General features: G+C 41.8%; 1 protein-coding gene across 2 annotated transcripts; it reads left to right on the forward strand.

Moving 5' to 3' along the window:
• Positions 1-7,868: 7,868 nt before the first annotated feature.
• Positions 7,869-55,618, forward strand: nlgn2b (neuroligin 2b; the record flags this gene model as incomplete). 2 transcript variants are annotated; one of them, XM_080748786.1, is made up of 8 exons in its annotated part: positions 7,869-8,385; positions 18,895-18,948; positions 26,824-26,973; positions 45,452-45,637; positions 50,815-51,080; positions 51,609-51,762; positions 52,246-52,612; positions 54,658-55,618. In XM_080748786.1, 8 exons carry the CDS (start codon positions 7,869-7,871, stop codon positions 55,616-55,618), a joined length of 2,655 nt encoding a protein of 884 aa, XP_080604912.1. The 2 variants fall into 2 exon arrangements, with proteins under 2 accessions (XP_080604912.1, XP_080604913.1); XM_080748787.1 differs by lacking the exon at positions 18,895-18,948 and having other exon boundaries at positions 7,986-8,385.
• Between the last annotated feature and the right edge of the window lie 16,471 nt (positions 55,619-72,089).

Raw genomic sequence — 72,089 nt, forward strand, 5'->3', positions numbered from 1 at the left:
CTGCAAAAAACGCTCCCTTCTCATTGACATACATTGGCGGAACGCAGATTCCACTCTCATAGGTATTTTGGTGTGAGGGCACCATTAGGGTGCCCTCACACCAAAATACCTAGAGTGGAATCCGCCAATGCATTTCAATGAGAATGGAGCTGCAAAAAAAAAACGCTCCATTCTCATTGAAATGCATTGGCGGATTCCACTCTAGGTATTTTGGTGTGAGGGCACCCTTACAAGTAAAAGTCCAGAATTCAACATGTAATTGAGTAAAAGTATGAAAGTGTTGGCATCAAAATGTACTTAATATACCAAAAGTAAAAGTACAAGATGTTTGAAAATAGCAGATCTACAAGCTCACAAGTTGTGAGCTTGTAGATCGACTATTTTCAAATAGCCAAGGTATAAAACATGGTTAAAGTGATTTATGTATATTTTATAATATAGTTTATATCGAAAAGTAACTAGTAAAGTTTTCAAATAAATGTAGTGGAGTAAAAGTACAATATTTGGATCCAAGATTAGTGGAGTAGAAGGAAATTTATAGTAAATTGGAAATACTCAAGTACAGTACAAATACCTTAAAATTGTACTTAAGTACAAGTTACGTTACACCACTGGCAATGTATTAGGCTGATAGACTGAAGACTGAAGCAGTCCAGTCAGTGGACTGGGTGGAATGCATGGTCTGGACCCAGGCAAGTGATGTATTCAATTCCAGAGCCATTGAGGAAGAAGAAATTAGTCAATGAGGGGTCAGAAACACTACATTTGTAGCCTCGCGTAGCCAGGCTTACTCATCTGCGATGAGAAAAGCCTGGTCACGACGTGAGGCAGAGAGTGCGTAGGAAGGTGAGACTTCAGCCGTGTGAACTTCTGCGGAAGTTGTCTTTTTTCGACCAATCACAGTACGGTGTTCCTGAAAATCTATTGCGGGTCCGTCCCGGTCAAGAAGTAAATTCCTCAGACAAAGCCATTGCAGTGGTTTAAATCAGGGGTTCTCAACCTTCTCAGGCCGCGACCCCCAAAATAATCATATTTTAACTGCCCCCCCCACCCTGACGAGCACTAAGAGTTGAGGCATTACGCGAGGCGTTGTGATACTGGTTTAAATGAGGGAATCTTGTTTACCTTACAAACTTCTGTATTAGTTTTGTTTAAATTCTCCTCAAAATCAATCAAGAGCGAGTGGTCTATGGAGCTATGGTTTGTTTCAACAGACCTGCACTGCGTGATGTAACTTCCCTTAATCGCAGCACTTCCGCCACTTTCATTTATGCAATGCACGGCGCAGGTCTCGCCCAGGCCAGGGTGCTACATTTGTGGGTCCGGGCGGGGTCCCCCAGGCCTCTTTACTTGTTCTCCTCCTTTTTTCTCTCTACACCAAAGCTCTTAGCCATAAATTGCAAGCAATTCCAAAATTCCCTATATCCGTGGTGGTGGTGGTGTGTGGGGGAGTGGGGGGTTTGTACATCTATTTTTGCCAAATTGTGACATGCTCAGAATAGATACACTAGGATTCATGTGGCTAAAAATATTCATGATGATACAAGAACCACAATTTGACAGGTGAAGACAGATAGAACAAGTTTGTATATATTTTACTGAAGTTGGCCAAGTAATTGCCATGATAAAGGATACTGTACAACAAGAGCAGTATTAATTTTAGGCCTAGAATTATTGAATGCTTTAACCAGAAAAATAGCAGATATACAAGCTCACAGCGTGGCACCGAGTGCCGCGCTGCGAGCTTGTAGATCTGCTATTTTTGAAAAAGTCGTGAAAATGTGTGCAAATCTTTGAATATATGTATTTTCAAAGTGAACGTTTGTAACTCTAATTTTGCTTCTGGGGGGGTCCTTGGAACTAAATATTTTGAGATGGGGGTCCGTGGCCAAATACATATCATTTTGGGGGTCCTTCACATGAAAAAGTTTGAGAACCACTGACATAGTAGTCTCTCAAGAACAGACTAACTGGGCTAAGGACCTTTTCTTTGACGATGGCCAGCCAGATAGCTGACATAGAAACATAGGTTTTTCAAAGAACTTTTGAAGGATTCAAAAGACACTTATAGAATCGGGTCCAAATTCTAATTTTCATGATTTTTCAAAAATAGCAGATCTACAAGCTCGCTGTGAGCTTGTATATCTGCTATTTTTCAATAGTTAAAGCATAAAAGAATTATACACAATAATGTGTACCCGTTCTAAATGGGTTAAATGTGACCAATCAGGCAATCACAAACCTGATCCGTGGTTGATAAAATTTTGGGGCAATCAACAGACGTGAATCATTAATGTAATTAATGATATTCTGCTTATAGCTGGTGAACACACATATTTTATTCATAAATATGTATGCTTTTATATTTGTATCCGTGCACCCTGACCTGAAAAAAACAAAGCAAGTAAACAAGTAAACGGAAGCAATGGAAAAAGCTGATAAGAGCACAACATTTTCTACACCAATGTAACTACCTGTCTAGCATAACACTGCTCTACAGATACAGATATGGTGCAAAACAGTGGGACTCTTTCAGGCTCCATGATGAATTATACACCGGTGCCTGTCTGTGGTAACATTCCCCTTATTTTCTATTCCATCATCATGTGTCAATCAGAGAGTATTTAGGACAAGGTGTTCAAGTACTGTATCCACTGGTTTTGCATAGGTCTTGGATCGAGTACTAGAGTTTGTAGTCTATTATTCTCTCAACACTCAAGCATTAGTGAGGCGCGCGCGCGCGCGCGCACACACACACACACACACACACACACACACACACACACACACACACACACACACACACACACAGTGTTAGATGATGTAGGGAGAGTGCCCTGAGGCGAAGTACACATGACTCAGTTGTCAATCTTTATCACTTATGTGGTACTGTCCAAACATCTGTTAATGCCAACCATTCATGATTTGCAATGGGATTAATCATGTACCTTGACACTTAGAGTGGGTTATGGTTGGTTGTTTTATATAATGTCAGGTGAAGCTGTTTGATGTACAGTAGTAATGTCTTTCAGCCAGCGGGCAGTTTTTAGGGGTAATGTTTTCTGTAAGTGGGAGAATGGTCACAGCGAACCATGAACACTGCAGAATGGATCCGTTTGTGAAAAGAGCACACTCGAAGATTTCTCCTTGTTTGTGTCTGCTGCCAGTGCAAAAAACTACATGCACGATTTCAGCTGTCAAACTGCTCTGCTCTGCTAGTCAACATCTGTGGATGAAAAGCAGCTTAGCACACTAGAAACAGAAGGCTGTATTTCAATGAAATTGTGTCTGCTATCTACCAGAGAAATGCAACATTATTCAGGATTGGAGCAAGGCATCTTCCTCATGCTTTTAATAAAACCCAGAGCTCTAAATGAAAGGATACACTCACATGTTTATTATGTCTTGGCTCAGGATTGGGAGAAAATCTGTTCGTTATGAATCGATGTTTCTTTTCACAATTCTCATGTCACCATAATGACTCACAAACCCATATAGTCTGCATATTGAGGAATACAAGAAGAAATACTTGTTTTATTATGTTAGAAGCGGGTAAAATGATGCCGAATCACATTCAACACTTTACGTGTGGTGTTCAATATGTATTCCCAAATGAAACGTGTTAAGTCATTCACTGCTGGGGCGCCAGCTGGCCTAGCGGTCCAGGCGCATACCACTGTCACTCCCCCTCTCGCTCCCCATTTCCTGCCGTTCTACTGTCATCATCAATAAAGGCATAAAAGGCCCAAATCTTAAAAAATATTAACCAAAATAGCCCCCACTGCCAGCTATTTTTCGTTATTTCCTTACCTTTTCAAGTAGTCACAGAATAGTTTTCTATTTTTCGATCGATCCCCCGATCAATCACGGACACGGTCTCTGTGCTTCTGTGAAAAGACAAGTGAGTCGTTTGACCCATGCGTTAGCTAGTTATGGATGATCGAAAATATGAGTTGAGGAAGAAGCTACAACAAAGAATCACGTCTTTATATTCCTGTTAAAACATTTCATCATGACATCTGGTATGTCATCCTTGTTGTATTCAGATTTTGTCGTATTTTTGGAATGCGGGGTGGTTGGGGGCTTTGTGACAGCTAGTATTCAAGCATTTTCACCCCTAAATGGCTGTCAGAATGATATTGCAGCAGGCATAAACCAACTGCACTAAACTGAGTGGGTATGAACCCACCCGGGCACACTGTGGACAGCTAGAAGCTACACTGCATGTTCCCATATTCAGAGTGTTACTTCAGCTCTGAGAGAGTTACAAATGGATAAATTAACATTGAATGAAGATTTTACTGTGTAGGTGGTGGTGAGTGAGCGTGGGATTTCTCTAATTGGCTTCCATTGCTGTTGTATTCTCTGACATGTCATGTGTTGTTCTCCCTGAGCTGCAAATATCTGGGAGCGTTTCGCTGTTACTACGTGTCATCTTTTCGACACCCAAACCCAACCCTTACCCTAACCCTAACCTCCGTGGGGTGAGTCGCTAACCCTCCAGACGCTCCTTTGTCGAAATGACGGTCGTTCGAAAGAGCGAGATTTCCTCAAAATATCTACACTACGGTATGAACTCGATGAAGAAACACATTACATCGTGTCTCTGTTAGGTATGCAAATCAGGAAATAATTATTGCTGTTGGGGAGTAATAACAACAGTTTTTAAATGCTGTCAAGATTCAAGAATCCATTTTGATGTTTTTCAAAGATTCCTTTAAGAAACATTCACCCTCATGAATTCTTAAATTTTGTAAGAACTATTTTTTTATGCCTAAAATACAGACTACAATTATGCCAATAGGGCTGTTTCATTTATAAAGCCTAAAACATGCTCCATGCAAGTGTGGGCACAGCGTACATGGACGCTTCAAGCTACACATGATTGATTTCACACGTCATTGCCTGTGAAATTAATGAAATGAAAGTCTCCTGAAAATTATAACGCAATGGCAGAATGACATGCGTCGCAGTGAGGGTTTCTATTGCAGGAAAAACAGAATGAAGCTGTCTCCTTGGATTTGTGTTCTCTGCTCTATCTTTCATAATATACCAGGCTGTAGTTTCAAATGTCACACTATGTGGGTGTATTACCTCCAACAGTGCATCAGAGTGCATGTTGTGTATGTTTGGGATGCACGTTTGGCTGGGCCAGGCATTGTTATTTATGTTCTTTGCCTACTGTACATGTCTTAAGTAAGCCACGCCAAGCCTTGTGGCCCATAGGGCATGAGCCTATCTCCTGTTTCTGTAGCGTTAGGCAGCTTGATGTACCGGTACAAGTACTCCCCTGGACATGACGCTGGTATGACGCAAGGAATTACCCCAATCCAACAGTTGATGCTGAGTGCTAGCAGTGAGGCATTGGGTCCCATTTTTTGTATTTTTAGTCTTTGGTTTGACCCGGCTCCCCACTCTCAGGGCAGACACTCTAACCCCAGCCACTGAGCTGGTGATGTTTCAGGCTTAACTTAGTCTATTGCAGGACACGCTATTTTCAATGGATCACATCTGTCTTGTAGCCACTCACGTCATCCCACTTTCAGATCAATGTAGCTTCTACTCAGGTTGGGGCTCAAACCAGTAACCCCTGTGAGATTTGATTTCCAAGGGCAAGCATTGTCAATGTGGCTAAATACAATCTGAGAGGCCCAGCAAATGGCTCAGTGGCCCTTACTTGTCAAACAGACGAGAAGATCCTCTGCTCCTCCCCTCCCTTTCTAGGCTCTCCTCTCCCTGCTCTGGTGCAAAGCAGAAGCCGTTTGACAAGTAAGGGTGCCTGTGAGGTCAAAACAGCGGTTTGGTTGGTCTCAGGACGTTGCGTAAACACAATCCAATAAAAAAATACTAACTTATAAGCTAAAGAAATAACCGCACTAGAATAAAGACTATCTACTCTGTTAGTTATGAGAGGGCCAGCGAAATCTAGCAACAGGGGTACCCGAAATCCAGCAACAGGGGCAGCTAAAGCAGGTATGAAGGTGTATGATAAAAGGCAGATTTAACCCTATATGTGTTTTGGTCTGAACGACTCCTTTAAATGAAACCGAGCAATTCCAAGTACAATTTCAAAATATTCGTAAATAATACATTTAACTCAATGTTTTTATTAACATTAAAACAAACAATTTCTCACCAGCCCACTGGCCCATTACTATGACAAAGACCACTGACTTGCATGTAACAATATTCAGCTTGTGGTGGTAGGCAGCAATACAAAATTGAGTTTAGGATAAAAGACTCCCACACAGATAATATGCAAGATGTCCTTGTTCAGTGAAATGGTTTCCTTATTCATACTCTTTTCAATCATGCAAGCTGAGATTGTATTGGGCATTTTACTGTCTTTTGGCTGAAAAGTTTTTCTCTTTTTTACCTCTGCCAACGGAGTTGGACAGGGTTATGTTTTCTCCCTATTACATTAATATTTTTCTGTTTGTCAAGTTATAGCATTATAAGAGTCATTTTGCACACCAACAGGGACAGGTGTGTCAAAATAGTGAACTTGACGAGTAGAGAAATGGAGTCCCGCATAAACATTTTTTTATTTTGGCAACATTTTCGTCATTCAGACCTTCATCAGGTGCTTGGTGAAGGTCTGAATGACCGAAATGTTGCCAAAATAAATTTATTTTTAAGTGAAGACAGTTTGCGCGACTCCATTTCTCTACTCCAGCATTATGACACAAGAACAGATGGTCGTATTTTCATGAAGCGTGGTGAGAATTATCAGTAGGTTGCCCTTATTAGATGATTAATTTCTGTGTGGAAAGGGTCAAAATGTCAAGGTCACACACATGGCCAAAGGTCAAAATTGAGAATGGATGGACGGTATTTCATGAAACTTAGTGGGCATGATCAGTAGGTTTTCCCCAAGAGATGAATTCTGAGTGGAACAGGTTGAAGGTCAAGTTCAAGGTTAAAATGACATCATCTGTCTCAGGTGGAAGGCAGAGGCATACACTCTACTAGTTTAAAAGGGTTTTAGAATTTAACTGGGTTCATATGCCCATTCTTTCATGTTTTTATTTATTTATTTATTATATATTATTTATATCATTTATTTTCTAAAGATTTGTTTTTGGGGCTTTTATGCCTTTATTGATTGGACAGTAGTCTTACAGGAAATGGGGAGAGAGATGGGGAGTGACACACAGCAAAGGTTGTTGGGATCAGGATACGAACCCGCAACACGCTGTCAAGGCAACAGAGCCTATGTGGTATGAGCCTGGACCGCTAGGCCAGCAGGCGCCCTGTTTTAATGTTTTTACATGTGACACTACGTATATTTACGCTGCCTTCTTGGCCAGGGTCCACTTGAAAAAGAGATGACAATCTCAAAGTAATTTTACCCTGGTTAAATACAGGATAAATAAACTAAAATACGTATTGGCAAGGATTGAAGAGCACACCTATTCACATGCACCAGACACTTTATGTTTTATTTATCTTTTTTTGTGCTTGCTCTTTGGACTGTATACTACAGTACTCTTTTTCTTTTTCTTACTTCTCTGTAACTTGTAACCTTAACTGCTGTGCTGCCTCTGGGCAACTGAATTTCCCCTGTGGGATAATAAAGGTATATATCTATCAATCTAACCTGCAACTTGTCTGTGTCTTCTAGGTGCGACTAGCTTCCTGACAGCAGCCCTGGACCAATCAGGAGCTCCCAGGAAGAAGATGGATGAGAGCCGGATGCGAGCTACCCCCAACCTCACCATGTCAAGCTATAGGAAACGCTGTATGCATCTCTGATGTTACCCTCTTACCCCCCCACAGATCCTCCTTTACCCACTATATCTCCCGCTCTCAGCTGAAGGTCCATTAGTGTCCCCCTTTTGACACCCAACTACAACCCTTTTGATATTATGACTAAGGGATCCCTTATCTTGGACATGTTGCTTTTCCCTGTGAGAGCGGCCAGCCTTCAGGGCTGTGCCGGGAGACGTCGCAACAGTTCTCAACAGATCTCAGATCATTGTTTGGTGTGGCTTTTGGGACTTGTCCTACACCTGGCCCTGTCCTCGTGTCAACGTGTCGACCTGAAACACCCCATAGTCACCACTGGCTATGGAAAACTGCGCGGCATCAGGAAGGAGCTCAACAGCGAGATCTTGGGCCCCGTAGAACAGTACCTGGGCGTGCCCTACGCCACGGCACCTATTGGCGAGCGCCGCTTCCAGCCACCGGAAGCGCCGGGCTCTTGGCAGGAGATCCGCAACGCCACCCAGTTTGCCCCTGTGTGTCCCCAGAACGTGCATGGAGTGTTGCCAGAGATCATGCTCCCAGTGTGGTTCACAGACAATCTGGATGCTGCTGCAAGCTATGTTCAAAACCAGAGCGAGGACTGCCTGTATCTCAATGTCTACGTGCCCACTGAAGATGGTAAGTTTGGCAGGACACAAACTGATTTGCAGTCAATTACAATTGCAAATATCAATGGATGGATGGATGGATGGATGGAAGGGGAAATGCATGTGTCGTAGCAGCACAGCAGTAAGCATGAAACAGTGTTGGTACAAGAAAGAGTAGAGAGATTAAAATTAAAATTAAAGTAAGAATATATGAAAGATAATACATAAAAATAAGTAGACTTAAATTCTGACCATTTGCACTTGGTCTGACTAGGTTCACATGATGTATAATATATATACCGGTATATATACTAATATTTTAGTATAATGCATAATATACACTCCTGTTTCTGCTTAGGAGAGAAGTACAGTTTGTACTCCTCTCTTTATATCCTGCTGCAACTGTCATTTCTGTTTCTGTGGGTTAGGATATTATATTGCAGTTTGTCCTTGGACTGGTATCATTTTCTCAAATTGCAGCAGATTTTCTAGAATTACATAGGCTTACAGTACAAGCACTGCTTGAGTTCACCAGTGCTTGAGAAAAGTACTGTACTCTGTTTAATACACCATTTTGTAGGAGCCCACACGAGGTCACATCCGTACAGCCAATTGTCTTCCAAGGAAAGTAGCTATTTCTTGTTCCCACTAATTTGCATAACAAAGGTAGCTTACAAATCTTGACTTTATGTCTCAGTGATTGTAGGAATATACCTACTTTAACTAGCTTAGAATCTTTTGGATGTCACTGAACCACGATTGTAAAAAAGAGAAAGAAAAAAAGGCTTCTAAATGTAGATGCCGTGTGGGGGTTTTGTCAGGTTTTTTTAATACAAGAAAGTCTTTGCTGAATTTGGATGAGAAATATAAATTCAAGCTTGTAAATGTAATGTGACATTTTAGATTTGACTTGTTTAACAGGAGAGAATGCACAAAACTGGTCAACAGAAGTTATGCATGCTGGAAGGGCCAAAAGCCTGCAGATTAACAATAATTGATATTTTCACATGAGAATAAAACAGAAAGTATATTAAAATAAACATGAGCCGGTTTGGATGTGCAGTGTATTCCAGGGGACCCTTTGTTCTTCAGGTCATGAACGTGGAGTTAGGTGATAGGTGTACAGTAATATGATATTGCTGAATATTGTAGGTATCATTACATCATTTGGACGTTAAGGATAGTGTTCCTGCACTGCACATACTGCAACTCCAAATGTGATTTAGGCAGAGCTGGTCACATACTGAACTTGTGCTGCTGGCATAAACCTGACTCATAAAATAAATATGAAAACTTAATATGAAAAGCACTGTAGCAGTGATGGGCTCTAGAAAATGGTGTTATGAACTGTAGGATGTGTTCGCTCCGTGCAATGTTTACTAGTAAAGCCTAGGTATTGGTTCTGACCCTTCTTTTTTCCCCCTGGATTCCCTACTGAATTTTAAAGTATGCTAGAATTATTTTCTATTTTCCTTGGAACTTAACCTCCTTGTGGGGGGTAGATTATTAAAATAATAGCCCAAACAAAGGAATGAGGATGAAGTAAATTCCTTCTAATACAAAATTCCTGAAATCAGAGGTCCGCCCGCCGGCTGGTCCTTCCTTAAGCCAGTTTCAATGTAGGATAGGTCACCTACAATTCTTTTTTTTTTTTAAGATTTGTTTATGGTCTTTTTATGCCTTTATTTGATAGGACACAGTAGACTGACAGGACATGTGGAGAGAGATGGGGGATGACATGTGGCAAAGGTCTTCCGGATCGGGAATCAAACCGGCGACGCCAGCAGGCATCATAGCCTAATATGTGGTATACGCCTAGACCACCAGGCCAGCGGGTGCCCCTGTCACCTACAATTCTAAACATGATATAGCATCTGAATTAAAATCCCAGGAGTAAAGGTCTTAGTGCACACTGCTGCGTTTTTTGGCCGAATATCAGAGCGAATTTTGGAGCACGTGAATAAACAAAATCTACCTCATGTTATGTCAATCACGTTTGCACACTGCCGCCTGTTTCGTATTTATTTTCGGACCAGGGTTGATTTGTTTTCCCGATTTTCGCAACTGTCGCCACTGGGTCCCTTGCTCTCCCTCTCTCCTTTCTCTCTCTCTCTCTCTTTGGTCAGAAAAACATTTTTTGCGGATTTCGGAATTCCAAAACGCAACGAACAACGCAGCAGTGTGCAACCAGCTTAAGGATTCCTGTTTGTCCAACTGCACATTGCAATGATACTGTGATGTGGCCACAGGCTACTGGACCGAAATCTTCAGAACAGTTTTTTTGGCTTGGCAGCTGTTACTGATGATACAATGTTGCCAAGGAATATAATCTTGTTTACTGTGTGTCCTCCTATGCTAAAGTTAATCTTCTGGTGAGACCTTGGCAAACTTTCACTTTTGCACGAGCAGTTTTGGTACGCTTCCTGCATCAACCACCCATTGGACAGCAGCAGCGGATAGCAGCAGATGGACAAGCAAAGAGACAGAACATCAAAGGCTAATTATCTTAGGCAAAGCTAGTCATGATTGTAAGCAAGTCTAATGACAAATTGCTGAAAAGTACAAGATTAATGAGTGCACTTACTTAAGACCCGCCAACCCGAGCCAACACGTTTGTGCATCATTGCTGTTGAAGTATTATGGCGGTAGTTAGATTATCGTGCTCTTCCCTACAGCGGGACACAGAGCTGCTATAAAGAATGGTTCTACAACAGTGATGCAATAAACGTGAGCTCACGTTCTGCTTGGCTACATCTTGGCAACATTCCAGCTAAATATCTATTTTACTGATAAGTGCTTCAACAAAAAAAGATAGAACAGTTCAAGAGTCATCGGCAGATCTGGAGTATATAGGTTTCAGTTGAGGACAGGAGCTCTGGAATAATGCATTATATGAGCAAATGAAAAGCAAACCGCACTGCAGAGGAACTGTTATATGGATTGGCTTTGATGCTAGATCAAATTTATTCTGTCATTTTGTTTTCTCTTATTTTTGTTTCTTTCTTGATTTTCATGCAGTCCTTGATCTTATGAAAACAAGGGCAGGTACAGGAACTCAAGAATAGAGTAGTGCAGTGCTAGCTGCGCGCACGCACACATGCACACACTGTATGAGTTAGCCTTAGCCAATTAGCCCCAAATCTCAAGGTTTATGTAATTGCATGTATACTTCAGAGGGTTACTTATGACATTAAGTACCTGTGGAATGTGATGAAAATGACTGCTACCAAGGACATTTCCAAAATGTTGTTCATAATGACCAGCAGAAAGTCTCCTGTAGATTAACAACACTCCATAATGACAACTACAGAAGTTGTCATTATTCTAGTGTGTTAGTTGAGTCATCATGTCCTAGACATTATTAAGGAGATGGACATGAGGGATGTAACAGCTCTGCTCAAGTGTTATTTGAATTATATGATCTCTAAAACTTTGCTATTTCGGTAACTATCTTGCATATTTCTCCAGTCAGTGATGCTGAGAGGCTTAATTCTTTCCTGGGGGATTCCTAGAGTGCAAATGAGTGCAACTGGTTTAACTTGTAGCTTGTGTTCCTGTAAATGTGTCACTTATTGTAAGAGGTCACTGCTCACACAAGCTCGATGCAGTCCCTAAGGATATGATTCATTTTCTGTGTGGGAGAGAGAGAGAAACAAGAGACACTAAGGGAGGGTGAAGTAATCATGAAATTAGCCACGCTAAAGCCTAAATTATATTTTAACACACAATGGTGTTGCTGAAAATAACCCATTTTCTGTTGTGCAACTTATAAAAAATTATATAGTCATGTAACACCTTTGATGGCACAGATATCTGTGGTTATTAGGTATCATCACACACACAGTGCCATGTTTTAAATGTATGGTATCGTGTGGTTGCTGTTTAGTTTTCCTGTATGTCTGTATATCTCAGTGCTCACCTTTACTGCTCACCTATCCCTGTATGCCTACCTCGCCTCCTCTCTCACATCTATGCGGAGGGTGGAGGTGGTGGAGGAGGGGGATTGGGTCACTGTTATGAATGCAAATCACTTCAGTGTCCTTGCCCACTGGGGCCCGATGCAGCATGAAATTCAAACAGCATCGTGGAATGATGTAAATAAAACAGATCTACCGTTAGATCGAACGCTGAATTTGACACACACTTTTAGTTTCTCTCTATCTCTCTCTCTCTTGCACACAACCTATAGCTATCTACCTCTGGTACAACCTCCTGTGTGAGCAACCGCACAGCCAGGCAAGAACACTGTGTCACCGCATTCCTATTTCCTCCCTACACTCCTCAGCCAAGGGCCCTCGGATCCCTCATTTTTATTGCTGCCAGAACAGCCATTTTACCGTCCTCTTTATTAAAAACCATATTTCAGTAGGCAGGGTGGCAAGGCAGCGCGGGGTAGGGGACGGGCTGGAGGCTGAGGACTTTGAGACGGAGAGGAGAGCAACGGGAGGGACTGGGAGTGCTGGAAGCTGCTGCCTCATGTCGTGGTGGGGGGCGGAGGTTCGTGTGTGTGTGTGTGTGTGTGTGTGTGTGTGTGTGTGTGTGTGTGTGTGTGTGTGTGTGTGTGTGGTAGGGATGGGACGATATGCGATATTATCGTTTATCGTGATAAAAACACTCATAAAACACTAATCGTATCGTGGAGATTTAATTTATCGTGATATCGTCCTCCATCATGCACTGGCATCAATTCACCTTTTATTTGCCGAGCTGCATATTATCCTGTACCATTTAAACCCTCTATTGGTAAAATGTATTATAATGTGTACTTGATACAGTCTTTTTTTCCCACTCTTTACCAAATCTCTTTGCCAAAAAATAGCCGATCTACAAGCTTGTGGGCTTGTTCCGCCCCATAGGATAATGGATGTTGAGGATATTTTGATTATCGCGATTTCTTTGATCACAGTAATCGTGATATGACATTTTCATATCGTCCCATCCCTACGTGCAGTGGGTGGGGGATGGGTGGGTGTTGGTGGGATGGTAAACTGTGTCCTGACAACTTGTCAGAGCGACGCGGCAGCACAGACATGACATACTGCAGCTTCATCTCGTTTACTGCGCCGAGGAAATAGAAGGGGACAGGAGACAGCTTGAGCTTCGGCCAACGGCTCCACTGAACCGAGCACAAACACTGTTGACTGAGGGGAAGGAGTTACAGTACGTTAGGGCGAGTAAATGCCCTCGGAGGCAAAGCGGAGCTAAGTGATCCCTCATAGGGCCATTGGATTTCACAGAACGTCTTCCCTTTCCGCCAGGAGGTCAGCCAGATGTCCGCTTCCGGCTAGCGGCGGACAAAAAGGGATATTTCACTTTCAAACATGTTTGCAGTCATTTTATCGTCTACCATGGCTTCTGTGAGCACACCCAGAAGTTGCTGGAATCAGTTTTTTATTTTATATAATGTATCTTTTTCGTTTTAATTTCTCTCAATATTATAAAAAATAAATGAAAAATTAAAGCGGTAATTGAAAGAATACGGCCCTCTGAATGCATTAGAAGGACAATATCAGACACCAGAACCAAGGACGTGTGTTTTCAATGAATTTAACATGGTTACCATGGAGTTTGAATTTACAATGGGTTTACTTTGTATAGAAAGGGGGCATGTCTGATAAAATGAATATCAAATATCTGAATACTGAATCAAGCAACTTCTGGGTATTGATTGATTGATTGAAGACTTTATTAGAAGTTTGCATAGGAAAAGGTACAGTTTCATGACGGTACAGTTCACTGGTACAAGGTCTACTAAAAGGAGATCCATGAAAAGACTAAGCTTATTTCCACTGGAAACCATTGAAGTATCTCATATAACATTGAATGACAGACAAATAGAACACAGTACTATGCAGTAGATATGTAAAGAAAAACAAAAAAGAAAACAGTAAGTCTAAACAAACAGTATATAGGGGCAGGGGAGGTTAGGGTTGGGCTAGGTTCATTTTTTACCAGTTGCGAACGGCTGCTGCCTGTAAGTGGTTTTTCAGGGCAATTTTAAAGGATGCTAGTGATCCACACTCCTTTATGGCCTTCCGTAAGGCTTTCCACATTTTGGTGGTATAGCAGAAAAACGAGTTTGACCCTTTGTTGGTTTTGACTCTGGGTTGGACTTGGAAGTGATCTGTGGTGCTGCCTCTGGTGTTGTAATTATGGACATCCTTAATGTTTATAAAGTATTTTGACAGGTACTTGGGTATCATAGTGGTGTAGTGTATCTTGTACACCAGGCCCATTGCAAGTTGCTGTACTCTGTCATCTACTCTGAGCCACCCCACTCTTAACTGGTGAGTAGCGGTGAGGTGAGTCTGATAGGGAAGGTTAAGCAGGACCCTAATTAGTTTATTTTGGGCTGTTTGGTAGATGATAAAGTGACCACGAATATATGTTTGAAAGTACTTGAGTCAAAGTATAGATACTCCTGGTCAAATAATACACAACTACAAGTGTGTCATTAAAATAATAATAAAAGTATGTAAGTATTTAAAAGTACAATCGCCTATTTCCACTAGACTAGAAATGTAGTGTAGTCAAAAAAGTCCAGCGTCATGCTAGATGTTAATTTAACACATGGGATTGGGAAGCCAAGGTTTCTAACATTTCTAGCTGTTGCTGCTGCCGCCGTTCACTCACGCTTTATTTTGAAGAGCCTCGGAAGCTTTGTGCGTGTGCACGTGCGTGTCCACTGACGATTGAGGAAGAAAATCCATTTGTTTACAAACGCTCGTGAAACTAAAATCCAAACCGGGGCCGACCATCGCGGTAAAGTGTCGCCATGAAAACAATCAGATCTCTGCTTCCCTGGCGTTCATTGCACCTTATTCATAGATAAAGCCCTTTTTATGTTTCAGCCTAGAATGGAAATCAATGTAGCCAGGTCGCGTCATTTTCTCTCTCTCTTCGAGCCACGGGGTGACGTATGGACTAGGGTCATTCACAGGGCACACAGCATGCACACAGAGCTGTGCAGTTAACCCCTTGTTGTCTCGTTGAGGAACGAGACAACTCCTTTTGGCAGAGTGACCCCTAGTGGCCTTATCTCGTTACTGAACGAGTTTGGCCCCTTGGGTGTTAACCTGTTACGCAGGAATGTGACAAAAAACTAAAAATATTATTGAACTCTACTCTCCATGGCATGAGTAATCAATAGAAAAAAAGTCATTTTGGGGGTGAACTACTCCTTTAACTCTGAGAGTGTACACAATGGAACCAGGTCAATTTGGTTACATTTGTGTACATTTAAATAAACACTGATGATTTTACTGTGGACTGCTGTACGCATTCAAATTAAGTTGAATTTTATTCAGGATTAGGTTATTTGGGCCAAATTAATTTTCACATTTAATTCAGATTTAGTAGGGAGTTTCTTATAATGTTAAGAACAAAGACATTTTCACAATTCACAAAGGTTTCTTCTTTAAATTCCCATGAGCATGTATTCCCAATATGAGCTACTGTACATCTAATATCGTTAATACAGTACATGGCCTCTGCGAAGTTGTACGAACGCTGGTCTCTTTTATAAGATCACGATGTTGCCCTACAGTATCTGTGTAGAGCTGGTATCCAGAACAGAGACTCCCTTGAACAAGAGCTAAGACCTTTCTGTCTGTTCTGTTCTCCCTCTTTTTATGTCTAAAAGTTATCTCTCATAACCTTCTATCAGTTTTTTTGACAACCCAAGAAAAAAAGTTTGCATCCCCAAAAGAAGCTTTCTTTTAACTGCTGAGCGGAGCCAACAGATTCAGTGGTCATTTCTAATTTAATCTCCTCTCGCGTAGCTCCACAAGGCTAAGCGGAAGTCTGGCGGCCAGTTTCAAAGAGAGCGAGGGTCCATTTCAGTGGAGCTGCTCCCCGCGTTATAGCTTAAGCCGTTTAATGGATATTAGAGTAGGTATGAATTCAGAGTGGGCTCCATTAAGCGGTGAGGTGTGGTTTTGGAGTGGTGCTAAGTGAAGGGGGAAGTGCTGACTAGGCGGGGGACTAATGTACCTTTCTGTCCATTACCAGCCTTGTCTACCTGTCTGCCGAGGCAATACAGAGCCTGTATAGCCCCTTTTCGACTGCAGCTTTAGCACCACACTACACAACACTACACCGCACCACACCACACCACACCACTTAAAATTATCTACATTTTCCATTACACAAAAGTACCCCTATCGAAACAAATTGACCATTTTAACTGTGATTATAATACAATATAAATTTGTATTACAACTATCCTAATTATAATACACTATAACGGATTATAACTGTGATTATAATACACTATATAAGTATTAAGGTATTACTATGATAACTATAATACACTATAATAGATTATAATAGTGGTTATAACACAATACAATTTATTATCATGTATTACAACTATATCCTGGTGGTCTAAATGAAAAGTCAGTGAGTGATCAGTCATTATGATGTGCTTGGCCCTGTTTGGCCTAGCTCAGCCCTACTCTGTAGTGGATACTTTTTAGTACCACGTTTAGTACCACTTTCACACCAGGTCCTTGTAGTGGAAAACCTGGCACAAATGGTCGGTGTGGTGTTGGGCCATGTCAGTGGAAAAGGGGCTTAAGCTACCAACTATCATCCACCACACACCCAGGAAGCCCTTACTGGAACAGGCCCTTACACGGGGGGACTGCATGGGTGGAGGCAGCAAATCTATTCAGCATCGATTCTTGACCATTTAAACGGAGGATAAAGCATTTTTATTATCAGGAAATCAAATTTACATAGAAGCACTGATGGAGAACTTTCTATGTCTTATTTAGCATCTGCACAGTAAAAGAAAACCTCAGTGTTAATTTATCCATGAGTGTACTAATGTAACCAAATGGACCCGTGGCCCTGTGGATTGTGCTGTACCATTTAATAGTGGATTCATTTTTTCTGTTCCTTGCGTCAGTGGTCGCAAAGCATTTGCTGCACAGTGTGGCAGAAGGCATGTTATTAGCTCACTATAAGGCTCCTATCAGTGTGAGAAAGAAGATATATCATTAGCTCACTGGCAGAATGATAAACCTCTTGAATCCTACAGAGAATACAGTATTACTTCAAATGGGAGACTGCATCGCCTCTGCGGCGTAAAAGAGAATATGATGTGAGATAGAGCTGCAAAATGTATAGAGCAAAACATATTGTCTTATTGACTAATACAATATCCATATCACAAGAGGTTGCAGTTTTTTTAGAGATGAAAAAACGTTCAGGCATCTTCCTAAACAAAGTTTAGTCATTGTGTAGAATTTCAGGCAAATACTGTTAATCAGCTAGGTTTTCATATGTCAGAAGAAATAGATTGTTTTTCTTATCTTGCAAATGCATGTAATACATGCAGCAGTACAGTACACACATGTATACAGTACAGTAGATAGGTTGGTAGGTAGGTACTGTACATGCATACTGTACATATATATATCAGTAGTATATGATGTTTTGTAAATATCATTTAGCCCTGAGGCAGGTGGTGTCGACAGAGCACTTTAGCATGCCATGTTTCTGTGCACGGAGTGTGTGTGTATTTACGTTTGTGCATTTGAGTTTATCTGTCTGTCTGTGTGGGTTGGTGGGCAGGTTGTCAAAACATCATTATGCCATTGTGAAGACAGGGAGGACTGTGTGAATCTCGTAATGTACAAACAACAGAAAAGGCCACAAACAAATTGTAATAAATAAGAGCGCGTCCAGTTTAAAAGGACCTCTATGGGCTAGGCTTACAGAGCTCTGCAGACCAGGGCATTAGTTGATCGGGCCCAGTAAATCTTAGTCACTGGTAGTAGTACCCTATGGGCCATTTAACTGGTGTTTCCATTTAATGTGGCTGCCTTGTTTGACCTTGTTGAGGGAAATCCTGTCAAAACCCCTCGTTGGCCGTGAAAATAACCCTCATTGCCTACTGCAGCAATACAAGATAGTAAATGATTGTAGACAGTATGTACACTTAAACACTGACATCTCAGGGTGAAAGTTGCCATTTTGTCTATTCACACAGTGTGTTTGTTTGGGTGCAGTTATTTCTGTGTGTGTGTGAGTGTGCGTGTGTGCGCGTGCATGCACCGTGCACACGTGCATGTCTTCAGTGTTGTGCGGCGGTTTGACAGTTCAGTCTCGGTGGAGCTAGTGTAGAATGCCTATTGCCTGAGGGCTGCAGTCCAGGTCTGCTTTGGACCACGCTCCACAATGGTGTAGCATTCCTTTCTTTCATCTGGAAAAAAAAGGACGGCTTGATTCTTCTCATAGATTTTACTACAAAGCACCAGTGTGTGGGGAACAGATGGGGAAAAGGTGGAAGGGAAATGCTCATTAGTTCATATAACTACATCCTATGCAGGACTGTAGTTGCAGAGCAGTATTTACAATGTTGTTTGGTTGCATGCAGTTATAATGAAATGAGAAAGTGATGATATTTTATGGATGTACAGTTTTCCTCCTCCATTGCTTTCTTGTTACCTTTGGCCTTTTCCTTATCTGTAAATGCAATCTTATTGAAAGTTGTCCTTTGTTTCTCCCCACTGTTTTGTTTTCTTAACTATAGGTCCACTCACAAAAAAACACGACGAGTCTACAATGAACAGACCCAGGGAGGAAGGTATTTATTGCATGCTTTTATCCTGTTTTCCTTTTCCCTGTCCCCTTTGTTTGTATTTTTCAAACTCCCGGGAGTATTTACATTCACTGAAAAATATATTAATGTGTTTGTGTCTGTGTTTGTTTATCTATAATCATCTTCTCTATCTTGCGCGTGCACATTAAATTGTCTTCCACTTGTCTACATTATGCTAGGCTGAATGGTAAATTGATGCACACTCAACTTTCTTATCTTTACGTATTAGAATCTCGATTTTCCATTACGCAAGCTCTCATTCTCTGTGTCTCTCTCCCTTACACACAGTCTCACTCTCTCTCCTTTCCACAATACACATACAACTGAAAATACATAAATAAGCACACGCAAACCAATAGTTTTCACAGAGGATTTTTTTTTTTTAGGTGGCTTAGATCTCAGGGGAGCTAATTGACTTTCCTTCCCTGGTTGCTATGCAGTTGATCACCCACACACTGATGTTCTGACTGTCCTCTGTGCTGCACAACTGAAAAATCAATAGTCACTCTTTACTAAACCTGCACCTTGATTTTTGCATGCAGGCTGTAAAAAAAAGAAAGAAATATATATATACCGGCGGTATGTATATTATGTGTGCGTGTGCGAGTGCATGCGTGCGTGTGTGTATGTGCATGTGTGTGTGTGTGTGTGTGTGTGTGTGTGTGTGTGTGTGTGTGTGTGTGTGTGCATGTGTGCGTGCGTGCATACGTACGTGTAATTCCACCAATATTATTTGATTAAAATAGTCCTCAATGCTTCATTGTCAGAAAAAGTTATTTGGAAAGATTCCAGTATTTTCTGCTGCTATGAAGCATTTTATCTGATGAAGCCCTAAAGCTCCTCGGATAGATCCATGTTCCCAGTGCTGCTACAAGAAAAATCTAGTGTACCTGCATCTCTCTCTCTCTCTCTCTCTCTCTCTCTCTCTCTCTCTCTCTGTGTTTGTGTGTGTTATGAACTGTGAGGGTACTTATGTCAGTGTGTGAATACGTTTTGTTGTTTAAAAAAATTGGGGTGCTGTATGCATATTCAATTTCCCATCGCTGCGACTCTAATTCTGATGGTTTAAAAAAAAAGGCAGACCTGCAGTAGCTGCTACTGTATAATCCAATTGTGCGGTATTATAATGTTGAAAGTGGAGGGACGAATTCATGCAGCATTCTTGAGGAGAGGAATGAAATGATGGCACAGAGATGAAAGAAGAGGGAAAACTGAGAACTAAGAACCCATGGGAGGGCAGGGAGGGTGAAGCCACATTTATGCTTTGACACGCGTCCGTGTTACGCCGAAAATAGCCGATCTACAAGCTCACGGTGCCTCGAGCCTTGTGTGAGCTTCTAGATCGGCTATTTTCGGCGCGTGACATGAATTAGGCCTGAGACAGAAGGGTAGGAAAAATAGTCTGAATGAAGACAAGGGCATGATGAAATGGAATGACATTTATAGGGCGAGAGAAAGAGAGTGAGACAGGGACGAGTGAGAAGGTGGGAGCGTTATAGAGCTTGACCTTTATTCTGAAACCTGACAGACAGTATAGATCAGGCCTGTACACATAAAACAAACCTGATTGTTAATTTAACTCTGAATAAATATGTACTGTAAGAGCGGACCTGTACACAGGATTTCACTTTGAGGTGAACAAAGGTTGGAAAATACAGTTACTCTCATTATCAATGAAAGTAAATACGGTAGTAATTTCATGAGATATCCTGGGATTTATTTGGTGCTAGGGATTAAAAAAACTAAAAAACTAAAATGGAACCCTTCAGATTGTTGTGCTCTGGTATGGAGCAGGAAATCAGGTTTTGTATTGAATTGGCTTAGAATAGTTGGACCATAATTAAAATAGAACACCATAGGTGAATGACTGGAGGAAACAGAGATGAATGGTGGAGACTAGGGAGAGGCTAAGCCCCATCAAGAGTTGATGCATTACATTGAGCAGCGGGCGGCAGATATTGAGCAGTATCAGGCTGAGAGGGAAAGAGAAAGGGGTGAATAATGTGGCAGTGTTGTGAGGCAGACAGGCAAGACAGTGAGGTCCTTGTTGGCCGTATACAGGCCTTGGATTGGGGCTCAGGGAGACCCCTTTCACCCCTCCATATCCACGCGCCTTGTACGGGGCTCCAATGGTTTTCAACCTGTGGGTCGGGACCCCCAGGGGGGTCCCCAAATTATTTTGGGGGGGTTCCCAGATGATAAACTTAATGTGCAATGTTGTTTTCTCTCTCAACAGTAAACAAACCAACATGAAGTTTAAGTGTATAGGGGGCATCTGCACATTTCTAAAGTGACAAGGACTTTTTAATACCTCTAAAATGATCAAATTGTCAAATATTAGAGGCAGAAATTGTGAAAATAGCTGATCTACATGCTCACAACGCCTTGCATTGCGAGGCGTGAGCATGTGAGCATGTAGATCTGCCATTTTCACAATTGTGAAAACAACTGTTATACAAAATGTAATGCCTCAACTCTTATTGCTCGTCAGGGTGGGCTCCCCAGTTAAAATATGAGTATTTTGGGGGTCGCTGCCTGAAAAGGTTGAGAACCACTGCTTCATGTCAGTGTCACCAACCAAGCACTATAGGCACTGATAGCAACATTGTAGCCCACATGTACGGTCATGCACAAAAGGTAAGCAGAGAGACAGAGACAGACCAGAGACCACCGTCCATGACATGTATGAAAATAGCACAGAGCTTAAAATACACCACACCCGCCATCACTTTACATTACGTTCTAATTGATGGTTATTAAGCCAGCTGTCTGGTTTAATATGAATCCTTCATGCATGCTCACATGTGAGAGTCAGGAAGCGAGTTATTAGCATCAGGCATGGCGTGCACGCACACACACACAGACACCTGGCAAAATTAAAACCATAATGCTTATGAAGGCATGCTTTGATTGATGAACACATGAAGATGTACACACCCACTCAACTAACTTACATATTTATTTTCTGTCTTTTTAGTGTGCAATATACACCGCTGATCAGAGTCATGTACAAATATTAAAACAGTCAAAATGAGAGGAGCTCATGACTTACTTACAGTACTTACTGTAGTTTCATTTAGTCTTATCACCAGATTATCATTTGAATTCAGTTTTAGTTTGTCATACAGTACCTTTTCTGTTGTCATACTCATTGTTGTTTCAGTTTTGGTATGGACAGTTTTAGTAACGTATGGTCCACCGGCTGTCCCTCTGTCAGTCCATCCGTCAGTCGGTCTGTCACGTCACACTTTTCCCCTACTCATATCTCGGCCACCATTGGCCCGATCCATGCCAAATTTTGCACACACACTCCTTGGCTGCCAAACCACAACCTCTACTCATTTCTCACTTGGCCCTCTTCTAGCACCACCATCTGCCCGATTTTTGAAAAAAATGTTTTGGACTCTGCTCCTACAGATTTTGCCCTAAAATCACGCAAAGCTGTACACAGTATCTCTAAAGTCATGTCATCTACATGGATCTGTCCCTTTTCCCATATTCCCTCCTGATTGGCTACCATTGCCTTCTAAAGTTTGTGTATGCGACCTGACGGTCGCTTACAGTATCTCCTGATTTAGGGAGTCTTACTGGTATATCATTAGAGCACACGCGCACACACACACACACACACACACACACACACACACACACACACACACACACACACACACACACACACACACACACACACACACACACACACACAGCCATACACACACCATCTCTGATGCCAGTATTTCGTTGTTGTCGGATGGAAACCTTGCAAGTCCAAAACCGTTGCCGCGAGGCGGAGTGGGCTTCTAGATCTGCTATTTTCACAAGTTTTGTGCGACAGTCCTGGATGACGAAGCATGCCTTTGCTTTATGGGGGGAAAAAAACGTATTTGAAACTTGGAGATACAAGGTTTCTGCCCGACAGTGACGATTTGAGAGATGGTGACAAAAGGCTCCTCATCTCCATGGTGTCAGTCAGTGGCTTCTAGTGACACTGCTATTGAAATGGGAGCTGATGACCTCTGTCAGGCTAGAGCCCCCAAAACTATGCTCTGCTCTCGAGAGACTCCCAGAAAGCTGCTGTGAAGGCGTGAGTGTTGTTGTCATGACAGCCAAACAGCGACATGTCACACCTCTCTGCTGGCCTGGTAATGCCGGAATAATTGAACGTGTTTACATCTCCTGTGGGAAATCAACCAGGGGCTCATGATGCACAGGAGAGGGGGACAGAAAAGCAATGGCGGTTTCGGAGTGTTGTTGTGACCGAGAGATGCATTTCGAGAGATTGTTCTTAGGTTAGGTTATGTTTTGTAAGTAATATGATCTGTACAGGGGTATGGGTGCGTGTGCGTGCGCGCGCGCGCGCGTGTGTGTGCGTGTGCGTGTGCAAGGTATATATTGTCGCTGTCGGGCGGAAACCTTGGATGTCAAAAACCATTACTTTTTAGGAAGTCTGTGGATCAAATGTAGTTAATATTTAGTCACAAGCTCTTGTTAAAACTTTTCTTTGGTTAAATGTTCATAAAACCCACAGACAGACTACACACTTTCAATCTTGGCGTCCCTGTTTTGGCCTTGTCATTATAGATGAAGATGTGATGCATTGTGAACCTGAAGATCGGCTATTTCTGCCACTTCAGCACGACATTGTCATGCGACAAATGAAAATTAAAATAGGGCATTCATTTCTGGGGAAAAAAAGATGAGATATGGAGAGATACAAGTAAGGTTTCTGCCCGACTGCGACAATATGCTTTCTCGTTTTCTTTTGTGAGAGTGTGTGTGTCCGCTTGTCTGCGTGTGTGTCCGTGCGCGCGTGTGTGTGTGTCCGTGTGCGTGTGTGTGTGTGTGTGTGTGTGTGTGTGTGTGTGTGTGTGTGTGTGTGTGTGTGTGTGTGTGTGTGTGTGTGTGTGTCCGTACGTACGCGCGTGTGTGTGCATGTGCGTGTGTGTGTGTGTGTGTGTGTGTGTGTGTGTGTGTGTGTGTGTGTGTGTGTGTGTGTGTGTGTGTGTGTGTGTGTGTGTGTGTGTGTGTGTGTGTGTGTGTGTGCGGGCGTGCGTGTGCGTGTGTGTGTGTCTACCTGTGAGTGATGCACCCTAGTGCATGTGTAACCTGAGATTCAGGTGGTGATGCGGGCGGGTGTGCAAGTACGTGAGTGGAATTTGTTACCACGGCAACAGGCGCCGAGTGAGTCGGTGCAATGGAATGGCTGGTGCAGTTCTATTAGAGAGAGGCAGTTTCCATAGCGACTCCACATCGCAGCTGCCTATGCAAGAGTGTGTGTGTGTGTGTGTGTGTGTGTGTGTGTGTGTGTGTGTGTGTGTGTGTGTGTGTGTGTGTGTGTGTGTGTGTGCGCGCGCGCGTGTGTGTGCGTACGTGCGTGCACGCGCGTGTGTGTGTGTGTACGTGGCAACGCGTGAATGCTGCACGAATCCCTGTGTGAATGTTGCCGTTCATGAACTCTGCCACGTATGACCCTGCAATGTAACATTTGATTGAATCTAATTCCTGCTATCTCACGTCATATCTCATCCTCCTCCTCTGCCGGCTCTTTTTTAATTCCTCTCTCACGCGCTCTCTCTCTCTCTCTCTCAGTCTCTCTCTTTCTCTCTCTCCCCCTCCTCTCCCAATCTCTCTCCCTCGTTCTCTCTCGTCTCCGAGTGCCAGAGCTCATCAGGGTAAACAGATGCTATGGCTGTTATTTATGTTTCCACTTGGTCTGGCGTTCACACAAATTATCCACAGGCCCTGCACAGCGCAGACGTGCAGGCTAACTGGGCTGCTCTGGCATCTCTCCTAGCCTTACGGAAGACGCACAGATCATACCACCGACACCCGGGTGTATGTGTGTGTGGGGGGGAGGGAGGGGGGGGGGGGCACACACGAGCTGACAGAATGTACCATAGCAACACACTGATGGGACAGAGGTTTCAGTAACAGAGGGGGCGTGCAGGGACTGACTACACCATTTGCTCCACGCACAGAGGGACCAGCAGTTGGGGGAATGTACCACCGCAACACAGCAAGGAGGACAGTATCATAAACAGAATTCAATATAATAGAGGACAGGTCCACTGGGACAGACACATACTGTACAACTGTACAATCATGACTGCTTCTAATCTGGCCTCTAGTCTCCTCCTCTCAATTCTGGTTATCAATGTCAGTGATTCTGACATTGAGAGCAAGTTTGAATGAGAATACTGCATGACATACTGTATAATCTTGTGTGGGTAGAATTTACAATGTATATAATTGTTGTGGAAACATTGTATGTCCAAAACCGTTCGTTTTGTATTTATCATTTTAAAAATGATTTAAAATAGATTATGACCTTGTATTTCCCAAGTTTCAAATTTGTATGTCTTTTCGTAAAGTAAGGCCCTGCTTCATCATACAAGACTGTCGCACAAAACTAGTTAAAATCGCAGATCTAAAATAGAAGATCACACAACTCTTGCTATACCACTAAAAGGTTTAACGCCCTACTGTGTAAATCCCTAACTTCCTTTAAAACACTCTGAAAAACCACTTATAGGCGGCTGCCACTCGAAACTGGTAACAATAAACCTAGCCTAACCTTACCCTCCCCCTGACCCTTCTATTGTAAATACATTTTATTTTAATGACTGTTTTTCTGATAATATCTTCTGCATAGTACTGTGTTCTATCTGTCTCTCATTCAATGTTTCAGTACCGGTATATGAGTTTAAAAAAAGGATCTCAATGTAAACAATCTGCGGTTTTCCTGAGCTTATCCTTTTAGTTGACCTTGTACCAGTGAACTGTACTGTCATGAAACTGTACCTTTTCCTATAGTCGGAGGCCTAAGGGAGATGACATGGTAATCTTGCGCTAATTAGTCTAAAAGCGCGAAATTTTGCACAGATGTAGCCCAGGGTATGCTCTAATGATTTAGCTAGGGCGCCCGAGTCGGCGTCCTTCGGGGTCGCCACAGCGGCCAAATCAAGTTGGGCTCCCATCGACTTTCTATACAGCAGGAAAATACCCAGAAAAACTTTTTTTCTGGGTATTTAAGTTGGATTTGAGGGGTCTAACTAGGGGTTTGTAATGACGCTGAATCCATTGCAAGCATTTGTTTTGCACAAAAAACATTCCTTGGGCTACAAATGGCCCAAGAAAACGATGGTTTAGTGATGAAAAGTGATGAGTCATCACTTTTCAGAGTTTTTTGGGTGTTTTCTGGAGCTGTGGCGACCCCGAAAGTCGCCGACTCGGGCGCCCTAGCTAAATCATTAGAGCATGCCTTGGGCTACATCTGTGCAAAATTTGGCGATTTTAGACTGATTAGCACGAGAAAAAAAACCCTAAGGCCTCCGACTAACATGAATGCTCACCCATACATGCATCGTTTTCTGATGCCATTTCTAGCCCAAGGAATGTTTTTTGCAATGGATTCAGCATGATGACAAACCCCTAGTTAGACCCCTCAGATCCTACTTAAATACCCAGAAAAAAAATGTTTTTCTGGGTGTTTTCCTCCTGTATAGAAAGTCAATGGGAGCCCAACTTGATTTGGCCGCTGTGGCGACCCCGAAGGTCGCAGACTCGGGCGCCCTAGCTAAATCATTAGAGCATGCCCTGAGCTACATCTGTGCAAAATTTTGTGCTTTTAGACTGATTAGCGCGAGATATCCATAAGTCCCCCGACTACTAATGCAAACTTCAATCAATAAAAACAGTCTTGAATGATGTAGCAGGGCTTTACTTTACCAAAAAACACACACATTTGAAACTTGGAGATACAAGGTTTCTGCCCGACAGTGACAATATAGTAATGATTTACTAAATGATATTCCAACTGTGTTGCATTCATGACTACATCTTTGTCTCTCGGACATGCAGACATCCGGGACAGGCGTAAGAAGCCAGTGATGCTGTTCATCCACGGAGGCTCCTACATGGAGGGCTCAGGGAATATGTTTGACGCCAGCGTCCTCGCCGCCTATGGGAATGTCGTCGTGGTCACCATGAACTATCGCCTTGGCGTACTCGGTAAGTTTGGTCAATATTATTCTGTCACTTTTTGCTGGGAGCCTCAAAACGGAGGCCTCAATAAATTTGACATTGAGCCATTGCCATAACCACAGCATGCAAGGCTTTTTTGACACATCAAATTCACTATTCAGACATTGCAAGTTTTTAGTGATAATAGTAAGTTTGATAGTAACTGTGAACCTTTTATACCCAATTGTATACCCCTCAGCTCCTCTGGGATACCCACACCCAACTTGAAGTCGATTGGTTGATACACGACAGGACAGATAGACGTGCGTGCGCGCGCGCGCACACACACACACACACACACACACACACACACACACACACACACACACACACACACACACACACACACACACACTTAACATCTTTATTTGTCTTCGCATTTAACAAGAAACATCTACAATGGTAGATGCACACACTTGTAAAACTCAACAATATTTCATGATACAGATTATGGGTACAGGAAGCATCACCTCCTCCATAATGGTGACTGCCAATTATCACAGACACTGAACAGAATTTTGCCAATGCCTTTGCACTTGGCTTGGCTATTCCTGCAATCTGCAGGCCTCTCACAACTGATTTCACGCACGCACGCACGCACGCACGCACACACGCACACACACACACACACAGTTCATGAATTTATAGAAGGATAGTGACACAACCTACTGCTGTTCAATACAAAGCGGTGCATAGCGGTGCATTGAATTGAACTTGGAGACTGGAAAGAGAGCGAGAGAGGGCATCAGCAGGGGATGAACATAATAGTTGACTTTGCGACACGAGTACAACTTCATAAACACAAATTACATTTCACAATTCACAGATAAGTGGATTGGATTGTTATTTCATCTACAGTTTGTAATGGCTTTTGGAAGAGTTTTGCAAGCAATCACACAGCATCACCAGGCCTATTGCACATCATTAGCCTATGTGCCCCAGGTACTGTAGACAGATATCATTATCATTGTGCATTATCACATTCTTCAAATTATAGTGAGGCCTCCCCACCCTCACTGGTCTCTCGTGAATCTTGAGTTAACTTTTCTGTTGTCAATTTGGCATATTCTTTGTTAAGAATGCATCACACAAGCAAGACTTCTAAATAATTCCATGTTCATTTAGAACGGGTACACATTATATTGTATCATTATTTTATGCTTTAACTATTGAAAAATAGCAGATATACAAGCTCACAGCGAGCGCTGCGAGCTTGTAGATCTGCTATTTTTGAAAAATTGTGAAAATTAGAATTTTGACCCGATTCTTTAATTGTCTTTTGAATCCTTCTAAGATTTTTTGAAAAACCTATGTTTCTGTGTCAGCAATCTGGCCAGCCATCGTCAAAGAAAAGGTCCTTTTCACTTAACTGGAGCTCAGTTAGTCTATTCTTGAGAGCTGACTACTATGTCAGTGGTTCTCAAACCTTTTCATGTGAAGGACCCCCAAAATGATATGCATTTGGCCACGGGGGGAATCATGGCACTGCATCTTTAATATAACAGTTGTCCAATATTATTACTCTGGGAGTTCAATTAACCATCAGGATTTTGCTGTGTATACTGCATACGTCATACGTGTATAAGTCCTGTGTGTGTAGGCTGAGCATTGCGAATGCATATCCAGCCCTTGAACCAGTGACAATCAGTGTGTTTATTGCAACATGCCTGTTTCAACACATCAGAGCAGCGATAAGCAGAAATGGGAGCGCGTTAGGACGCTGTCCAAGAGTGGACGACGTGACCGTAAACAGATGATCCAGACTATTATTGACAGTACCAGTGGATGACAGAGAGAGACAAGGACAAATTGAGAGTTTGCGGGAATGAGTGGCTGCACCTGCAGCTCTGTCGCGCTTGATTTGCGCTTGTTACATGGTGCTTGATCATGTGTCCTGTATGGTTTTAGACAGCTGTCAGACAAATTGGAAACGTTTTTCCTTTGCAGGCTGAGCACACCGTACACCAGGGGTCTTCAACAGGGGGTCCGGGACCCCTAAGGGGTCCTCAGAGTTACTACAGGGGGTCCTCCAAATCTTCCAATCATTTTTTTTGTATTAACAACTTGAACATTAGTGTCCATATTCTGAGAACTTTAGCCAAAAATAGCAGATCTACACTGCGAGGCGTTGTGAAGAAGCTTGTAGATCGGCTATTTTGAAGAATGTTTTATGATATGTAACGTTTTAGCCGGTCCATCATAATCACATGAACCCTAGTGTCCTGTCCCTATTCTGTCGTATTCGGTGAACACTCAGTAAAAATAGGCGAACATTCTGTGAAAACAGCAGATCTACTATACATTGTGACGCATGAGCTTGTACTGTAGGTTGGCTGTTTATTGTAAGTTAGGAGATTGGGCTCTATTATGATCCAGGTCTTATGCCTTAACTTCTTTGCCTTTTTTTACTATATATACATTTTTTTGTAAAGTAAAAAAAAAGGCAAAGAAGTTAAGGCATAAGGCATAAGACATGGATCATAATAGAGCCCCTGGTGTGGTTTAGACTAGGAAAACTAGAGAAGGCCAAGTACAGATCTCTGAGTGACACCGGTCAACAAAGTACATACAGCAAGGTTTAGATTTCTGCGTTGGCTATTGAAAAATAGAATAGCCCAAGTAAGCTCACAGTGCATCACTGCGTGCCGCTCTGCGCGCTTTTACATCTCTTTTGAAAACCGATTTAGAAGGCATTTGTAGAATCGGCGCCAGGTCTTAATGGGTTAATGTGCTATTTAATGCCCTTATCTGTATGTTTTCTTTGTGCAAAAAGGTCCATCACTAATGTTTAAGATTGTGTCTCCTACTCCTTGTTCCAAAGCAGTAATGACTGAATTACTTACAATGTGATGATACGTGTGTCTTACTCACGGAATGGGAGGGGGGAATGTAATCAAGTATTTATGAGACATACAGTATATATGTATACATGCCAACAATGTGAAGCAGTAATCAATACGCGTAAAACACGAGCAGAGGTACAGTATAACGTAACGTGCCCCTACGTAGAAGTTATGAGAGAAGATGACGCAGTGTCCTCAATTCCTGTAACACTTTTTTCTAAATGTTTGATACGTGGGCGAATAGACTGTGCCCCCCTTTCTCTCGCTCCTTTGCTTTCTCTCAGATATGCTTCACGTAAATGGGTTACTGTACTAAGGCGATTATATGTGTGTGTGTGTGTGTGTGTGTGTGTGTGTGTGTGTGTGCGCGTGTGCGTGTGTGTGGCTCTATGGCTCTATACTGTACAGTATGTGTTTGTACATACATACACATTTTGTCCATGTTCACACCAGTTTGTCCCTGTGCATACGAAAGCATAATGTATATTTACAGATTCATGCATGGAGAGTAATATATACTGTAACTAGTGCCATCTCAGCACATGCTCAGCTTCCCCTTTGGACAAAGTGAATTAGAATCAAAAGGGTAAATACAAGGGCTCCAAAATGCAATGTAAATGTAATTAGACACACACATTCTAATCATGTATATATCCAGCCTCATTGCATACGCCGCCTGTGCCTTTAAGAGAGGAATATGGGGTGTTAGGAGAGAGGGAAGAAGAGAAAGGATGGAGACATGTGAGAACGGTAGAATCACAAAGAGACAGAATCAGAGAGAGAGAGAAGGGAAACAGAAGGGGGAGATGGGAGCGGTCTAAAAATAAACCATCAAGTGCGTTTCAAATCGGCAGTGATGCAAAGTATTCATTGAAACATATTAACGCAATGTGGTCACAGCACCTTATTCAATCCATTGCAATGGATTTTCACAAGGGTTTTCAACAACTTATACAGCTGCTGGATATCCTTATGAATGTATGATATACATACCCCATGTTTGTGGAGTAAAATGGATGAATGAAGAGACATTCTTTACCATGTTTGCTGTTGGTGAAGACTTAAGATTACTCTTCTGCTCACCTCTACTACCATCTTGCCCCAGGTCTAAAGAGCCTTCTGATTTGTGTTGCAGAGCCATCTGTTCAGACTAATTAACTAATTAACTAATTAATGAACTCTGGGGAAAGGCCCACCATCACTAGGCTGTGCAAGAGCAAGAACATTTCTCACCTCAGGAAGAGAGATGAAACACTTCAACTAATAATATTTTGCAGACTAGTAATGATCTTTTTCTCTTTCTTTTTTTAAGTTAAGGTATAGGCCTACTGTTTTATTTCATTTATTTTTGAAAGATCTTTGAAAGTGATACGCTGCAGCAAGCAAGAAAAAAAGACCCCCCCCCCCCCATTTAGCAGACCCTCTTAATCCAGAGCAACTTACTGTACAATAAGCAAGGTATCATCAGTACTTAAACATCTATACATCATTTACACTTCACTGTCTTTTTTTTGGGAGGGGGGGGGGGTTGCCTTTATTATATAGGATAGTTTGACAGGAAACGGGGACAGAGAGAGATGGGGAGTGACAAGCAGCAAAGGTCGTTGGGAACTGGATTCGAACCCGCAACACACTATCAAGCTACATCAGCAGCCTAGGTGCCCGGACCGCTACCCTAGCCGCCCGCGCCTACAATTCACTCTCTTAATCAAAAAGGACGGATGGATACAGTAGATGGATAGATTAGATAGATTGTGCAAATTCATGCACATTTGTGCAAAGCAAGTAAAATATTTTTAATGCTGTAGTTAGCAAGCTATCCAAACATCACAAGCCATGCAGAGCAGTTCACTTACCTACAGAACACTCGTGGAAGGCTGATCAAAGTTGACTGTGGGTCTAATCTAATTTAATTCTGGATGCCATTATGCCACAACTGCCTCTAAAGCTAATTTAGTGTTCCTTTCTCACAGAGAAATTTGTCTTCCAGTGTGTCAGATTCAGAAAGGTGTACAGAATCAGGTGTAATTCAGCTGCCCACACAACTTAATGCTTTAGCTGCCTCCGAAGCTGATTTACCAATGACTTCAGGCTGTTTGAATGGCTGTGAATTTGTTATGGATTATTTTATTGATTGAACTGAACCTGGTTTCTGTTTGTAAGTCATTCGTGAGGACGTTAGGCAAGTTGGGAAGCAGTTGCACTGAGAGTAAATTAACTGTTTGTAATCATTTAGACAAATACTGTCTATAGCTAGCGGTCTGATGTAAAGAATGTGATGATAAAGTTTGTATCCAGATGTGGTTGTGGTGTGGTTGTACGCGTTGCCTGACATGTTGGAGTGTACTGGCACTGCGATACACACGTATAGTTCAGCCAATCAGTCAAGTCGATGGGTTGGATTTGCCAATCAGAGAACCCGTTGCCCCCATCAGCTTACCTGAAATGCCACAGACTCTAGTGGGTCATATGGGACACACACGGCAAGTTTGAGGCTGTTCAATCGGACAGCACCTGAGTTATCCCCGAAACACACAGGAGCACACATACATGTACAGTACATTCTGTACACACACAGATTACGTAAATAGATCACAACTCCAAAGGTATTGTACATTTAAAGCAAAATTAAACTTCAAAATTTGCAAATTGTTGCAGTGCAAGAATCCAGGTTTTTAACAATAGCAGCACATTAGACATTTGTGGCAGGTAACTACTGTATGTGCCTTATCACGTTTTAATATCTCATGGTTTTAATAGCTGGTACCTCTAAGAAATAAGCCCTTTGTGTGATTTCTCTTAGATGAATCACTCCTACCTGTGTGACCTCAAAGAACATACTGTAACACAGGGGCGTCACACCAAATTCTGGGCCCTGGGTACAAGGATTCACTGCGGGCCCCCCATGAATGTTAACTATTGAAAAATAGCAGATATACAAGCTCAGATGTACAAGCTCAGATGTACAAGCTCAGATGTACAAGCTCACAGCGCGGCACCGAGTGCCGCGCTGTGAGCTTGTAGATCTGCTAATTTTTTTTTAAATTGTGAAAAAGTGTGCAAGAAACCCATGTTTCCATGTCAGTGATGCTCAAACTTTTTTTTTGGACCCCCAAAATGATATGAATTTGGCCACGGACCCCTATCTCAAAATATCTAGTTCCAGGGACCCCTCCCCGGAAGCAAAATTTGAGTGACAAATGTCCGCTTAAAAAATACATATTCAAAGATTTGCACACATTTTCACGAATTTTCAAAAATAGCAGATCTACAAGCTCGCAGCGTGGCACTCGGTGCCGCGCTGTGAGCTTGTATATCTGCTATTTTTCAATAGCTAAAGTTACTAGGGCCCCTCCACCTTGGGCCCTGGTAACTCAGTCCCACTTTCCTACCCCTTGTGACGCCCCTGTTGTAACACTCCACAAAATGCAAGGCTTTCTGTTCATAATAGTTGCTTGTTTGCTACAGAAAGAAAATACATCTCAGCTGCTTGCTTGACCTTTGAAAATGCTTACATTTTATTGGAAATTATATTATGCAATATCCCATCATCTAGTTTCTTTATAATATGGAATTATGTCATTTTAATGTTGCTTAACTTGTATTCCCAGTCTTGCACCTCGGCTGTGCTCTACAAAAACACAGTCCAAGGAAAGATTAAAAAAATATATAATAAAAAGAATAACCGTCTGTAAAGATCAGAGGTGTGTTTTGCTTTATTAGTCTGCCAAAGTCTCTCAAAGAAACTCTGTGATAGGCCCACAGAAGTTTTTCAGCTCGAGCAAGAGTGTACAACAGATGAATAATAACATAATAGTTAGGTAATAACACGCATGATCAAGCCTGGTTTATACATCTCCAAAAATAGTGGCTATCGACTATGTACTGTTGTACAACAAAGTATAGGGGCTATGGTTAATTGTGGTTAATCAGACTAATTGGACATTTTTGTTTGGATTTGGACAAATTTGCCCAAAATAGCGATGCCAGGATTAATGTAGTTAACATTCATTGTTAGATTGATTTCACCCCATCCCCCCAGAAAATCAAACCCTGAATATGAAGATGCACAGAGATAGAAAGGCACAAGACATTGAAGACATTGCATGCCACACAATAACCCAACATGTCCAGTCTTATCACCACCCAATGGTCAACTACTGAAGTTTAAATACAGGAGCTGTGTGGAGTGTTTTGTTCTTGTGTGAGACAAAAACGAACAAATAATGATATAACTAAACTATTGTTTTTCTCCCTTGTTTGCATTGCATTGACTAGAGGTTCGCGGCCCTTCGAGCCGCTCTAGAGATCGCGCCTGCTTTGCAGGCGCTCACAGCTACGTTGCAGCAGTGATCCACCCACATCCATCCATCCATCCATCCATCCATCCATCCACATCCATCCATCCATCCATCCATCCATCCATCCATCCACATCCATCCATCCACATCCATCCATCCATCCACATCCATCCATCCATCCATCCATCCATCCATCCACATCCATCCATCCATCCACATCCATCCATCCATCCATCCACATACATGCATCCATCCACATCCATCCACATACATCCATCCATCCACATCCATCCATCCATCCATCCATACATCCATACATCCATCCATCCATCCATCCATCCATGCATCCATCCATCCATCCACATCCATCCATACATCCATCCATCCACATCCATCCATCCATCCATCCACATCCATCCATCCATCCATCCATCCATCCACATCCATCCATCCATCCATCCATCCATCCATCCACATCCATCCATCCATCCACATCCATCCATCCATCCATCCATCCATCCATCCACATCCATCCATCCACATCCATCCATCCATCCACATCCATCCATCCATCCATCCATCCATCCATCCACATCCATCCATCCATCCATCCATCCACATCCATCCATCCATCCATCCATCCATCCACATCCATCCATCCATCCACATCCATCCATCCATTCACATCCATCCATTCACATCCATCCATCCATCCATCCATCCATGCATCCATCCATCCATCCACATCCATGCATCCATCCATCCATCCATCCATCCATCCATCCATCCATCCATGCATCCATCCATCCATCCATCCACATCCATCCATCCACATCCATCCATCCATCCATCCATCCATCCATCCACAACATCCATCCATCCATCCATCCATCCCTCCATCCATCCATCCATCCATCCACATCCATCCATCCATCCATCCATCCATCCAGCCACTTACTGTACTGTACTTTACTGTACTCTACTGTACCTTACTGTACTGTACTTTAATGTACTCTACTGTACCTTACTGTACTGTACTTTAATGTACTCTACTGTACCTTACTATACCTTACTGTACTGTACTTTAATGTACTCTACTGTACCTTACTATACCTTACTGTACTGTACTTTAATGTACTCAACTGTACTCTACTTTACCTTACTGTACTTTGCTGTACTCTACTATACTCTACTTTACCTTACTGTACTTTGCTGTACTCTACTGTACCTGACTGTACCGTATTGTACTGTACTTTGCTGTACTCTACTGTACCTGACTGTACCGTATTGTACTGTACTTTGTGTACTCTACTGTACCTTGCTGTACCGTATTGTACTGCACTTTGCTGTACTCTACTGTACGACTGTACCGTATTGTACTGTACTTTGCTGTACTCTACTGTACCTGACTGTACCGTATTGTACTGTACTTTGCTGTACTCTACTGTACCTTGCTGTACCGTATTGTACTGTACTTTGCTATACTCTACTGTACCTTGCTGTACCGTATCGTACTGTACTGTAATCTACTGTATCTTACTGTACTGTAATCTACTGTATCTTACTGTACTATAATCTACTGTATCTTACTGTACTGTACTCTACTGTACCTTACTGTACTGTACCTTACTGTACTGTACTGTACTGTACTGTACCTCTCTCTCTCTCTCTCTCTCTCTCTCCCCCTTTGCAGCTGACCCCCCCCCCCCCCCCCCCCCCCTTCCCTCTTGTAACCTGAGACTTTGGTGATGATAATGACACATTGCTCTACAGAGGATTGCGCAATAGGTATTGCGAAATAAGCATATAAACACAAACTATACAGTAAATATGCATTTTGAAAAGATTACATTAAGTCTATTAGGTTCAGTTAATATTTCTCTGTTTTTTCAGTATAATGGTGACTTCCATCACAACTCGAAGTGTTGGGAATAGGCCGGACAGAAAGTGACTTCCTCCTCTTCATTTGATAGCAGAAGATTAGACCGTATAGTAATCTCTTATGGAACTCCGGTCCCATCTGAATGTACTGATGATGCCTTTGTCTTTAATCAATTATAACAGCCATTCTCATCGCCTCAAAATGCAGTTCATGGAATTCAAGATTTATATACAGTGTGCACGGCCAACACAGGCAACATGTGGCTGTATTTTTCTGCCTGTCTGCCTGCTTTTCATTGCATATGATAAATGAGTTGCTTGGTATTCCATAATTTCAAAGGTATTGTACTGTCTAGACAATGCAAAGCCAGAGAGAATCAGAACCTCATTATGCACTCTCTTGGCTAGCTGATAGGTATATTATGTCTATCCATATACCTCATCAGTATAACTGAACATTGTACACAAATGTTATACAGTGGGATGTTTGATGCATTTTATTCACACTCTATTATTTATGGAATCAAATATGTGTATAACCATCAGGTTTGGTTGATCAAATCTCTGTTCATGTCCATGTGTACATTCACATCTGGATTTTGTGTTTAATTCAAGTAAAGGAGTGTAAAGCAGTCTACAGTATCTCACAGGTCTGAGGTCTCATACGGTAGATCAATAAATTGATCTAGCCTTTAGAGAATGAAGATTATTAATGACTTTGGGAAGTGTACTGTAGTTTGGAGTAGGGATGGGATGATTATCGGGATTAAAAAAATGCTCATAATAATCATATCTTAGAGATTTAATGTAATGTGAAATTGTCCTCCGTCATACGCTGGGATCAATTCACCTTTGATCCACTTAAACCCTCTACAATTGTTAAGACAAACCTGTAAACGTACTTGATACAGTAATTTTGTCACTCTACCAAATCTCTGCCAAAAATAGCCGGTCTACATGCTCACAACTCGTCTCAATGTGGGCATTTTAAGAGTATTAAGCATGTTTTGATTATCGCGATAATATCGTAAATCGCAATTATTTTGGTCACAATGATCGTGACATGACATTTTCATATCGTCCCATCCCTAGTTTTGACTCTTTGTGTACTCTTTGATCAGACATTTGGGGGGGTGCTCAGTGGAGTGGAAATCTCCGCCGAGCAGAACGCCCCAACCTCCCTACATTGTTGTGTCTGTGTGGGGAATGTGATGATTCATTTTTGGTGTTGTGCGTTTGTACAAGTATGAAAAGGCACAGACAGGGGAAAAGCGCACTATGGTTAAACTTTTGCCATTTCTGGCATTCCCTACGGTGAGAAATTAAAGCGCTGTTGGATGTGTAAATATATAGAGGTGGCATTTTTTTTTATCAATATTTGATAGAAATGTGGGCTTGATTTGATGTTGCATTCATAATTTATATATTTTCACAGTAGGGTTAATCCTCTGAGGAAGCATGAAAATGCGCAGCAAATTCCATGTCAAGTTTCTTAGCTTCTTCTTCTTTCGTGTATCATCGTCCTTGATGATTGGTTGACAACATTTGATGAACGATCATTTCGCAGTGATCCCTAAATATTTTGGAATGAAAATATGCTATATTCATGCTATGAATGGGTCTATATTTTACATTGAATAGCAAACTGTATGTTATCTACTTTTTAACAAGGCGTTTGCCTAGACAGTCTTATGGTTGCTTTATGTGTTTTAAACCTTTTTATGCTGTGTATAGGTGAAAAACGTTCTGAATTTATTCACTTCTTTGTTTCTAGTTTTTATTTTTAGTTTGTTTTCTTAATGTTTTCCATTTTAATGTAGCACTTTGAGATTTGCTTCAAATATAAAGTGCGTTACAAATAAAATGTATTAAACGTAGGAATAGTACGTGATAGTACCTGATTTATTCCAGTTTAAACACTGCAATAACTGTAATAGAAAAGGCATTATCAAACGCCTTCAAGAACCAGTAGCCACGGAAAGAAAACAAATTAAAAGTAAATGCCAAAGGGTGTCCAGGACCCCTAGGGTCCTCAGAATTACTTCAGGAGGGCCACCATTTTTGGAGCGGTGAAAGCGCTCCCAATAGACAGGTATGTCCGTGGCTGGCTATGTGGCTGGCTGGCTGGCTGGCTGGCTGGCTGGCTGGCTGGCTGGGTATGTCTGTAGCCTGGCAATACCTTGAGTGGCCACACAAGTTAAAGGAGGGGCGCTGTTGTGCAGGCACAAACACACACACACACACACACACACACACACACACAGATTCACCGCTCCACTTCGAACCGAGGTTTGATTTTTTTGTTTAATAATGTAAATGTCTTAAATACACATTAACATGAATACAACATATTATTAGCAAAGATGATGTATAAACAAATCCACAAACAAACAAACAAACAAACAAACAAACAAACAAACAAAAAACATTTCATTATGATAGTTACTTACTTTTAATGTAATGTAACATTACATTATGATAGTGCTGCATAAGAAATCTATGAAGCCATCAGCTACAGCATCACTTGGAGGCAACCCATAGGCACTTAAAAATTAAACCTGTGGAATACTTCCAAGCTAGTCTCAAATCTCTCAACGGTCAACAGACATCAGCTAAATATGGTGAGCTATTTTTGAAAGGAGCCTCTGATCAAATTACATTGAAGGCTTTCTAAAAAAAAAAATAATACTAATCTTTATTGTCCCTGAAGGGATATTTGTCTTCACAAGTCTTTTCAAAAACAACAACAACAACAATGTTATAACATTAATGTTATTATGTAATAACGTTTCATATATGTAGTGGGAGGGGTGGGGGGTCCTGCCTCATCTCTATCTCAGCTAAGGGGTCCTTGGCCTGAAGATGTAGATTTAGCCAGTTCCACCTTAACCTGCCATACCTGGGGCTGAGTAGATTTTACTTATCTTTCACAAGTGCTTTGGGTTTTTCTTTTGTGGAAAATAGTAATACCTTACTGATGTCCCTATAGAATCCAATGCATAGAGAATGTCATACTCAATGCACATCAGTGAGGTTATGTGAAAGCCTAATTTTACTCATACTTTCATTTAGGCTAATGTAATTGCAATTTGTAGGAAGCTTACATAAAATAATTTCTCCCACTCCTTTATACTGGTTATAAACAATACAGACAGTTTTCTTCATCTAAATACTTTAATTAACTCAAAAAGCTGGCAATGGCTACATAACGTCCGTTGAAAAGTGCTGGCACGGGTGGAATCGCCGATTCATCATCATCGCGCATCCACGTGCACACAAAAGTGATCCCTTAACCTGGAAGCCAACGGTCTTTCTCATCTTTAATGTCCATTTTCTCCAAAAAAAAAACACTTTTGATGCCAAGGATGGCATTGGATTCTCGCTAAAATAGCAAAAGTTTAAAGGGATCCATCTTCCACCCCTGTTTACATTTCGACCACAAGTACTTCCGGGTGAATCTCCGTCAAGTAGGAATTCGTTTAGTTAGCTCGATCTACTTCCGGCCTTCAAAATAAGAGACTGGCCGCGGACGGAGCAGGCGGCCGGCAGCTTGGACATTTAACCCTTTCACGTCTGGGCATTAAATGAGTTAACTCCACTGCTGTTGTGCTCACCTCCTCATTCGTCATTGACAAAAACAAGATGGCATCATCCCAAGGTGATGTATTGTAATAAATTGCATAAAAACAACAAATTAACCCTTTTAATTGAAAATTAACACATTAACGTTCACATTATTGACAGTTATATGACTAAAACTAAATGGAATTTTATTCAAAAGATGTAAACTAAATCAAAATGTGTTGTCAAAATCAACACTGCCTGACCTCATACTGTAGGCCTGGGACTGAAGGCACTGTAAGTCTGTAGCAGCCTTGGCTGTAGCCTCCACTCTGACTCATCTCAATGTCCATTGGTTTGAGTTCTGGTCCAGTAACAGGATATAGATTTCCATTCAGAAACCAGTGAAGCACGGCAATAGGCCTGTAGACAGATGAGCAGGACAGGATGGTGCTTTTACCCTTCTTCATAGTAGACTCTTTAAGGGTTTCTTCTTATTCTTTTCTTATTCTTCTTACTGTATAATATGCATAGTAGACATCAACAAAATACATTTTAATATTAGTTGGTGTAAGAAAATGACATGTAGCTGTAGAAGAGTATTTTATTATGCATCTATCTTTCTTTTCTTCTTTTATACAAATGCTACTACTGACTGATCACTCTTCTCCAAGACGTAAATATTTCTTCATGTTTCAAATTTAGCTCAGTTGATTGTTCTTCCGTTCACTTTGACCCATTCACTTCCTCCTCTTCATCCTATTATCTTCACTTTGAGGTTGAAGACTCTTCACTTCCTTGGCTGTAACCTAAAGCAAGTGTTGAATATGCATGAGTTCAGCCTCACAAACTGCTGCTCTCAGCACTAAAGTCAGCAGGAACCCAAACTCAGCAGATGGAGAGAAAGCAAACTTAGACTGAAAGAAAGAGGAGGAGAAGAGGAGAGGGAACATCTTTGACTTATCTTCAATGTTGGCCAGACGAGCCAAATTTCTTCATGTTATCCTCTCAAATTGAACTACACAGAATGCAAGCTCATGCTAGTGTAACAGAGTAGCCTTGCCCGGGGTGCTTCGCTTCCCATGCAGGATACTGTGATATTCTATATCTGGTGCTGTTTATATACTGTATATATATCTTCTTCTAATAGCTGACCTCTTACTTGTACAAGAGAGTGATATTCTATCTCACTTTCATTTATTTTTTGAGCATGCAACTTTGATATTGTTGTTCTGTTATCTCACGTCTCTTTTCTTATCACTCATAACTGCTTTCATAACTGCACTTGTTGGGTGCTTGGAAACCTGATTTCACTCTTTTACCCCTGTAAACTTGTGATGTGACAATAAACTTTGGAAGTTGGAAGTTGAAGGAGACCAGTGTGTGTTACACTAGCATGCGAATTCTTAATAAGGCAACCGACTTTGAATGCACTTAACTGTATTATGCAGTGTTTTTGTGAGTCTCTCATTTTGCCTGAAGACAATTGACTATGAAAAGACAATTGCCAGGCAGCTGTTTCCTGACAGCTTGGATGGGCAGTTGTGGATGCAGTCACTGTTGTGACTCTGGCCACCATCAGCAGCCCAAGTTTGAGAGAGGTCAGCCATTTGGTCAGATGGCCAGCTGCAACAACCAAAACAAATAAAAATAACAACAAAACGATAAAACCGTCTACTCAATTAACCCAAAGAAGGCAATGTTGGTCCATCCATCCAACACTTTCGTACATACGTACAAGACATCTTTAAATCTATTGCTTTGGATTTCTTCATGCTCTGCAGAGGATGAACCTTACTGACTGCCTTTCCTGTAACACCATGCACCCATGGGCCAAAATGTCCACTTGCATAAAAGATATCTCCACATCCTATTTTCTATCTTTTTTGCAGATTGTTGCATGAATCATTCTGATTTTGGTGACCCCAACAGTCCATCACCCCCCCCCCCCCCCCCCACATGACAGTGTCATGTGCCAAAAAATAGCAGATCTACAAGCTTGTAGACCACGCAACAAAGTAGAAGCCAGGCTTAAGAATGGCAATGTCAGTCGGATTAAATCCTTTTCACCTTCTATACAGAACTTCACTTCACAATGTGATATTGTGCAGGTGATAAGGTCAGCCAAACAGCATACAGAGCATTTCTAATTGCACACGCACAATATCTCAAAATGTAATGGGCAGATTGCCATGAAACATAATGTGCTCAACAAGGTTGAAACCTATTGATTTTGGTGAACCCATGGCTTTTTTCGGTAACACCACTGTAACACCAGAACTTTTGCCCTTTGAGATAACTAATATAATAACATTTTGGGTTAAATGTGTTTCACTCCCACAGATTGGTAGGAAACCTGTTGAGTGCATTCATGCTCCCTAGAAGATGAACTGTAAATATTTGAGTGACCCCATGACCTATCCTGTATCACCACCCTCGGTCCAAATATTAATATTAATATTTTTCCACACAAGATACATCAACATCTAATCATTCCAGGATGAAGCCTACTGATTTTGGTGACCCAATGTTTTTTTTTATTATTGTGTCTCCGTTCAGCCATTATCCAGTTGTAAGGAGAAATGCAGACTCTGAATGGGACAATATGCACAGCATCTGCCTGCGAGGCAGAGTAGGACTAGTCCTACAGACGGATGTTCCATAAAGATGTCTGGAATTTACCGTTTAATCTACTACAGTATGAAGGATCCGCTACATGTTAGTTGTAAATGGTTAAACAAAACATACAATTTACAATTTAGGAATTTAGAAGACACTCTTGACCCAGAGTGACTTACAATAAGCAGGAAATATATCAATACAATAAGCAAGATAATAAGCAAGATAATACGTCAATACACCAACAACAAATGCATAGGAATATCAATCTAGAAAACAATAACATACAGTAGTTAGACCACACACCTAATCAGTAAAAACGTTTTGTAAAAACCTTTTTGTAAAAACCTAAAAGATGCTAACTAGCTTTCATGTACAGGTATGGTCATCGAGGGAAGGCGAGTGCATTCACGCACTCGGTCCTTCCCACAATATAAGTCTGGACTTTGGGCTATAGGCAGCTTGAAAAGTGGGCCGGGAGTACTTTCCTTGACAGACAGACTCCTCTAACCAATCAGCGTAGCAAAACATCTCTCAGCCAGTTGGAAGAACCAACGGCAAAGAAACACGTTTTTTCGGCCGATGAACTCCGCTAGCAAATTTTTCTGTTCCTTTTTAATTGTTGTAATTGATTCCAACTCTGAAATAACTTCACTTATTGCTTGTTTTATTGTTTCAGCGTTAACTGTTACACTTTGTTGCATCGTTGGCAGCCATGCTGTTTTGAAAATGCTGCAGCAAGCATCCACGTCACCATCTACACATGGACCAATCAGGGGAAGCTTTTCACTTGTTGTGCGGACAGCAGTTGAAACACAGTCACTGATTGGCCCCGATCAGAAAATGATCGGGCCAACTTCTCATACTCGGTGCCTATCTGCTGAAGTCCAGACCTCATACTGTGGGAAGGAGGAGTGAGTGAACGCAGTATGAGGGATGGCCCGCCAGGCTACTGTACATCAGCTTCGGGGTTAGATGCTGAAGTTATCTGGCAGGAAGATAAATCACTTCTGACTGATGAAGTAGGAATGATTGCTAGCAGTTAGTTAGCATGGTATTTTGATGGGCTGGGGCGCCAACGCGGCTTTGTGCCAAGAAGGCTGTTCAGCCTGCATGTCAACCCCATGGGAATAGATTGCTGCTCAGACAGTCATGTGAGTGGATTGGTTACACTCAAGGTCAAGTGTTGTGTGTCATGATGTGCTAACAATGGAATAATTTGTAACAATAAATCTTGTGACTCCCAAAGAGAGCAAAGTTCTTAACTAATCACGTCAGGGACCATAACCATATTTCCCCTGATTTGAGATTCTGGCCCATACGACTAGTGAAGTCTCCTCTGAAAGGTGGTGACAATAACCGTGTCCTTTTGTAAAGGATTAGGTGGATCTATTAATTGGATTCTAATTACTCCTAAATGCCTTAATGAAGAATTATATTTGTCTTGTTTCCTCTATTTAGTGTATTGTTCTTGGTCTGAGAACTTTTATGCCAGCTAAATAAAGTGAACCTGTTTTTCTTAACTTTTTGACTGAAGTTATCTGGGTTAAGGCCAGATATCTTGGACAGTATAATAATGTCCTATCAGACAGTATTAGTCATGCTTCACTTGACATCACACTATATAATACTAGTAAGACACTTCAGGGTGACTTGCAACCTCAGGGTGACATTTCTTGGCCATCTGGCCAACCACAGTGTTTCTCTGACGATTCTAGTTGTTGTCATTCTGGGGGGAGTTTGTTCATGTTTTTGTGAGGCTATCAACCCTAGGAGACACGGGGAGAACATGCAAACTCCACACAGAAAGGCCCTATCGCCAACCCCACCTAGGGTGAGGATCACACCGCCCATATATGTCCTTAATATTGATAACATAATATCCTTAATAATGTCCTTAATATTGACAAAATAGGAATCTCCATATATGGGCATAAAACGTACGTAAGTAATGCCAAGCAGGGCCTTGGTGAGTTAGGGCCTTGGTTTGATGCCTGTGGATCTCCATAAATGGGCATAAGGGGGTACCCTAACATTCTCATTTTCGGCCTGGGATTTATGACATCAGAAATCTCCATGTATGGGCATAAAAGGTTTTTTTCTTTTTCTGGGAATGACCATATATGGACTTTTTATTTTATTTTATCCTTTATTAATAATAATATGTATCCATATACATACAATATATGTTATGCCCATACATGGAGATGGGCATAAAAAAAACGTACGTTAATTAGTTATGCCAAGCAGGGCCTTGGTGAGTTAGGGCCTTGGTTTGATGCCTGTGGATCTCCAAATATGGGCCAAATATGGTACCCTAACATTCTCATTTTCGACCTGGAATGCCCATTGCCCATATATGGTGTTCCATGTTGGAGTGCCCGTTGGGTAGATTTTTATGCCCATACATGGTGTTCCATGCGAGCCCACACTGTTTCGTAGGAACAGTATTTCTATTTTCTGATGTATTCTTTTCTTGAATGACCTCTCCATGTCATTTCTGTTTGTGTTCCTTTATCTAGGGTCCAACCTTAGATAGCAGGCAGCACCGTTGCCTGAGGAAGAACTTCAGTAGTTTGAAACGCGTTTGCTGTGTGCTGTGCTGCGTGTTTTGTATGATGAGCCTTTTTAGTGTTCCCTTGCCTTCAAGGTGCTGTCTGTACTCTGCACTGTCGAAGGACAATTTGAGGAGCTTTACTTCTTCACAATGTTTCATTGTTTTGGACCAGTTCGGAATGACTTAATATCACAGTGTTTTGTGATTACATGTTTCAGGGCTAGAATGGTGTGCTCATTAGAGCACACATCTCTGCCAAGAGGCATGTCCTAATAATCATAGTGATGTATGCAGTTAAATTCCTGCCTACAGCCATTCTAAGAGTAGAGCGGCATAAGATTACCATTTTGTACTTTGTCTCTACTGTCTTCCTCCCAGAATTCTGGTCCTCAACAGGGGGGCTGGAGCCTGCTACCTTAAGTGTTTTCTCCATGACATGTACTGTTCACAACAAAAGACAGGTGCACAATAAACAAAAACACCTAGTTGCATGGTGGCTGTCAGTACAGTAGTTTACCAATTAAATTTGGTTTGCGTTGTTATGAAAGCGCTTGTGGTTGACTGTAAATTCCTGACTGGATGCCATCTTTGTTTGTGGAGGATCTGCTGCGTTCAGTCACACATGTTTCTTAATTTGTGCCTTTCTCTATTAGCACACAATTAACACATTTCTCTCTCTCTCTCTCTTTATCTGTGTTGTGCAGGCTTTCTGAGCACAGGGGACCAGTCAGCTAAGGGGAACTATGGACTCCTTGACCAGATTCAGGCCCTGCGTTGGCTCAATGAGAACATTGCCAGCTTTGGGGGAGACCCAGAAAGGATAACTATCTTTGGCTCTGGAGCGGGTGCCTCCTGTGTGAACCTCCTCATCCTCTCACACCACTCTGAGGGTATAGTCTTTGAATTCTTTTGCTATTATTAGCCTACATTTATGAATAATCAAATGAAATCAGCATACATTATGCAGATACAGTAGGGATATGATGAACTAATGTAGATTAACTGCCATGTATCTTTCCTATTGTTTTTGCCTGATTTTTGGTGTCCCGTTCACGGCCGTTCAGCATCTTGTCTTTCACACAGAGAAGAAAAAATACAACCGCAGTGATGAGTGATGAGTCAGATATAGTCCATAGAAAATGGGGCTGTCTTGACCAAACGAGCGATGTGGGAAAACAAAGGGAGAAAAAGCCATTTTACCGCAGCCAGATAGAATGGATGTGAATGAGGAAGTGGAAGTCGGGCAGCAGCGGCTTTCGAGATGCATCATGGGAAATGACGGCCGCCACAGCACCTGTTACTTGACACGTCAACTGGTTACAATGGCGCTCCACGGGGGTAATCCGTGTTAGGCAGCCCAAGTGTTAAGCAGGGAGCATGTACAATCTCGTTATCCTGTCTAGGTATTATAGCGTTCACAGCCCGCCTTGAAATCTAATGTTACCCTCTCTCTTTGCTTTGACATTTTCCAAACACAAAAAAATAACCTTGTAGTTTTACTGGCTCGGCTGTTCTGGTGATGCGCCGTGGTTCGCCGTATCCACTCTTTCACTTGGACAGCTGGTTGGTTTGTTGGCAGCACTGCGGTCGTCAATCCTGCTACACTCTGACCGTGAAAGGGTTGACACGAAGGCAGAGGATAACTCAAAAGAAAAAACACATAGGGGAATCTTAAAGGCTTTTAACATTGTCTCTGTGCAGTGAGTTCTCCCAGGAAATCCTCCTTCACTTCACAAACAGTTCTCTGTGGCTGTGCCGCTTGGCTGAGTGGCCACGCTCCACTGTGGCTGCATCTCAGGTCCTTATTTTGATCTGTCCTAGCTCCTCTATCCTCACTCCCAGGGGCGTCAATTGGGTATGGCAGGGGTATGCAGCTGCCATACCCTGGGTCCAGGGGGGAGAATAAAAGTTACTTTTAAAGATAAATCCATGAATGTCTCTTTGTCTATCTGTGCTGGTTATTACGTTGTTAAATTACAGTAAAATAACTACAAATGCAAAATGTAACAAAATGGTCACTTTAACAAGGTATTATAATTATATTCTCCACACTTGTATTCTCCCCATCTTGACAGAATGGTATATTCCCAGGTTCCGCAGGTCAGCTGCACAGGTGCAATGCATTATTGTTAATTGTGGCACGTTTACTAACATGCTAAGTTTAGCTGCACTTGAACAACAGTTCCAGGCTGCCATATCCAGCCCAAGAAACCATAGAAGCCTGTGTGAAAAACGGACAAAACTTGTTTTCTTTTTTTTTTTAAGACATTGTGAAAATAGCCGATCTACATGCTCACAACGCCTCGCAGCGCGAGGCGTTGTGAGCATGTAGATCTGCTATTTTCACAATAGAACCGTGTTATCCAAAATGTAATGCCTCTTTTCCATGAGGACTCCCATCTTTGCCATACCCTAGCTTTTGCTGAACTGACGCCACTGCTCACTCCCACAGGGGTTATGTAAAGAAGGAAAGGGCGATTGTAGATATGTTGCAACATTCGAGAACTTATAGATTTCAGTAGATTTTTTGCTCTGAAACTCACTGGAATTTGAACCAGCGAGTTACCTGTGATCCACACTTGTACATGGACACATGCAACAAGAATTATTCTTTGTGACTTCAAATGTCAATTTACAGTACATATAATATTTGTACTGTACATGGGTATGATAGTATTTTAAGAGTGCTCAAATCAAATCTACCAGCTCTGGAATTTTGCAACATATCTACCATCATATAATTAGATGTCCTTTCCTCCTTTACGAAGCCCTTGAAGGAGTGAGGATGTGAGGAGCAAGGGCAGAGCAGAATAAAGGCTGGACTCGCACATCTGTGTCAGTCACTTAAAGGGATAGTTCACCCCCAAAAAATACAAAAGTTCAGTTCATACATAGTTCATAATTCAAAATTTGGAACTTGAGTTCTTTCTTTCTCAAACCCGCGGCACACTGTCAGGTTACATTGAGCCTATAGGTGCCTGGACCATGGCACCAGCTGCCCAGGCCACTCAATTATATTGTATTGGAAGTGTCAAACCATCTTAAACCTTCTTAAACAATGTTATGGTAAAAGATATAAATAATTGAAAGATTTATTTTGAACACAAAGTTTCTGACCGACAGCTACGATATACAGTAACATAGTCTGTAAACAGGGGAATTGTCCAAAGGTGTCCATGTATGGCTAAGGAATAGTGGTATTGCAATTGAGAGCATGCTTGGGGCAGGCAGTGGCTCAAGGGTAGACTGGCTGCTTTGGAACCGGAAGGTTCCCAGTTCGATCCAGGGCTCCCCCGGAGTTAGTGTCGAAGTGCCCTTGAGCAAAGACGCTGAACCCCTAATTGCTCCCGATGTGCAGGTTCGTGCCTTACATGGTTTTCTCCGCCATGCATCGTTGTGTGAATGGGTGAATGTAATGCACAATCATTGTAAAGCGCCTTGGATAAAGGCGCTATATAAATCCACCATTTACCATTCTTGTATAATACAGTATATCAACAGGATGTTTTAACAAGTTATGACTTTTTTGGATGTCATACAGTATTATACATGTTGTCAGAAAGATAAATCTGCTCTATTTAGAGCAGACGATATGTCATGTTAATCATCAGGTAATGACAGTGACCAGGGGGATGAAACGTGTTTATTGTCTTCATGTCTTGTCCCTACCATGTAGAAACAATGGCAGACTTATTGTCTGAATACTGTTACAATGATCTTCTAATTTGGTCTACAGACATAACACACGTTACATAGTTAACATTTCTTAATATAAGATGCAGAGGTGTGATGTTATGGAACGTTGTCATGTGTGTTTATCTAGAAAAGAAAATGTACAGCCCATCGGGACATTATCAGTTTAATTAATTAATGAACGACGATGATCTAATGCAGATAGAAGGGTTTCATGATTGGTGTGAAGTGTGGATGGTAAATAATTTATCAGATAACAGCTGTTTTAACCAATACTTGCAAGAATGTGTCAGTACAGATATGTATGTACGTATGGTATAGCCAGGGTTAGCACAGGCCTGTAATGAGATCTGTAAATATGGATGTCGGTTGGGAAAGAGAGTAAGAGACAAGATGAAGAGAGGAGCTCAGCCCGCAGCTCAGGAGTCCTAATTGATTTCACAGGGAGAGAAGCAGGGGAGGGGCTCATGTAAGATATGCAAGTGTGTGTGTGTGTGTGTGTGTGGGGGGGGGGTTAATTATTAATGACAGAATCTGCAGATGAAAACAGAGGAACAACAAGCCACTTTACACAACAGTACAGCAGTGTGTCTCTCTCTCATTCTCTCTCTCCCTCGCTGTATTCGTCGTTCTCTTTCTCATTTTCTCCTCATCCAACGCAGTCATCGAGCTCACTAGTTGGTGTATAACAGCCAATGCCATGTTGCGGAAATGTCACCGCTTTTAGTCATTGCTTGTCTTTCGCTGCAGTTCTGTTTTTATACGGCCCCGGTGTTTACATCGTTTTCCAGGCCTTAGAAAGCAGCGTGGTATCTAGAACACAGATCACTCCATAACAGTATGTAATACTCCACGGTTGCTCCTCCTCCTCCAACACATGCATTATTTAAGGCACTCACTCTGAAAAAAAAAGGAAAAAAAGTGTGTCAGGAGCAGGAAAAAACAACGAGCAATGAACTAGACAGAGAGAGAGCATATGCTCATTGTGGAAACAATGCCCTATCCACAGTCCACGGGGGCGACGACAACTGTGAGAGCACTTGCCTGGAACGTTCCCAGTTCGAACCCGCGGCTTCTCCTGACATGGTGTTGAAGTGTCGTGAAGCAAGGACACTGAAGGCCTGACTGCTCCAGACGGGCAGATTGATTGTGCTGCATGACTGCCTGCGCCATCGCTGTGTGTGAATGGGTGAATGTAATGTACTGTATAAACATTGCGAAAGCACTTTGTATAAAGGCGCTAGATACCAGGGACGCGCAGAGAATGTTAGAGAGGAAGGGGCTAAATAAAAGGGCCTTTTTGTGGAAATATCAAAAATAGCATTCGATGCTTGATTTCTACACATTTCTTGATTTCAACATAAGATGCTGCATTCAAGTTCAGAAGAGTTTGGACAAGGCTTGAATGCTGCCTTCAGGTATGGCATGGAAAGGGGTCATTTGCATTTCTTTCACCATAGTAAAAACTGCATTGATGGTCTGGAGAGGGCACTTTTTACAGACGGAAAAAAGGGCAGGGGCTCAAGCCCCCTTTGATGTCCTATGTGTGCACGTGCCTGGTGCTGGATGACTGCCTGCGCCATCGCTGTGTGTGAATGGATGAATGTAATGTACTGTATGAACATTGCGAAAGCACTTTGTATAAAGGCACTAGATACACATTATATGCAGTAGTAAGATATCAGCAATGCTACTTTTTCCCCCTAGCAGTGGTTGAAAGTAACAAATTACATTTACTTACAGTAAGTACTGAACACTTTTGAGGTATTTGTACTTCCAATCGCCAATACTTTTACTTCTACTCCACTACATCTCGAATCCAAATATTGTACTGGATTGGAGTACATTTATTTGACAGCTTCAGTTAGTAGTTAGTTTGCATATTTTGATTATTACAAAACATACATTATCCACTTCAACCCCATATACATTTCGGCTATTTTCAAAAGATCTTTATACATTTGAAAACTTGAAATGAGACATTCTGCACAATGAGTACTTTTACTTTTGGTACTTTAAGTACATTTTGATGCCAATACTTTTGTACTTTTACTCAAGTACATTTTGAATTCCGGACTTTTACTTGTAACAGAGTATTTATTGCAGTATTGATACTTTTATTTACTTAAGTAACACTTTTGAGTACCTTTTCCACCACTGCCCCTTAGTATTTTCTGGGTGCTGAAGCCCCCAAAAACCACAAACACAAAAATGAATGCAAGTGTTTCATTGCACTTTTACTGTATGTGTTTATGCTGGGTTTAAGCTGTATTGTTGTGATTACTTACAAAATAAAATCGAATCAAATCATGCAACCGTATAGGAATTTAGACCATTCACCATTCTTTATTCAACGTTTGTTTCTTGTTTGTAGGTCTGTTCCAGAGGGCCATTGCCCAGAGTGGCTCAGCCATCTCCAGTTGGTCAGTCAACTACCGGCCCGTACCGTACACCAAGATCCTGGCCAAGAAGGTGGGCTGTAGGCTGGGGGACATGGCTGAGCTGGTGGACTGCCTGAGGAGGAAGAGCTTCAGGGAGCTGGTGGACCAGGATATCCAGCCTGCCCGTTACCACGTGGCCTTTGGACCTGTAGTGGATGGAGACGTGGTCCCGGACGACCCAGAGATGCTCATGCAGCAGGTCAGCCCAGGGTCTGGCTTGTGCTTCTGTTGGTCATCATCAAATGCATGCCTCTGCTGTAATGTGCCATCCATCTCTCACAGTGGCAATTTACAATGTACTGTAGGCATTTATGACGCATATCGTCACTGTCGGGCAGAAACCTTGTATCTCCAAGTTTCAAATTGGTATGCTTTTTTCGTAACGTAAAGCCCTGCTTCATCACTGTTGCACAAAACTAGCTGTATTTTCACTAGTTTAAATCATTTTTAAAATGATGAATACAAATGAACGGTTTTGGACATACATGGTTTCCACCCGACAACAACGATATAATAGTGACTTACTGCAAGGTCAGACCACCTATATATTAAAATAATAGAGCTGGCAAGAAGGTCAGGGATCAGACACGGCCTACTACCATCCCTGCTCATCTGTGTGTGTGTGTGTGTGTGTGTGTGTGTGTGTGTGTGTGTGTGTGTGTGTGTGTGTGTGTGTGTGTGTGTGTGTGTGTGTGCGCGCGCGTGCGTGCGTGTGCTTTGCCACCAGGGGGAGTTTCTGAACTATGACATTTTGCTGGGCGTCAACCAGGGAGAGGGCCTTAAGTTTGTGGATGACAGTGAAGGAGAGGATGGTATTTCAGCAGCGTCATTCGACTACACAATCTCCAACTTCGTGGACAATCTGTATGGATCCCCTGATGGTCAGAATGATCCTTAGTCTTTGGACTAATTACTACAATTAAACACAAATCACAATCCTGAACAACATGAACCCAAGGATCCTTGTTCTGGTCATGTCAAAGTTGTCAAAAGATAATTACCACAATTACAAGTTGCTAACTTGGGACCTTGTGAACTTGTAGAGCAGCTATTTTTAGCAAAGAGATTTGATTTGAGACCCCTGGGGTACCCTGGTCAACGAAACATAAGTGTTTAAGGCTGTAAGCCATAAAGTATAGCCTTCACTGTATACTTTGTTGTACAACGATTAGCAAACATATCTATAAGCTTACAATGTGTCACAATGCATTGTGAGCTTGTAGATAGGCTATTCGTGCAATTTTGGAAAATACATATATTCTTTTACTTGACATGCCCAAAATAGGGACGCTATGGCGGAAGTGGTTAATCTACTAAAGTATTGTCGTATACAAACTCACCTCGCTGTCTTCTCTCCATCCTAGGTAAAAACATCCTCAGGGAGACGATAAAGTTCATGTACACCGACTGGGCTGACAGAGACAATACGGACATGCGCAGGAAGACCCTGCTGGCGTTGTTTACGGACCACCAGTGGGTGGCGCCAGCCGTGGCCACAGCCAAGCTGCACGCCGAGTTCCAGTCCCCCGTCTACTTCTACACCTTTCACCACCACTGCCAGACCGAGGCCAGGCCGGAGTGGGCGGACGCTGCACACGGAGACGAGCTCCCCTACGTGTTCGGGATCCCCATGGTGGGAGCGACTGACCTGTTCCCCTGCAACTTCTCAAAGAACGACGTGATGCTCAGCGCCGTGGTCATGACCTACTGGACCAACTTCGCCAAGACAGGGTCAGTACATCACCAGATGGCAAGAATAATGTTAGCTTGTTAAAATATTGAGAGCTTTTAAAGTGTTTATGCAGTCTGTACAGTAAATTATTTCTAGTGTGCAGACACTGACCTCATTTGAATAGAATAGAATAGTTTTTTTGCACAATGCAGTGTTTCATTAGCCTGTTACTGAGATTGATGAAGTGATACATTATTTGGGGAGTATGAGTGTACAGTAGGTGAGAGTACAATACAACAATCTGTATCTGTAACAATCTCCATCTCCTGTTTCTCTCAACCAAATTCCCCAAATGTTAAAAACTTACATATATTTCAAGTGGTGCACCTTTTGATAGAAATATCATACGATGAATTATATACAGTAGGGCTTAAAATGCCTCAATACAGAAATATTAAAGTCTTTACTTAACAATTTGTCTTTACGCTATTTGTTCACTGCTTCTTGATTGCATTAAGTACCACAGGGCATACAGTACCTTGAAACCCAATTCACTACAGTTCAGAGAGTGTACAGATTAAATTAACACGTTTAAATGATCACATTTGTTGGAGCGGTGAAAGCGCTCCCAATAGACAGGTATGTCCGTGGGTATGTGGGTGGGTGGCTGGGTGGCTGGCTGGCTGGCTGGCCGTGTCCGTCCGTAGCCTGGCAATACCTTGAGTGGCCACACACAACACACTAGTTAAAGGAGGGGCGCTGTTTTGTGCAGGCCAGGCACACTCACCACTCACTCACACGCGCACGCAACACACACACACACACACACACACACACACACACACACACACACACACACACACACACACACACACACACGCACACACACGCACATAGAACTCAGAATCAAAAACATAGATCTAGAACCCATAGAATCAAAAACATAGATCTAGAACACATAGAATCAAAAACATAGATCTAGAACACATAGAATCAAAAACATAGATCCAGAACATATAGAATCAAAAACATAGATCTAGAACACATAGAATGTAAAAACATAGACCTAGAACACAGAATCAAAAACATAGATCTAGAACATATAGAATCAAAAACATAGATCTAGAACACATAGAATCAAAAACATAGATCTAGAACACAGAATCAAAAACATAGATCTAGAACATATAGAATCAAAAACATAGATCTAGAACATATTGAACCAAAAACACCATATAGAATCAAAAACATAGATCTAGAACACATAGAATCAAAAACATAGATCTAGAACATAGATATAGAACATAGAGAATCAAAAACATAGATCTAGAACACATAGAATGTAAAAACATAGACCTAGAACACAGAATCAAAAACATAGATCTAGAACATATAGAATCAAAAACATAGATCTAGAACACATAGAATCAAAAACATAGATCTAGAACACAGAATCAAAAACATAGATCTAGAACATATAGAATCAAAAACATAGATCTAGAACATATTGAACCAAAAACACCATATAGAATCAAAAACATAGATCTAGAACACATAGAATCAAAAACATAGATCTAGAACATAGATATAGAACATAGAGAATCAAAAACATAGATCTAGAACACATAGAATCAAAAACAGATCTAGAACACAGAATCAAAAACATAGATCTAGAACACATAGAATCAAAAGCATAGATCTAGAACACATAGAATCAAAAACATAGATCTAGAACACAGAATCAAAAACATAGATATAGAACACATAGAATCAAAAACAGACACACACACACACACACACACACAGGGTATAGCTGCTCAGATTCACCGCTCCACTTCGAACCGAGGTTTGATTTTTAATAAAAAAACTAAAACAAATGGACCCTTATTGGTTACATTTACAAAATACACACATAAATGCTCACATTTGTTAAATTAACACTAACTTTTAATGCGTAGTTTGTATGAGCCCTACAATATGTAAAGGATATCCTGGAGGAACCTAAAAGTGGACAGAGAGAGAAAGATGAGAGGAGGGGAAGCAAAACAAAGTGCATGAAATGACAAAGGGGTTTATCTTTACAGAATATTTTTCTCTCTTCCAGGGATCCTAACCTGCCAGTTCCTCAGGACACTAAGTTCGTTCACACCAAGCCTAACCGCTTTGAGGAAGTCATCTGGACCAAGTTCAGTTCTAAAGACAAGCAGTATCTCCATATTGGTCTGAAGCCTAAAGTCAGAGACAACTACCGGGCCAACAAGGTAGCCTTCTGGCTGGAGCTAGTCCCACACCTACACCACCTCAATGAGGAGTACTATAACTCCAAGACCACCCGCCTGCCTCCTAACCGCTGGAAGGGCACCAACAACGCTGGCACCCGCTCCACGACCCGACATCCCGTCGCTCCCACGTATGCGCCTGACGGATTTGACCCTGATAGTTCTGAGCGGCCCCGCTACTCTCCTTTCCCTGCCGAGACCAGGGACTATTCCACTGAGCTGAGCGCCACGGTGGCCGTGGGAGCCTCGCTCCTCTTCCTGAATGTGCTGGCGTTTGCGGCGCTCTACTACAAACGGGACAAGCGCCAGGAGTTCCTGCAGAGACGCCACCGCCGCCTCTCCCCGCAGCGCGGCAACACCATGGGCATGGGTATGGGCATGGGCGTCGGCATGGGCATGGGCATGGGCATGGGCATGGGCATGGGCATGGGGGGGTCGCCACACAACGACCTGGTGCTGAGCCAAGAGGAGGAGCTCATGTCGCTGCAGATAAAGCAGCAGAGGGTGGAGCTCGACCACGGCACGCCCCTCCCGTCGCGCGGCGTCCTCGGTGACCTGGACCCCCTGCGGCCCCCCGTGTGCCCACCCGACTACACCCTGGCCCTGCGGCGGGCGCCGGAGGACATGCCAATGATGACCGCCATGCTCCCGAGCACCATCAGCGGAATGCAGCCTCTCCACCCCTTCAACACCTACCCCCCTGTACCTGCCCCCTCCACCACCCCCGTGTCCAGCCACAGCAACAATGCTCTGCCACAACACCAACACTCTACCACCCGTGTATAGGACAAGGCACAACCTCTGCTGTCCCAAGTCTGGGCTTACAGAGATGCACCACACAAACTGCTCCCCTTCTTTCCTACCCTCTTATCTCAGTATTACCACCTCTGTTCTTCATTATATCTATATATATTTTTTATTTTATTTCATTTACGATTATAATTTGTTGTCATTTCTCATCAAGTCCTCGAGTTCTCACATGGGCTGTGCTATGGCCCGTAAAGCTGCAGTTTGTAAAAGTCTAGTCATTAAAATACCTCTAAAATGTAATTGTGAATCAATAAAGATTGATAAAAGAAACCCCTGCCAAAACCCTGTCATCATAAGACTCTCCTTTGCACCACTATAGCGCTTTCAAAATCAGGTGTCTAGATGAGACACTACAAATACAGCTTTAAGCTTGTTGCCCTCTTTTGAAGAGGAGCTTGCAAATCGCAATCAGGCAACTTATTTGCAGCTTGGTTGTTTAGAACGCACTTGTGACATTGTGAAGCTATGTGTTATCATGGAATACACATTTCATTCTCATGCATCAGTAAGTGGGAGTAATGTCCGGAGGCAACACATGCCCATACAGAACGTTCTAGATGATCCCGTTTTCTGGACACTCTATGCAGCTTTAAAGGCCCAACCTGGAATCAGAGTGTGGCAACTCCTGCTGAGCTACGATCAACCCACAATACAGTCTTCATGTTGTGAATTATTGGATTGAAGATGTATTGTCTGAACTATGAACTGACATCGTTGGACAGGAGTTTTAAACAAGGTTTGTCTTGTTAACTTTTCTTTTCTTTTTTTTAATGATTGGGTATGAACATTTGTGAGCTGACATTCTTAATGTTTGTCAGTACCCTACCTTTCAAAAAATCTGTATATGCTTAAAACATTTCCAGATTGGGCTTAACTGTTGGGCTGTACAGAAAATGGCTGAATCATACACTGTCTGTGGGAGCCTGGAATCCAGGCTGCCAATTATAAACCACTCCAGATCTGCCACACATGCTCTAAACTTGTCCATCAGTTTGTTTGTTCATTCTCTCTCTGTCTATCTTTCTCTATTCATGTAGCTCCTTTTCATTTAGCTTTGACCTAATCCCGTGTCATTTCCATCCCAACATCTCTCCTCTTTCTCGCAAATTACTTCTAGACTCCTTTTTTCCTATCTGGAGTCTTTTATACAGAAGAGAAAAATAAAATAAATAAATAAAACAGAAATGTAAATGATGTGTTATTGATAAATTGTAACAATATGAATGAAAAAAAAAGTGATATTCTGATATCTCGTTTCTACCAGCATTCTTGGTGCCAAGTACTGTGATAAAGTTCCTCTCTCACTGGGGGTTCACTGGACCACCTAGAGGGACCCATCCTGACTCTATCTTACAAAAAGAATTTCCATCATAAAGTGCCAACCCTTTCATGTTTCTTTCTGATCCTCATCCCTTTTTTTTTTCTTTTTCTTTTTCCTCACACTCAGTGTTGCACTGTGGCTGGTCCCTTCTGCGAGGGAATTCAGATTTAATATATCCTTGTAAAAAGAGAGCATATTAACATTTAACTAGTTTGCTATCTGGGAATTTGCATGATTTTGTGTGTGTTTTTGTGTGCATGTGTGCGCGTGTGTGTGCGTGTGTGTGCGTATGTGTGCGTGTGTGCGCGCGCCTGTCTGTGTGTGTGTGTGTGTGTGGACAGAGGAGTGGATTTATTTTTCCCTCAATAATATTGATTCTCACGGTCTGCCTTGTTTCCTGGTTTTGTTTTTACATTTATTTATTTTATCTCACCTGCACTTTGTGGTACTGTAATTAAAAATGAGTATTAAGAAATTAATATTGCATACAGCTATGATTATACTGTAACAAGGAGAGTAAATATTTCTGTTTTACTGTTTTTCATTCCCTGACTCTAAAGGCTAATTTATTCTTTGTTTGTGTTCAAGGGTTGTATGATGAAGTATAAATTAGCCTTGAGGTTGCACCAATTCTTACCACTATAGTATGACAAACAAATATTATTATTATTATTCTCTCCCCCTATTCTTTTATTGTTAATTTATTTTTAATCTGTGGAGTTTGCACATGTCATTTTATCTCAATCACACCTGAAAAAGAGCACTTTTTAGTTGTGGAAAAAAAAAAGACTACTTGACATGAATAGTCTACCAGAATAGTCTGGTTAAAAAAAAAAAAGAAGAAGAGAAAAAAAAGTAGAATTACTACTCTCCCTAAAGAAGGGTCATGTCTTTTGAGTAACATTCTGACATTAATCACCACATTTCAAATGTCGGAAGACTGACTGACACTTTCTCTTTTTGTTGTTTCGGCATCCTCCCTTCTGGGGGGAAAGGGTCAAAGGGTAAGATAGACTGAAGATGGTCAAAGGGTGAGAAAGCCTTGTAGGCACGTTTCAGACCTTTCGCACAATTGAACACAGAGACGGGTCGGCCTCTGGACATTTATGAAGCAACGGGTACAAAGGGGACATTATAGGAAACACAGACACTGAACCAGTAGTGATGCTGGATGGAATATTAGCTCCTCGACAGTGATCTGACAATGTAACAAAACAAATCTACAACCCATAAAAAAGGACAAAGAAATACAATATCATATCCCAGGAAATGGAGGCCAGTGGGATTCATTCCTTCTTAACATGTTATCTATCCTGTCCACTCAAGGATGGTAACTCTCTGGACCCGGACTGCCATCCCTCTCGCTGGACTTGGAGAGCTATAAAGGGATGTGGGGGGGCAAAATCATACATGAAACAAAATGTACATTTTTTAAGCATAAGAGAACAAACTGGAATTTGTAAATATTATGTTTATTGTTTGCTTTGAGTGATTGGCCAAATCTTTTCTTTGTGACAACAGGTGCAAGTTTAGACAGATTTTTAGCTCTTACGTGTATTGTTTGATTCTCGTTTTCCTAGATTTCAAGGTCAGAATTCCAACAAAGTTTATGGGCACATGCAGACATTTATTGTCATACATGAATGATCTGTTAATGCAAGCTACTGTATGTTGAAAATCACAGCATGGTTCTATGGTCATCATAAATACAAAGAAGAAAGCTAATGGCTCAGGATGAACGCATACAACTCTACTTGCATAATGACTCTCAAGTAAAACACACACATTTGGTACCACCACATCAATCACAAAGGCAGCTTTTGACTGAAAAGAGTCCTTTCACATTGGTTACATAGCCAAAGATTCAAGAGCTGCAGTGGGGGGGAGGGGAAATAAAATAAAGAGACAAAAATGAGACAGAGCCATGATTACCCATGTCATGTGCTCAGCGCAAACCACTAAACAAGTTATTTCAGTAGTGGCAATGATGAAGGGAACGGTTGTCAGTATCTCACATTGTCTTGAGCGTTAACATACAGTATTACCCGCTGTTCTTTGAATTATTTCAGGCTCTACACATTTTGTAGTTTTGTTGCTATATTTTACAGTCATGTTTCCCATTAAGACTCTTCTTATTTAAACATGCACATGAAGCCTAGCATCCCTATTCTGGACATGCCAAAATAGGTGAATAATAGGCAAAAATAGATGAAGAAATAGCAAAAATAGACTAAGAATTTGTGAAAATAGCAGTTCTGCAAGCTCACATGTCGCAATGTAACATTTGAAGTGGTTAAGTAATTATTTTTAGTTGTCAGCTTTAGTTGCCCATGCCTCCAAAAACAAGCTTTTAGGGTATATATTATACATTACTTTCTTTTTCCTGGAAACAGTAGTTGGGACAGCCAACACAATATGGAAGCACACTCACCATGTTTACATATTTACACTACAGATTTGATGTTGGCTTATAGTATTTAAAAATAAAAACAAAACAAAAAACATTAATAAATAACCAAACAAAAAACTAAACATTACAAGAATCCAAATATCTTCTTATTCCAATTTTTTAGGGTGGAAAGGGAAAAATAAAGGCTTGCACCTGTTTGTCTCTTTTCATTTATTCTGACTCCGTAATATGCTTGAAGCTCAAGATACTGTGAGAGAGCGTAATGAACGACATGGTTTGAAAGAATGAAAGATAATATTTCTATTTCAAATAGAGGCTATTACACACTGTATGTTGTGTATCTGAACTGGAAAACATTAAAAAAGATATTCTTAAATATTACCTTTGCTTTACCATCACGTTTATTTTCTTTTTTGCAATATTGATAATGAATGTCCATGTTTGTATTATTTGTTTGATACAGAAGGAAATAGTTGGCTCAAGTCCTTGTGGTGCAGGTACGTAGTGTGTCTGCCACCATTATGCATACTGCTGTTCAAATGTTCCATGGTGAACAATATTAGCTGTTTGCTTGTGGTAAACCAGAATAGTGATAAAAACACATGGTAACCATACATGTTTTATCACAATTATCACTATTCAGGCTCCACAAGGCCTCAAGTTTTTGAAGCATGAAATGTTGAACTTGTGTCTCTGGACATCTTTCTGTGCTTTATTTCCCTGGAAACTGGTTTTGTGTGTTAACTTACAGTGTTTTTAGCCAGCGCTGAAGCGTTTACTGTATACTGTCTGCTACACACTCACCCAGATGATCAATCAACTGTGCTGTTGTCAGTCAATTACTGTTAACTTATTCTGCCAAATTCCCTGCAATGACAGCCTCATCACATGAAGACAAGGGAGTCCGTGGGAATCCATGAGGAAAGCCTGTCACATTGTGTTTGTATTTATCTTTTGCTGCAAAATGATGTATCACCATTCCTTTACTTTCCTCATCTCCGTGCCCCTTGCGCAACTTTCCTTGTCACAGAAATCTCTTAAGCTCATCTAGGTCAACCGGTCATTACATCCTTGTGGAAGGAGGACTCTGGAACTGCCAATCAGCTGTCCAGAAAGCTGAATTTATTTCAGCCCATGCCTCCCTCCAGTCTCTGCAATCCCTCGCCCTTGGGTAACCCCGGAGATCACTGCAACCCCTGCCACCCTCTCAAAACCCTACAGGTTTACTTACATCTCCCGGGTGGAATTTATATCTTCCTCACTTTCCACATTTGAATGCCGTGCTCTCTCAGTTACATAACCTGTCTCTCTTTCCATCATTGCGCTCTATCACCCTATCTATCACCCAGGTCCACTTGGGGATTCTCTGAAGATGGGATGGCACGCCTTATTTTAACAAGTACATATCTTCATGTTACTTATCTTATGTCTAATTGTATCTTCTTCTCCTCCTCATAGAACAGGTATTGTGACCTAGTAGAGAGTGCTCTGCTCTTTATCTAACCGCTCTGTTACTCTGCTTCATGTAATGTACAGTATAGAGCAGTGGTTCCCAAACCTTTTAGCTTGTGACACAAAAGAGAAATAAGATGTTTGCCCAGGACCCAGAAGTCTCTACACAGAAGTCTGTGTAGAGATCACAGTGCGTCTTTTTATGGACAGTCATATGGGTATGAAAGTGAGCCTACTGTACAGTAGATGTTATTTAATGCGGAGATGTCCTTTAAGTCCTCTTTTCTGTTGCACTTAGATTCAGTCCCCGGCCTCGACCCAAGGAAGCTCTTTGTCACCTTCTCCTCCCTCCTTTAACCCCCCTCACTGCCCCATCCCAACCTTCGTCACCTACTTTGATAAGGTGATGATATATCAGAAGCTCTCTCTCCCATCTTCCCACTAATCAATCATCTCTAAAGCACTTAACTCTATCCCCAACATATCACGCCTGTCTTCCTTCTCTCCCCTCTCCTACTGAGGTCCTGGAATTGGTGTCATCGACCAGACCAACGACCTGTCCTCTAGTCTAGACCACATCCCCTTCCTCAATCTTCCACCGATCTACTCCCATGCATAACCAGCATCATCAGCACCACACCCATAACCTCAGGCTGCGTCGCACTCCCATCTGTCTTCAAGTAAGATATGATTTCAATTACAGCATATTGTGTAAATGTCGTAATTGTACATGCGGAAATAACTAGATTTGTAGTGCTGATATTTCATACAATGGTCAGTACATAATTAAATGTGTTGCCTATGTTATTAATAGATATATATTAATATAATAGAACAGGAGACACCTAGAACCAAACTTGATTAGCAGTTATAAACTACCACAGATGTAAATTAAGCAGAACATCAACACGGCTTCCAAGAGTTGTTGTACAAGTAACGAAGCATACTTGAGCTACTGTAGAAGCTAATGCTAATGTTTATCAACATCTAAGGCCTTGGAGCAGAATAGTTTTAGGGGAGCTGGGGGTGCCTTCAGATCCACTCTCAGCTCCATGCTCCATTACCTCTGAGAATAATGTGATTTGCAACATAAATATTCTAGTTCATGTTTTGCTATGCAGCATGCAGGCTGTGATAGCTGTGTTGTATCTGTAATGTAGATGTTGTCGCATCAAAACTTTTACAGTGTAGAATTTCTAAAAGGTATTCCAACACACAACACAATGCAAGCTAAGTGAACAAGGCGTACAAAATAAAATGAGTGAAATCTTGTCCACTTTGACATTCGGGATGAGAGAAATGCATTATGCAGTGATCCTGATGAACTGTTCGAGCAGCATCACACATTCTTGGAAGCAAGATTTCCTCATTATGAAGTTTTGTTCTGCAACTCAAATGGACCCCAAATTATTGATTACCGGTATGCAGTTTTACAACTTGTACTTGAACTTGTTTCTATTGTAGGTACAATAACCAATTTAATAATGTCTTTGTATTTAGATCATAAATGATGTTCTCAGAAGCTAAGGACACCTGAAAAGCAAATGAATAGGATTCTTTACGTAAAACAATATGCTACTGCAACTGCATAATAATAAGATTACTTTTAACTATGTACATGGCATAATTTCACAGGTGTATGGAATACATAGGGTTTCTTATTTTCCAGGGCATCACTACTACAACTTTACTGAACAAGACAGTGATACCATCATATCCTTTTAGCTTATCTGGCCTGGACAATTATTTGGTCCGCTCTGGGCTAGTACTGCATGCCATAATGCTACACGAGACTTGCTTTTTCTCGTGTTGTCCCGAAATTCGACAAGTGCAACCTGATTATAAAATGACTTTTGTCAAGGTGGTTCAGCTGGGAGACATGAGTCCCACTTAATTTTCTTCTTTTGTAGCCAAGTGTGGTAGATTCCGGAATATCACAAGTTGGATGGTCTAGACTAGAGTCTAGACCAGTGGTCTTCAACGTTTTCAGGCCAATGACCCCTTAGTTGAGAGAGAGAGATAAAGCAGGGACCCCCACATCCTGTCAAGATATAGTTTCATTGTTTGACAGCACGATCATCAGTATATTTTGGATTCATGTCAATGTTGGTTTTCAGATATTTAACCACTTGAACCGTCAATACTTAATAAACTTGACCTTTCACTGTATTCAGTCTGCTCTTTTCCCTTGCCAAAGCTCTTTGCCAAAAAGAGCCGATCTAATAGCGCGAGGCGTTGTGAGCTTGTAGATCTGCTATTTTTGGCTAAAGTTCTCAGAATATGGACACTTCAAGTGGTTAATATAAAAAGGGGGAAAAACGAGTTTCTATCACACAAAGATTTGGAGGACCCCCTGTAGAAACTCTGAGGACCCCCTAGGGGTCCCGGACCCCCTGTTGAAGACCCCTCTAGAGATTCTGGATGCAGTGCACACACTACTTTGGCCAACTGATTTCTTGTACCATGTTGTTATTCTGAAGGTGAGGATGCCTCAACTCCTGCTCAATAGAATTGCACCATACCCTTCCTGGATGGATACACATAATAACAATCTTCAGTAGTAGAATCATCAAGAGTGTGAAGTGAAGATACTCAATTCAGTCAAAATAGGACACCTTGTTTCATCATTTAGATTATATACAACTGGCATTTCCATGTGATTTTGCTTTTGCATATCACCTTTAAATCTCTCAAGACAACTCAGCAGCTGATTGAAACAAGACAAATATGAAACCCAATGGGTTCCCAGATAGCCTTTAAATAGATGGTTTTCAGTTGGGACATAGAGTAGTGCTCTTTCTGTCACTAGAGGGCAGTGTGTCCACACGAGAGTCAGCCTTGCTTCATTTATGCTGGTAGAACTGTTGCATAGATTATGCTCAAAATAGTCGATCTATAAGCAAAACCCATGGCACTGTGTCAACAGCACTGGCTTGTGGAGGCTCAGTGATAGCACCACCTCATGGATATACTAGGGAATGTCTGTGAAGGAGAATTCTTCTGCTGCCAAGTGGGATTCATGATATTGTATCTCACTATCTGGATGCAACAGCCCTGAGTAAACCTGGATTCAAACCCTTTCATGCTTTTGTGTTGGAAAGGGCTATTAGAAAATATTTAAATATATACTTTTCCCCACTTTTTTTGTACAACAATTATAGAGGTGCCTGTAGACTTTAATTAAAGTATCTGCATTGTATACAGAAAAAAATATAACAGTTAAATAACAGGTGTGATAGTCTAAAGATTAACTAGTTAAATTAACTAATGAGAGAGAGAGAGAGAGAGAGAGAGAGAGAGAGAGAGAGAGAGAGAGAGAGAGAGAGAGAGAGAGAGAGAGAGAGAGAGAGATATGGCCTACTCACTGGAACCAAAACTTTATTAACTTTATTTAAATAAAGTGTAGATAAATGATAGTGCAGGACCTCATCTCAAAGGAGTACTATATACTATTTGCTTAAGGCTATGTGCACACGTATCTGTCCAATGATGGTTCTACACCTCTGAAAACAGAAGGAGAAAAAAAAAGAAATAACTTTGAGAACACATTTTGTAAATCCATGAAGATCATAGTTGAGTGCATATAAGGAACAGGAGCAAAAGCGAGCCGAGTGCTTCTGAGGGTTTGCAGGGATCATAATAAAGATGGGCCCCATCAAGACAGGTTCTTCGAGCACACTCTGAAGCAAGGAATAAAGTTAAAAAGCGTTTAATGACAAGGAGGGCTATTACATATTAAAACAATAAACGGTCACTGACGCCCACAAAACAAATATTTCATTAATAATAGGCCTACATCTTGCCCTGAAGAATTTCTGCTTTATTCCTGATAGTGATAGAGAGAGTGACTGGAAAAGGTGGGACACAGGGGATGGCATGCTCCAAAGCACCCTGAAACCCCAGTCAGTTACCAGGAAGTACTATAGCCTACCGCTACATAATGACAACAACAAAATATAGTATAGTTGTTTCAGGACCTCAGTGGCCTACAGTATGACCTCTACAGTATGAACTCTCAGAGTGTACAAATGTAATCAAATGGACCCGAATGGTCCATTTGGATGCACTCACAGAGTTACAGAGCTGTAAGGATCCATTTGGACCCCCTTCAAGGAACCCTGAGGGTCCCTGGCTCCCACTTTCAGAACCACTGGTATAACTAACATATGAACTAACTTTAAAGCAAGCAGAATGAAATGTGAACACAGAATGGGAGAGCTCTCAGATGGTGTGGAAGAGGTAAAGAGGAAGGGGTGAGGGAGAAATACAGTTGTCGTAGAAGATCTGAAGGCTCTGATCCACATCCATCCGGGTCTTCAGGATCATCTCCAGCTCCTGGACGGTCATCTCATGAACCTTGTTGCTCTCCTTGGCGTTCTTGGCCAAGGCGGCGTGCGAGGGGAAGCGGACGCGGACGTCATGTGGCGCGTTGCGGTCGTACTCGGTGCAGCAGTAAGCTGACCATATGTCTTCCGGGATGGCCACGCGGTCTTGGTTGTTCCGGCGGATCATGTTGCCAGTGGTGGTGACTCCAGTGACAATGTACGCAGTGCCGCGGCAGTAGTTGTTGAGGCGGACACGCATGTGCTCCTCGTACTCACGCCAAGGCCCGATGTTGAACTCCCGGACCTCTGGGACAACATTGGTCAGGGCGTAGGTAGCGGCGCGGTCATAGGGGTCCGATTGGTGCTGATCTGGGTTCAGGTGACCCCTTTCATATATGACCACATCAGAATAGTCATCAAGGACTGCCTGGCTGTCCTCGAACTTCATATGCAGGTAGCCGGTGGGGAAGGGGAGCATGTTTCCATTCCCGTCAATTTCCGCCAACTGAGGAAATACGAGAACACTTTTAATTTAGCAAAAGATGCAGAAATATGCAGGTTCTCTTGGAAGTTATGGTCATAGTTGACAGTGACGCCAAAACTGCCTATGAATGTTCTGCACATTCACCTTCTTCATGAGCATTTAGAAATGTGCCTTTACCTACTGATAAATAGTGATGCAGGGAAAGAACCACTCCTAAATGCCATTCTAAGTCTATGCACACAATAACACATAATTGTTGGTGCTTGATACCACACAGAACCAAGCATAATCAAGTGAATACTGGAGATGTGGTGTAACGGCATGGATTTCTACACAGAGAGGGCAGCTCTTTCAACATAAGATGCAGCATTCAAGTTCAGGAGAGTTTGGACAAGGCAATTCTCTTGAATGCTGCCTTCAGGTATGGCATGGAAAGAGGGCATTTGCATTTCTTTCACCATAGTAAAAACTGCATTCATGGTCTGGAGAGGGCACTTTTTTACAGACAGATAAAAGGGTAGGGACTCAAGCCCCCTTTCATGTCTATGTGTGCACGTGCCTGATAATTAGATACTGTATATTAAAATACATAAAACTAATAGAGTCTGACCTGTGGCTCATACATCCAGGGGTAGTCCACTCGTCTGTCTGCCTCCGTCTTCTTGAAGGTATACGCTGAGTAAACCGGTATGCGTTTGAGAGGGTCATATAGGGTCACGTAGCGTGGTTTATCTGCATAGCGCTGGCAGATCTTCTTCAGCCTGGTTTCGATGATCCCCCGCGGTGGGGTCCCCATATACAGGGAGTCCTTGCATCTCTCCACGTGGTTGAAATCCAGAACGACTGTAGAGGAAGTATGGAGCACAAAGTGGATCAGAACGAGAGCGAACGCGGCCGAACAGTGGCCTGAAACATACATGGTGGCACAACCTCTGTCCTACTGTATTATGCCTCCTGCAAAAGAACAGTGAGGGAGAACATGTCCAGTTACTGTAGAACATTAATGTAACACATCTGATATGCAAAACATTTAAAACATGGCCCAAAGACTGCAGGCCACCTAACCCATGTGGGCGTGGGTTGACCTACATAATTACCACTGTTCAGTCCAGTACCAATAGGTGTCTGGTTGAAAAAGTAAAGACAGAAATAATTAGATGAATAAAATCAACAAAAAAGCAACAAGCGAGGGCCCTAACATGTCCTTAAATCATATTTACTGTACATTTTGCATGTTTGTATGCAGTGTATCTATGTTACAGTTTGTAATCAAATTAAGCTTTGAGTGACAATCTCTAGTTGGATTATTTTATGTAACTTTAAACATTTAAACATACTATACTATTTTAACATACCATTCTATTTTAACATCAAAACGTGTAATTTGATTTTTGTTATGCAACCCTCGTCAAAGGAGTTTTGAAATGTATAGATAGCAGCTGATCTATAGGCTGCATTTCATGTATAATAACCACAGCTTTGGGGCTCATAGGTTTTTAGGGGCACCAATTTGGCCATTAGGTTCAAGACAACACCACTGTTTCAATCACTTCAAAGTGTACAAAGTGTAAGACAGAAACTGGAGGGTCACTGGTAAAGTGATGATGCCCACAACTCTCAACTGGTCAATGAACACACAAAACACATTAAACCTTTAACTGCTGTATAGTGGTTTTCAACCAGTGGTCCGGGGACCACCAGTGTTCCTTGAGTGGGTTCCAGGTGGTCCCTAGCTAAGTGATGGAGAGTTGGTAACCAGATGGATCCCTATAGATCTTTAACTCTTGAGAGCGTAAAATGAAACCAAATGGACCCATAACGAGTTAAATTATTTTTAAACATCTACATTACTTGTGTGGAGTTCGCATGTTCTCCCTGTGTCTCCTAGGGTAGATACCCTCAAAAAAACATGCAGTAATCCTGGTCTCAATAATGCCTCGATCCCCCTGGCCAGCCGGGGCGCCTGATGGAGGGGAAAGGAAATGGTTGGAATAACGTGTTCCTTCCACGCGCTACGTCCATACCGGGGAAATCCCCCCTGTCAGGTGAAAAGAAACAACTTGGACTCCTCATGCATTGAAGGAAGCATGAGGTCAGTCTATTGTCTCCACAGAGAGCAGAGCCCAGGATTACATAGCTTAGGCAATTGGCACTGGGTGAAAAAATGTGTTGCAAAATTGTGTTTATCTCCTATGGTACCACATCAATACAGCATGGAATTATGGACAAAATCTTATCCAGTGGAAACAAAACATTTTAAGTTTTGGGTCTGAGAGGCAAAATCCCATCAAATGGTGGTCCGTGGCTAAAATGCTGAATAAATAATGGACCTTGATATGAAAAGGGTTGAAAACCACTGTTATATAGAGAGATAATAACACAATTAAATTGCTGTTTTGTCTTTTATTTCCCCCAATGCCAGAAGATGGAACGACTTCCCCTGCACAGTCATCAGCTATGTGGCCGTTTCGTACGCTCCTCATTCCTGGAATGAAATAGCCATATCACACTTCCTGTGTTATTGCAGACAATGTTCTTTGGCTGCTAACCCTCACTTTTCTGTGTTCCGCCTCGTCCTCTCTCATGGAACACTGCAAACCACCGTGTGTTGTCACCAAACATCAGGCACATGCACACATAGACATCAAAGGGGGCTTGAACCCCAGTCCCTTTACCCGTCTGTAAAAAGTGCCCTCTCCAGACCATGAATGCAGTTTTTACTATGGTGAAAGACATGCAAATGCCCTCTTACCATGCCATACCTGAAGGCAGCATTCAAGAGAATTGCATGCCTTGTCCAAACTCTCCTGAACTTCAATACAGTATCTTATGTTGAAATAATTGCCCTCTCTGTGTAGAAATCCATGCTGTACTGTTGACTGCTGTTGATTATGTTTAGTTTAGTGTGGTATCAACTTCAAGCGCTGCGACACGTTGTGAGCTTGGAGGAGGAGGTCTGTTATTTTCAATATTTTCACCAAAAGGCCCTTTTAGAAATGTCAGCCCCTGCCTCTAACATTCTCTGCACGTCCCTGTCACCAAATATCACAGAAGGAAGGAACACTACACAGCCATCATCAACCCTTTCCTGCATTGTTATCAGTCAGTTCTCAAATTACACCTTAGTGGTTTAAGTTAAACCACTGATAAACTTCTCTGTGAATTGTGAAACGGACCAATCGTAGGCTACTCTCGTAAAAGTAGGCTACACTACTGATAGAACTCATGGTGAAATGCAAAACTCCCTGTTTTATCTGTCTCAGAGCTGTGAAACAAAAGGCCTACAGTAGCGGATCTGGTTCAGTGCTTCTACTAAATGATATTGTGCTATTTATTCCGTATGGTATGATTACAGGTTCTATGAGATAAAGCATGCCATTTAAACCATGTAAGGTGTTGGGAAGAAGACTACAACGTGTGCAGGAATGTGCAAATCAGGGAACATGCATGCCTGACTGATTATTGATATTACATAAGCAAAGACAATAATAGTATTTTTCTAAATCTCATTCGGTGAATAGGTCTTTCCATGAAAAAAGGAATGGAGAGCATTTCAATGGGATGTGCAATGTGCAAACCCAGCAGTGCATTTCATTCTTTTCTTCTTTTCTTCTGCAAAAACTGTATTTTTCTTCTAGAGATCTGTTGCTGCCTATGGGGCTGTTAAGTCTGACATCATTTTGTAGGCAGAGGAAATCTTTTGGGGCCAAAAGGCCCCAGCTCCCGTGAATCTTTTTACTATTTTTCCTATTTACTAATTTTTCTTCTCTTTGTTGTTGAAAGGAAAGTGGTAGAATTATACTTTAGTCGTTATTTTTGTCTCGGATCTGTCTATAGCGAGGGACAGATATTGATAATAAATCTGCTTGGAGGTCTGACTACAAAATGATGTCACGGCTTAAAAACCCCTACTGGTAACCTAGTATGCACACATTTTGAGATACAGTACATGGAGCTTGCATACAGCATGTGAGTAGTATGTAGCAGTAGTGATCTATATTGGCCGCTTGGGAGCAGTGTAGGCTCGTTTAGTATCTGTCGTCCCATGGATGGAAAAACATGTATGAAGAGGCCAGTTTCCATAGATGCCAGTCAAGCCACCTCACTGCAGAAGAGGTAAAAAGATGTTGCTTTTAATGCAACAATTACAATTTTATTTACTAAACAGTTGTATGCGTGTATTTAGTCAGCATACTGCGTTGTAATGTTTTGAATCTGGGCTAAAACATGCTAACTTTTAGCTAACTTTGGCCACGACTCGGTTTTATTTACCTAAATCTGGTTAATGAATCAGGATGAATGGCTAGATCTGGGATGTGAACTGTGCGGTCAGCTGAGCTCCATATAGCATTTTAGTTTTGCACAGTAGTTAACAACTGTGTTGGTAGGCTATGTCTAGCCGCAAATTGCAACACTAGATTTTTTTTTATAATCGGATGAATCAAGGGTTGCAATACCTCCCATAGGCAGCCAATGCATCAAAACGTTATTTTGCTATCTGATTGTATTAAACGACGTCAAACTCACCAATATTGCGGCTCTATGGAAAGCTTGGAATTTACTCTTGCTATCTGCAAAGTGTTTGTTTCTGAAAAATCCACCGTATAATTGTTATGATTTATTTTCTGTCAAGAAATCCGAGCAGATATGGTTTATTTTCTAAGTGTTGAACTTCGGAAGCGCTTGTCTTCTATAACGCCATGTCCCGCTGCCTCCTGCATAATGTGACATTTAGAACCAGGTGGTCACAGGACCGTTGAGGGATTTTCCACGAGCGCTTCCAAACTCCAGGACTTAGAAAAAATTATCACCTGAACCAAATTTCTTGGATAGAAAGTAACTCGTAACATGTCTACTGTGGATTTTTCTGAAACGAACACTTTGCAGATAGAAAGAGTAAATTCCAAGCTTTCCATAGAGCCACAATATTGGTGAGTTTAAAGTCGTTTAATACAATCAGATAGCAAAAAACTGTTTTGATGCATTGGCTGCCTATACTATGGGAGTTATTGCAACCCTAGATTCATCCGATTATAAAAAATCTAGTGTTGCAATTTGCGGCTAGGCTATGTCATAGATAGTTAAACTATTGGGTATGTCCTCACTCTACTGTGTGTGTGTGTGTGTGTGTGTGTGTGTGTGTGTGTGTGTGTGTGTGTGTGTGTGTGTGTGTGTGTGTGTGTGTGTGTGTGTGTGTGTTATATCTGTTGAGCAGAGTCCCGGGGCCTCGGGGCTCTATGCTAGTGTCTTTTCTGTTATTGTGGTGAGAGCTTTTGCTGAACATGGTATACTGAAATTGTAAAATAGCCTATAATTCATAATGTATTCATAACTTCTTTTGTACAGTTGTATAGGCCTATATTGCAAATAGTAATGTGACTGTAACCATGGCACACCTGGACTTGGCACACCTGGACTTACATTTTTATCACACGCCAATTAGGAACCACTGCCCTGCCACATGTCTCCTCCACTCTGATTCACATGGCTTCAGAGAGTCCCATTCCACAGATACATGCCTCATCTATTTGAATGATTACATCAAACGTGAAATTCACGATGGCAAATATTGCGGCATGGTCATGCTGGACCTCCAGAAGGCATTTGACACCGTCGATCATCTAACATATAATTAGAGAGAGAGGTCAGTCAGTCACAAAATGCATTATCTATTCACTCGCTTCAGCGACTGATCTCAAATTTAACATGGCATTGGTCATTAGCATTATACACACGATGACGGAGCCCGAATTTCATTTTTCCCAAATTCTAGCGATTTTTTAGCGTTTCTTCACTCTACAGCTCTACAGCCTGTTGTCAGGGTTACGGTCCGTTCCTCCAGGCCATGGGATCTGTAGCCCCGGGCCCACACACACCTCTCTCACAGTTAGGAATGTTGCAGTCTCTCTCTCTCTCTCTCTCTCTCTCTCTCTCTCTCTCTCTCTCTCTCTCTCTCTCTCTCTCTCTCTCTCCATGGGTCACGCATGCAACGGGTGATGTGTGTCTCATCTTCCAACGGGTATAGAAAACTTATGTGGAGCAAATACATCCTCATACTTCTATTCACCTAATTTTGCTGTTAAATTATTTGTATCCATCATAAATATACACTCCTCCATGGGCTGCTCCTTACATTATGATGCTCCCACATATTCTCACGCACGCACCATGCAGTTACAGTTACTTTCCCCAAAACCCACACTCTGCACATATTGTGCAGCACATATATTCGAACGGGTAAGGTCTAGTTCTATTCTAATTGAAAAACTCAAAGCTATTGGTCTTGACAGCACAGCAGTGAGATGGATGCACTCTTACTTGGTGGGGAGGGAACAGATGGTGGAAGTCAACGGAACCCTGTCCCCCCCCCCCCCCCTCCCAGTAAATTGTGGAGTACCTCAAGGGAGTATACTAGGACCACTGTTGTTCTTAATATACGTAAACAACATGTCATC

Source organism: Nannobrachium achirus (genome assembly GCF_963921795.1).
Source record: "Nannobrachium achirus genome assembly, chromosome: 19".
Taxonomy (NCBI): Eukaryota; Metazoa; Chordata; class Actinopteri; order Myctophiformes; family Myctophidae; genus Nannobrachium; species Nannobrachium achirus.